A 66943-nucleotide genomic window follows, 5' to 3' on the forward strand; every position below is an offset into this window, starting at 1 on the left:
CTTGCTTTTATAGATACAGTACAATTACTGAGTTAGAAATATATTCAAAAAAGTACAAGTACCCATAAAAGCAATAACCCCAAACAGCAGCGCGTGATTCTCTTGTTGTCGAGGACAAGAAATATTCACCTGTTACATGTGATTATTTCTTGGGTCTGATGAGGTTGCCATGGCTTTTCACACCAATGAATAAGGTGATGGTGTCTCGCTCTGGCTGGTATCCATCCATCTTTTTAAATATTACCTGGCAAATTCAATGTCAAACTGATTTTACCACTGTGTGCAAAAAGAAAAACAGCCAAAAAAAAAAAAAAAAACAGACGCATATGACAGTGAATAAGAAACACTTCAAATCTCTAAACAGCTTCTTACAACAGAAATGAACAAAATGACTGTCTGCTATGTGAGAGATAATTTCATGGCACATCTGTTTTTCGCATCATTCTAAAATAAGTAGCTCTTCACCAACCAATTAATGAGAGATAACAGCAGTATGTCATTTTTGTTCAATCTGAGTTTTTGTTTAAAGCATCAGCCTGCAACAGGCGGCATTAAAGTGCTGACGACTCAACCGACAGCAAGCCTCCATTAGGCGACACACCAACAATAGTTTCAGGCTGAGGTGAGAAGTAAACAATGATGACGGCTGACAGATGTCTGAGTTTGGACTAGACCAGCGTCTTCATGAATAAATTCTGTTCCATTAATGTAACTGGTGAACAAAAAATGTCATACTGTGTTCATTATGGTAAACTTAACGTAACGTACAGCCAATTACAGTATATTAAACCTATGAAGCACATAGTTTACTGAAATGTACCAAAACCTTTCATGAAAATTGGCTTCATCTCCATTCACTAGCAGTAGTGAACTGTAAAGAGATCGTACGATTCATTCTCTTTTAAAAGTAACTTTCACAGACAGGACAATTTAGCTTAAACTACAGTATGGTGGCTTGCTGAAAACAAACAGCATAGGATCTACGTTTAGTCTGATAGTGAGAAAGTCTAAATGTCTGTTTTTAAAGTAAACTTTTAACCAGAGGTGAAAGTAACAGATTACGACTACTCACGTTGCTGTAAGTGAGTTGCTTTTATGGGCATCTACTTTTTTTTAATAATATATTTCTAAATCAGTAACTTTACTTGTACTTAATTATGTTTTAAAATAAGTAAAGTAATTAATTACATTTCTACACCCAATCGTTACTGAGTAAATTATATATTTTTTGCTTTAAAATGATCAACGGACATTGTGAAACTACAAAAATTTTAAATGACCAGACAACAATCATAGGCATCACCTCATAGCCGACCAACCAGATTAAACGTAACGCACGGCACCAAAGCAGCATTACTAGTTATTTTCTTCAGTTTTAGAGTTCATAAATGTAGGTATACTTAGAGCTTGATTTTTTATTTTTTTTATTTTGAATTTAATTAATTGGTGTTATTTTTATTTTTTTTAAAGAATTGTACATTTTGACAAACATTTTATTTTATACAGATTTTGTGGAAAATAAATTAAGTTTCAATTGTGCAAGATTTTGTCTCTTTTTTTAAGTTTATACATGAATCGTTTACTGTATGCAAGGAAACCGTGATAAGCCTTATTACCTAACGTGGGGTGAGGGGGGGTGAAACTATTAACTTTTACTTTGAGTACTATTTGATTAAGCGACTTTTTACATGTCCTTGAGAAGGATATATCAGTACTCTTTACCCCTCTGCTTATAACCACGTTCAATCTTACAACACAAAAGAATAATGATTACAAATATTTATTACGTTAAAAGTTTATGTAAATTATCACAGAAAACTCAAGCCTCAGGTGCTAAACTGCGTCACATATATGCAAATGTCCATGTGTCATCATCTGTTTGCTGGAAAGCACACACACATTCAAATTTGCTGGCCCATCCTTGCCTTTAAGAACTGTACACAGTACATACACAAAAAGCTATTACATAAAACCATAAAACTCAGTTTACACAAAAGAAGGAAAAAGTTTGCATGTGATGTTTCTGGTTAATGTTTGGGTTTCATTCCATAAAAAAAATTGTGATGTGATAAATAAAGATGGGTGTTATTTTTTTTCACTCCAGGATCATTTCTTTTGATTTCTTCATTCTGTCTTTGAAGTCCTGGTATGAATGTATTAATAATAACTCCCCTGCCTTGATCTAAATGTCAGGAAAAAAGACAAATAGAAGGACGTAATTTTCTCCTCAGAAGACGTGTTGTATGACTATTAAATATTTTTTTTTGCGAAACACCCAAAACTTCTTAGATCTTTTATTTAATACCCTGAAAGTTTTACTTCTTCTTTTGTTGAAGATTTCAGTATTCTTTATGTAGCATTTTTATCTTCAGGCTGTGGGCCACCGCATGTAATTTTCTCTCACCATGCACAGTGATTTTACAAAGGAAATGTCTTGATAAAATGTCTTGGCGTAATGATATAAAATGTTGGTTGAAAACACAGAATTTACTGACCAAAGGCTTGATAAAAACCTCTCAATTTTTATTTTACAGTGGGATATATCATGATGGTGTTGGATAGAAGCTGGGTTTATGTGTTCCCTGCTGTGTGGGCAGCATTGTAAGTTGGTTTAGAGGTAAATATGCATCAGTGAAGGCATGCGGGCATGCAATACACAAAACGAACCTCATGTTGATACATTTTGTGCCTGTAATAAGGTTTCACCTTGACATTGTCTGTGTGCTGAAAACGCAGTTTAACATTACAATTTTGTTTCAAAAACACGTTCCGTCTTAATATTGCATTTTACCGATAGCAGTAAGAATCTTTGCTCTGCTCCTGCTTCTTCTCAAACCATACATACACATTCATTGAGGATATTCAGAAGTCAAATTTTTTAAATGTCACATACTAATGCTATGTCAGGGCTCGAGACTGTGACCAAAATGGTCGCATATGCGAGTATATTTTCAGTGTGTGCGCGTGAAAATGAAAAAGGGCGGGCATAAGCAGGAAAAGAATGAACAATTCTGTTACCACGGTAGTGTGGGTGTGTTCTTTGTGTGTTTGATTGTTTATTTTTTGGCGTGTTACTACGACCTCCATTAAAGCCTGTAAAACTGTGATAACGGCCTGAGTCACGTCATTACAATACCTTTTGGGCAGAGCTGCGGTGAGTTGCGCTCCCCTCTCGTTGCGCTCTCCCCTCGTTGCGCAAGGCACCGAGCCATTAATCTACCGGCTGCAATACGTTCAATAAAATAATAATTTACGTCGGGTTTGGTTCAGGCTCGGGCCTACAATTTAAGTTAATGGGTCAGGCTCGGGTCAGGTCGAGCTTTATGCTCGCAGGCCCGGGTGAGGAGACGGTACGCGCTCACACAACTTGGCTGCAGGTGAATGCATCCAGTATAAATACCAATGTGCTCCTTTGGAAGACATTGAGAGCAACAGTAAAAAGGAAAAACGTGCCAAGCTCAGTTATAGAGCGTACACGCTCATCAGAATCAGCATGGAGGGACCAGAACTGATAGACTGTGATGCCAGGGCAGATGTTCAACTGTGGTTCTCCCAGGGCAGGGGTCTGCAACCTGCAGCTCTGTGGCCTAATGTGGCCCTTTGACTCTTTTGCAATGGCTCCCTATAGCTTTAAAAAAAACTATTGAAATGAGGAGTTATTTTTTTTTACAGAGACTGTTAATGATTAATGACAAATAAAATCAAGATATAACAATTTGTTAATCTAAAATAAATCATGTTGTGCAATGACTCAGCACCTTCCTACTTCACCTCCTGCAACATCTACAGACCATCAACTTTCCGTGGCTAACCTTACGTTTTAAATCCCTGGTAAGATAACTAAACTAACAAAAACACTATTCTGAAAGAAAATAGAGATTTTAATTGTGTGGGAACAGATTCATTTAACCACCAATGTGCCGGTTAAATATGCATGCTTTATGTGTGGCAAGAAATTAGCTAAATTAGCGTGTGTTGACAACATGATCATGTGTTATCAAATTCAAGTTACTTTATGTAGCCTTTCAAATATATATATATAAAAAAAAATCTTCTTTATATAACATTGTGTTCATGTAAACTGAGATAAGAATTTGAAGATGCAGTCAGTTCCCCAAGATGAGAACCATCTATGTAAAAAGGCAGCTCTCTACGCTGCCTTTTTACATAGACCGTGCTATGCTAAATGCTATACGTAAGTTCACAATGCATTAGTGAATTGATATCACGTGCTAGCTGCTGCTACGTTCTCTAGCTAGTGGGCGGGATAACACTACAGTCAGAATGACTGAAACTTTTTGAAACTTTTTTTTGAGGAAAAACGACAGCTTCTAAAAGATGGGAGACAACACCTGAGCTACCAGACCTTCAGCAAAGGTATGGTCAGAAAATTGTTCGTATTTTCTACAGTGATCGGTACAAAAGGAATGATTGGCTTTGTGGATGCGCCTCAGTGAGGCTGTTCTGAGTTGTTGTTGTCATTTTCTCCGTGTTTCTGTGTTTCCAACACAAACAACGGATGTGCTGCCGTGTCATGAGATATATCTTGTTGGGAGAGTATGGAGGCTATATTAAATAATTGTTTATGTTTTTTTAAGGGTGTTTTACGACATTGATTTTGTTAGATGGCTAAATGCTTGTTCATGTGGATCTTGTTGGGTTTTTTCTTTCTTGATATGAATTTTATATTTTGATAAGCGCATTGAGATGACTTTGTTGTAAATTGCGCTATACAAATAAAGTTGAATTTAACTGAATTGAATTGAATTAACACTTGCCAGCAGAAACATATGAAAGTGTCTTTGGTGTTGACATTGGTGGTCTCAATTTGGAACGCCCTGCCTACCCAACCTTAGTGCTCATGGCACATCACTGGTAGTATTTCGGTTCGACATGCTAACATCCAGTTTCTTGGACGTAATGATGTTAATTCCCATGAAGACCAGGAACATTACAAAGGACAGATTTTAACCTTCACTCGGAACAATGAAGACACCTTAAAACAGGTAAGTCTAGTCTACGCTACCATGGGAACCATCTTATGCCTTTAACCTCATAAAACCAGTTGGAGTTTTCTGAATGGTGCACTTCCTTAGTAATCACTTTATCACAGTATGTCAAACATATCAACCTCCCTAAGTGTGCATTTCAAATGCTTTTTATTACATATCTAGCTTCTAAATCATCTCTCATTCCTACTACATCCACTACGGCGGTAGTGGCAAATCCTGTGAACTAACACAATGGTGGTTCCAGCTGTTCCGACGGCTGAAGTCCGCATTTAGTCATAAACTTCTTCTATCCTTTGTTAACCACCATCAGCCACTGAAGCTGGCAGTTGATGGTGGCTTTATGAAAGCGACCAGAATCACCATGTAGTCGGGACCACTCTGACGCGCAACATGGAGGCGAGCATGTCTGATGAAATGGCAAGTTTAACTCCTGGCTGCTCTAAACTTACTATTAAAGAAAGTAACCTAACAAAACCTCTATTATTATAAAACTTTTTGTGGAACTTGTAATTGAAATTCAGTACAGGTACCATTTACTGGTTAGTTTACATATATGACTATGTTCACACTGCAGGTCTTAATGCCCAATTCAGATTTTTTTTTGTGTGTGTAATTGTTCATATTACATATTAAATGCGTCTGAATCAATTTGAAGTGTGAACAGAATGCGACCCTGAAGTGACCCGCATGCGCAGAAGAGATCCTATGGTGACACATGACCCCGTGTACGGTGTTTATAGAAGTAAATATGAAGGCGTCCAGTATAGTTCCCCTTTAACTCAGAATTATGACGATTTTGCATGATGATGAAATAGGAGTCGGATAGAAAACGTCTCGGCCGTCCAGACTGCAGTCGCATTGCAAAAAAAACGGATACGTATTGGATTTAGGACTACATGAAAGTGACCGGATACAGGTCGCATATGGGCAAAAAGATAAGATTTGGGTCGCATTTGACTGCACTGTGAACGTAGCGTAGCAGTCTTTTAGCTTAGCTGTCTTTGTATTTAGGGTTAAGTATCCCTCTCTAAATGAGAGCCACCCTCATTTGACACTGTGCCATTGAAACAAGACAGCGTCATGGACCTCTGACTTGTTCTTGCCATGTCTTTCTCTCTTCCTATCAAAACGCAGCCTCCATTGATTGACTTAAACATAACCGAGCCACGAATGGCACCCTCAGCACAAACAAAGAGATCTGTTTTCCCTTTTCTTTGTGTGTGAATGTGAGGATTAGTAGGAGGTGGGGAAAAGTTAGACTCTACAGAGAACAGTGAAATCAATAAAACACCGACTCCGTTCAGAAAGAGCGGTAACTCTGCATCGACAAAAGGCTGCTCACACACTCAATCAGATTAACTAATGAAGCAATTATTGATCCAAAGCGAGGATGCTGGATGGCATAGGACGAGCCAAGTGGCTCCTCTCCTCCCTGGGCCAGGCTGAGAATGTCAGAGGTCGCTGTTTTCTCTTCTTGACACAGTTTACTGAGGCCCAATCAGTCGGAGACTAATCACTTGTCGTCTGGCTAGCTAGCATGAGTGGATCTGAAGGGTTGCATACCTCCAATGGGCAGAGGACAAATTACACTGTTACCAATTATGGAGAGAAGCCAGATTAACCTGTGACATTACTGGAGGGCGTCACATTGAAGAACTGACAAACAGAAGTGAATGTGTATGGCTGTTTTCCTAGTTATTATTGGAATCATTCTAACATCCCAGAATGGCATTCTATTTGCACTTGAAACGCACCTGTGATAATTAAAGGGATGTATGTTGCGGGTCTCTGGGGGATGGGAAACATAGCATTCGTGTCTCTTGCATCCCTGAACGCAACTCTCTTTCATTGCCCGAGTCCTTGGCAATGTGAGGATGTTTGTTTCCATGCTCATTGCATGAGCAGTGTCACTGTCTCACATGTCAAAACAGAAACACTCATCCTTTTATCAAATAGCAGACAGCAGGACCTGGTACAGCTCCTCTGCTATGACATGATATATTATAATTCATTATTCTGTGTGTAATCTCTTCCTGCAGTCATGAGCTGAGTAAAAATTGCTCTCTCGTGAATACAAAAATCAACCTGCGATTCAGTTACCGGTACCTTTTTTTTTTTGTCAAAGCGTGGACAAAAAGGCTTGCTGAGAAGTTGTAGTTCTTTTTTTTCTGCTCAACCTTAATTCTCAATTATGACTGAGATGTTATTGTTTGGTAATTTCATGGATCACTCGGGTCTCCTTCACTTTCACCCGTGTGGAATTATTTTCAGTCAACGCACTCAGGCAGGAAAAATATTGCTTTGCGGATAACTTCTAATCAAATTGCATTAGGTTTTCACAGCCTGTGCCTTCACTCCATTCGCGCAAAAACCTCACCGACCTACATGAATTTCACAGCCAGGGTGCGAAATTCAAGCTTTTTTTCCACCCCAATAGATTTCTACACTTGCCCAACACACACAGCGAAGCTGGACACAGGCGCTCATATATTGCAATTAGACAGGGATGATCATGCAGTGGTGTGCCATTTTAAATACAGGAAGGGTTTTAATAATATTCCACATTCTCTGATGATTTCTTTCCCCCTACAAACCTGTGTAATGCTTTACCAGTATACAGTCAATATCTGTCTACATGCAGAGTAAAAACACAATAAAAGGGCGGAAGAGAGTGGAAGTGGAAAAGGGGGGGGGGAAAGGCTGCTCTCAGCGGCAATGTGCTCACATTAATTTTAATCATTACGAAGGCTTTATAAGGATATTAATTATGGCGCTTCTACTCTTGAATGGGCTTTGTGAAATAATTGAAAAGTAAGGAGATAGGAGCAGGGATTTTAATAATTAATTGCTTTAGTTATTTATGTGGAAATTTCTTCATTATAATTAATCCTGGACACACATCCCGCAGCCCACTTTTACAGCGAACCTTATGTTCTCTGCAAATCAGAGTGAAACATGGCGGTGGTTCCTGTGTGACAGAAGTCTAAGGCTTGGCTTGATTGAAAATATACTTCAGGCTGTGTGCGTGTGTGTGTGTGTGTGTGCACGTGCGTATGTGTGAGCATGTGTGCTTGTGTGTGCAATTTTTTATACTTGTGTGAGAAAGTGTTTGAAGCAGCAGAAAGAGAAAGTAACAAGTACTCAAACAGGGCAATAAAGAACAATCTGGAGGTTCTGACACTTTTATTCTTGGGAGCCATCCAATCCTTATACATCTTTTTTGCTACACTGTATTTCTCTGGAGCTGAACTTTTAAGGTAAAATGTATTTGTTAAAGCCACATTCTTATGAAATTCAAGAAAACATTTTTCACCACTAATTCAGTCAGTCAGGTTTTTAATATGCAACTAATGTATTACGTAATTTGCTGCATGGGAATTCTGTCTCTCTGTGCTGTGCCTTCTGCATTTTTACCTGCCACTTTTCCTACAGTAATGATTACAAAATGACAACTCATTTTACCTTTTTTTCCCCATGATATGGGAAAAAAAAAGATGGCCATACCAGCCTGTCATTGCCCGATCTTGTTAGATCTCAGAAGCTAAGCAAGTCTGGGCCTGGTTAGTAGTTGGATAGGAGACCACTGAGATTTCCAGGTGCCACAGTGGGAGACAGTCGCTCCAGTGGGATCTGTCATTGTGTCTTTGGGCAAGGCACTTCACCCACATTGCCTAATATGAATGTAGTGGGTGGCAAACCTTAATGTTAATATGACTAATAATTAGTTATCATTTTTTGAGGTTCATGCAACTTTATGATTTTCTTATTTATCATTGGCTTTACGGTCCTTATGTTGACAGTGTTCATAATTAAAGTTTCTTATTTTGATATACCCATTCCTCATTCAAACAATGACATGACAAACAGTCTATTTCCCTGTTTTTGTGGCTTCACTTTCCCTTTAAAATCCCTAATATCTAGATAATATGGGTGCCTCGTTTCACATAAATTGATTTAATCAAAATCATACAGTGTTTGTTTTATCAGGTCTTTCAAAGCACTGACAGACACATGATTCAGTCACAGACATGCTGGTGAAGGTGAGCTACATCTTTGGCCCTGGGGGCAACCTGTTGGAAGCGCGCACTATTAATCTGCACTGCGGGCCACTCCAACTGCCACTGTAGATTCATTTACACTCAGTGTATAATGTGGGTAAAATGTCTTGCCCAAAGGAACAACAACAATGACTAAGATAACAGACGAAGAACCACGTATCATGTTATAGGATGATCCATTCCATTTTTTACACCACCTTATCCTGTTTATGGTTTCTGTGGCACTGGAACGTATATCACATAACACCTGGCGAGGTTTTCCTCTGACAGGCCATAGTCTGTGACAGATGAAATGACGTACAGTTCATCACAGTAACACAGTCCCCCAGGCAGGCAGAGATTTGCTTGTTTTCTCTTAAATAGGAGTTCAGGTGGTGTGGGAAAACTGGAGCTTAATCTTTTTACTTTTGTGCACTGACATTCCCCTGTAATATACGTTAATGATAACTGACAATACAATTATTTTTGAAGAACTCTTGCGAACACATTTATTTAATATATATTAAGTAACTTGTTATAAATGTATGCAAAACCTATTGTGAAATAATACTGTGCCTATAATCACCACCACTGTGGGCTTCTCAGCCTCATCGTCAACACCCAATCTGAGGTATGATACAAGTTCATTTAGTCGACTTGCTACAAGTTAGTCTGTTTATACTGCCAGATTTTATCCCATTTGAGATGATGTTAGCTTTGTTCGTTGCAAATTTTTATGCGCTGACTATGACAATGACATGAATAATAGACATAATCAAAACTGTAAGGCCTTCTGTTGCCTTCTCATTTCAAATTCACCAAACCCTTCTGAGCTGTGACTGTGGAGGTACGACTGATGAGCCTTTGCTGGCTTTGAAGAGTTTGTAGAGCTAAGTAGATGCTTACTAATTATAGCAGTTTTCATTTATATGCCAAAAAATGAGTTATGTTTTAACCTGACCGTCATTAATAGTCATAGCGCCACCTATTGGTAAAAGGAAATCATTCAATTCAATTCAACTTTATTTATATAGTGCAAATTACAAACAAAGTCATCTCAAAGCACTACAGTCCATAGTAAGAAAGAAAGAAAGAACCCAACAAGATCCACATGAACAAGCATATGGCGACAGTGGGGGAAAAAAACTCCCTCTTTTTTATAGGAAATCTCCAGCGGAACCAGGTTCAGAGGTGGCAGCCATCCGCTTCAACTGGTTGGGTTAGTGAACAGAAGGGTAAACAGAATAGGATAGAAGGATAGTCTATCCAAGTATTCCAGACTAGTTGAGCAATGAATCATTGATCAGTCCACCCAAGTATTCCAGACTAGTTGAGCCATGAATTATTGATCAGTCCATCCGAGTGTTCCAGACTAGTTGAGCCGCAAACCATTGATCAGTTTTTTTACGCTTTTGTAAATAGGGCTCGTTTTGAAGTCATAGTTTTGTCGGTAGTGCAATGGTGGGTCTCCGAAAATCTCAGAAATGTAGCCATGAAATGTGTTTCCGCAAGTTTTATAGATGAAATGTTGATATTGTATTGCACTACTGACAAAACTTCCAGTTAACTTCAAAACAAGAGCCCAATATACAAAAGCATTAAAAAAATATTGGAAGACAAGAAGAGATGTTTTTGTTTTGAAACAGGGAAGTTTGACTTTTAACTTTAAACTGGTCCCAGGATGATTTTACATTCTGCTCACAATGCATCATGGGGCGGTTGAGTATGACTAGTGTGCCTGCCGACCGTGCATACTTCAAAAACATCCCAATATAGTATACATCCGGGTATTTCTTGCACACTCAATATTTCGAAAAACTGCCAATAACTGCCTGCCTGATCCACTCCAAACTCGGTTTACATGTTCACAAAACCCAAACAAGGCGGACCATCAGGGCAAACAAGTCCTAGAGTGTTTTAACCGCTCTAGGATTATTCGATGTAAACGCACCCTTAATTTAATTTAGCCCTTGCACAGGAAGTTATACTCATAATCAAGAAGTAGGAAATAAGTTGGCAAAGATACAATATTATAGGTAGATTAATTACCATTTCCACAACAGGTGCATGTATGATGTATCTCTGGGGTAGGGTTTTCACGTCTTCATGTGGATGTAGGCTTTAGTGTGTGTGCAGAGTAGAGGGTGGATGAGGGTTTCTGAAGGAGGGGTTGAGGGGAAGAGGCGGAGGTAACATGAGGGGGGTCCTGAGGAAGGAGGTGGAGCGGGATATGCGGGCGGAGGAGGAGGAGGGGGATGATGGAGGGGAAGTGGATGATGGGGGGGTAAAGGGGGCGGAGCTGCTGACAAAGCCTCTCCCCCCTCCCTCGCGCACGTCCACGAGCCCACTGGCAGTTACCTGCGCGAGCAGAGCTGATGTGAGCGCGAGCACATGCCACGTCGGGAGAGCAGCCAGAAGTGAAGTGAACTGCGTCTTTATCCTCAGCACTACAGGTTTATGTACTCCTGCTTCATTAGGAAAGAAGAAAAAGCTGAGCTACCTCCACCGCGCGGGCTTTTTACTCTCCAAACTTACCTCTGACACCGACTGAGGATCTCTGAGAGTCGCGAGGATGCGTTGGTTGTCCGCCTGCTGCCTGCCTGCTGCCCTCACTTTCACCGGGCTCATCTGCCAAGGTAAGCAGCGCCTTTTTGTCGTCATGAGCGGGGCAGGTGTGACGGGAAAGTCCCCGGCTGTCACCTACAGGTGCCGCCGAAACTTCCACCATGGCCAATGACCGGAACTAGTTACTTTTTGACCGTAAAAACCAGCCATTTATGAGGTGTCGTTCGACAGCTGTGGTCAGTGTGAGAGTTATTAAAGTGCCCATTTGCTCTCTAAAAGTGCTATATTTGTTGTGTTTTAAAGCAATGAATGGCCGAATACGTGGTTATTCTGAGTTAAAAGTGTTAATAACTGCACCCATCTCAATAAAGTCCCTATGATTCATTGTTCATCCCCGCTCGTGTCGCACTTTGGCTGAGTGGGCTAGTCATCACCTCATCATCTCCTGTGTTCATGCCCATGATGTCACTTCACCATCATTAGAATAACGTGTGTGTGTGTGTGTATGTGCGCGCGCGTGTGTTTCCACCCCTTACTAATGCAGGAAGGTTGAACTGGTTGATGCTACCTTCATGTCATATGATTTATGATGATTATGGGTTGCCTGTGTGCAGGGTGGGGGAGGTGGTGATGGGGGGGTTCACACTTTATTCTGACTGCCTGCATGCATCAATTACAGGTTGCATTGTTGACTGTAATGGATTGTTCAACTAAATGTGGACTTTGTATGTTTTTAGTTGAGGTAAACATATAAATTACATGTAGGAGGGATTAGATCATGGTTCAGGGGATAACATGTGGTATTCAAAAGGAAATGTGCACCACAGGGCCAGCAGCATGCTAAGAAAATAGTAATAAATGACAAACTGGAGGATTTACACAATGTATTACAAAGGATACAAATACAAAATAGAATAGCATAGACAGGACGATGAGGATGTGTGGCATATTGTTCATTGGTCTAGAACAGTATGGGCAACACATGTGGCCCTCGGTCTAATTTTGTGCGGCCCCCAAAGTAAATGCACAAAATGACAGTAAAATACACAAAATTACTCTAAAAACACATAAAAAAATTAAAGGACAATAAATAGATACACAAAATGAGACAAAAATTGCGGCTTTCGGTCTAATTTTGTGCATCCTCCAAAGTAAATGCACAAAATGACAATAAGATCTCCAAAAACACATAAAATGTGTAAATTGTAAATATACAATTACACAAAATGAATCCAAAGATACACAAAATCACAACTGAAAATACACAAAATGAAAGAAAAACACAAAAATGACCACATAAAATCAATGTAATGTATTCAAAATGACAGCAAAAATACACAAAACAACCAAAATATTTACTAAAAACACATAAAATGGCTCCAGAAATTCAAATGACCTTTTTGTTCATGTATAAATGTTGAAATCGGTTGTCTTTCCAAATGCTGACATGAATATTGATAATGTGGCTCTTGGATCAGACAAACCTAAAAGTTGCCCATTCTGGTCTAGAAGCTGTAAGTTTGAGAGAGAATAGTCCAATGGTAGAGGACACCCTTTGATAAGCAGCTGTTACTCCCACTATATTATTTAGATCTATGATGCTATGACACCTGAATTTCTCCCTTGGGGATCAATAAAGTAGAAAGTATATCATTTCATTGATTTCCACATTGTTTGCTCATTTAGTCCAACAGGTAGCAGCACCATGTGCTCACATCAATCATGTTGGTAGGAAGCAAAGCCAAAAGCTTAAAGCACTTCCTTGGATTGGAAAAGGGCCAGAAAGGTCGATCTTCCTCATCCCCCTCTCATGTGCTCTCTTTCACCCCATCGCACTACAGTGGCGCCTGTTCTTGTAAATTAACACCACGCTGCACCTATCAGTCAAGCTCAGGTGGTGTGTTTGAGGGGAAACGAGTGGCCCCTTTTAAGGTGTTTTTGCGCCACTGTGCTGCTGCAGTGTCGTGTGCTTGAGACTCGAGGAGAGTGCTCTGAGTTTGTAATGAGGTTAGACTTTATGGTCCACACTGCTGTGTGTTTAGCTGACATGTTGCCTTGACTGATGGTCCAAACATGTGTGTTTGCTTACACAGCAGATGGTAAGAAGGCAGGAAAGAGTGCAAAATTTAACAAAAACCTCTTGAGGATTGCTAACACATTTTTGGCGTGAGCAGAATTTCAGGTGTATTAGATTTCCGATTTGCAATAAGAACTTAATTACCAGGCCCTGTCTCTGTGAAATTGGGACACGCTGCTGCTGGAAATTGTTTTTCCTGGAAGCTACGGCCTCAACTACAGAGCATCTTATTTAGGTACCAATAGACTGAAAAGATGCATCACTTCTTTTTTTTGCCCAGTCTCTGCCCCTCCCCCACCACCAATGCCCGTTACCCCCTCAACAGACAGGCAATGCTCGGCGTCACAGCTGGTATTACTTGTCAGGCAAGTGGGGCTCTCCCTTTTGCTAATGGACTAATCTCTTCCAGGGGTCGCACAATTTCACCTGAGATAGATTCACTCCCCCCCTTCTTTCTTCTTTAACTAGGCTGTGTCGAGACTCGTCCTGTAGATTCTTGTGATGGCAATACCCAAGAGGAAAAAAAAGAGGGGATAAGATGGCCCTTAATTGCATGGTTGCGCTCCGCAGAAGACTTTTGTAGAACCATTCATCTGTTTGCTTGTCTCATCTTGTTTATACACACTTTTACCATTGATGTCTGAAGACAGTTTGGGGTTCTCTCTCCTTGGAGGAGACGTTTCTTTGTGACTCGCAAAGTATTGTAAACCTTCATCTGAAATTCACATGCATTCATCAGAAGTGTGGCAGCTCAATTGCAGGCTTTGAAAAGAAACTAGTTTTGTGATCACTTTTATTCTTCCTCTTCAGTTGAGTTGTGTACAGATGGTTGGGGTTTTTTTTTTTTAAAGCTTATCAAGAGAGTTTTTATTGAACAGTTAAACTATTAGGGCTAAAAGATGCTGCAGGGTTTAAACATGTGGGCTGTGGAACATTATTAATCTCACTAATGACTTAGTGAAATAACAAAATGAGGAAATCTTTTCTCAATCCCTGCTAGAGCTCATTTAGTGTAATAGAAATATAATATGCACCCAAATGTGATAACTCTACAAGTTATTACACTTTTTGTCATCCTTAACCAAAAATTTGGCAGCTTGTAAAGTACCTGAAAAGGCTTAAAGTGGACTCTTTCTGAGTTGAGCTTGTGGAGGGAAAGTGTGAAGTGGTATCTTTTCTAGTATCACACAGTTCACACACTTGTGTCTGCAGAATAAAGAGAACACATAGTATTGAGTTTTGGAGTGAGACAAAATGCAATTATTCACCCAGAAAGCACAAAGCAGGTGAAACCTAACAAATGCGCAGATGTTTGCTGAAGAGAAATGAGTGTGCTCCTTTGTATGCCAGGTGTGCTTCTATCATTTTTGATTTTCTTTGGAAGAGAAATTGAGTGCATGACTGAGAAGAGGGCCGATAGGGGAGAAATGTGGGACACTTTGATGGGGCCTATAAACAAGAGAGTGGCCATTCAGGCAGGTGAAGTTCTATTCTGTATTAAAGCATCGTTAGCGTGGGAATCACAGTGTCACTTCTTATTGGGGGTTCAACATTTCTAGCCACTCCCCTGATGGTAGCACTTTATATTGAATTTACTCGTTATTAAGTCTTTTGGTAATGGAAGAATAAATAAAACAATTGGGCATGATTAAATCAATTGTAGACATTACATGGCTTATGTTGCATAGAAGAATGATTAGAGTCTTTTTTACAGCAAGTGACAAACTGAGGGAGTTTGATGGGAGTCAATCATTAACCTGCCCTACTTCTGGGAGAGCAGAGAAGGCCTATCCCAAGAGAATGGATGCCTTTAACATGGGCATATTTACCATCTGGTGTGTGGAGCCTCAGGCCTGCTAACAAAAAGCAGAGTAACCTGCTGTCTTGCACTGAAACTGTAATTTTGTTAAATGTAGAAGTGCATTAGTGGTTTCTCTTAGTCTTTTGTCTGTTTTGTCTGTTGTGCTCCGGTGACATGGCAAAGCTGCAGCGGTGTACACCCACCCACACACACTACCACAGACTGTTGTTTTCCCTCCACCCCCAGCAGAACACAGAACAGGTGGAAGAGTGTTGGTTTTTTGGGCCGTGAAGGGCGGTTGCGAGGGGGTGAGGTGGGCCGTTCTGCCTTTATGATTGCTTTTTGTGTGTACAGTTGTTGAGAGAGCAGTTTGTTCCCATCAGTCACGTTAGGCCTAATATAAGGGTTCTAGATTTGGTCTTTGGTTGTGAGATGTTTAGACACACCAAGGACACTTTCGCTGATAAATTTTTTAACTGCGTAATATTTCACAAACAAATACAGTACAGTCTTTTAAGGTTAGATGTAGTCAGACAGAGTTGGAGGAACATGAGTAATCACACAAACATGCTGTCTGTCCTACATGCCAAAGGCAGCTATTTGCTCTCTGCTGGATTACCACAACAAAAGATTTAAAAGGGGCTTTGGTTTGGGAAAATCAAAGAACCTGCGTGGCAAAAGTAATAACTCGCAAGCAATAGAGGAATACTTTTTTTCTGTCTAAAAATCATGCAGTTTATGTTTTCAGGAAAACATTTTCAAGTCATTCATAATTATTGTTTGTGTACCACAAGATCTACCCTGAGTTATATTAGCATTTTTTTAATCCAGGTTTCTTCGGTGCTTTTTCTCAAAACTATTTTGTAACTGGAAGGGAAATTATCTTTGATTTACCAAAGAAATGGAAAGTGCAGGCTTGTGGTTGTGCTTTTTCAATTTCCTTGTTGCGCACCAGTTTGGCACTTCACTATTGTTGCACAGGTTTATGGCTTCACTATGCAAAGTAATGGTTGTTATCTGAGAGGAGGGAGCACAGTGCTTTTGTTACAGCTCTAAAGAAAGACTTAACAACATGAGAGAGATGGCTCTGCCATGCAGTGTTGCTTTTTTCTTTATGCAGGAATACCCCCATTGAAATGTATGACGCTATCCTTGGTTTTAGTGAAAGACGAACAGCAGTCTGAAATTGGGCAGCCCTTGTTTCAGGGACAAAAAGTGAGGTTGTTTCTGCCTTTTGTCATTGACGCATTCCCCGGCTTTCACTGGATTCCTGTGGACTCCCGCCGACTGTATTGTGAGGTTAGCTCTTTTTAAACAAATGAGTGTATGATAGTGACTTCTTGCTCCCGCTCCTTTCTTTGTCATTAATATGGAACAGCACACGCCCCTCAGAGAGGGCCCAGAGTAGCTTCTGCCAGTTTGTGCTGCTTCACATGTGCAACCTGACTGGGGGAGAAGCATCTCTCCTCCATATGAAAAGGCTGCGGCCACACCTATCCCCGTCAGTGCCTGGATCTTTGTTCAAATTCACCATTAGAATCATTGCTCTGTTTTAATGACTCCTTTCACTGCCTTTTATTAACTATCATGGTAATGACTCAGCCTCAGAATAAAGTATGTGGAATTAACTCATTTTTTCTCCTTAAAATATTTTCAATGAACCGAAAAGAAGCAGAAACACTGCTGCATGTGGTGAACATCTGTAAACACCTGCACTCATATACAGTCCTTCATTTCTGCCTATTCATGGTAGTTACTGAGTAACAAGGACATTGCCATTGTAGACCTCCTTTATTCAGACCCTTTGTGGTGTTCAGGGGACTCCACAGGTTGACACTGATTTTGTGCAAGAGTTGAAACATTGTTTTTCAAGCCTCCAGTCATTCCATCCACTGACATAAATTTTGTTCATTCTGCTCTGTTCTGAATCCCTCTCTGTTGCAATAATGAGAAGTCACTCTTTCCATTCTTACTCTGTAGAGCAATTTTTCATTCATGAACATTGTGATGTTCTGAGTTGCGTACTGCCCTTGGGACTCAACAGAGCAGTTTTGTCACTGCATTTGACCCCTACATTCACATTCTTGCCTTTTAAAAAGCTGTTTCTTTGTGTAGGGGTGATGGCCGCCATCCCTCCTTCATAGAATAGCTGCAGCAGCTTGCTGCGCCTGAAGCTATCCTTGATTATATGCTGCAACGGTTGATCTTGCTGGAGACAGGGATTTTCATTCAAGGGGAATCTCTGTAACAGGAAGGATAACATATATCTCTTTGAGGAATTAAAAGTCCATTATTCTTTAGTGTCCTAGCAGCAAACAAAATAAAGACTTAAATATTCAAACTGTCTTTCTTGTTCATCAATATAACAATGCACTTGAGATTTCACTGGAACTTTAGAGCAAGTGGAAACAGACAAACAAAACAACTACTGCCAGTCAACTTTATGTTTTGATTTGGTGTCTGTAAACTCCTATTCTTGATATATGCAAGCAATGTTTGAAATATACTAAGTTCACTGACAGGTGAAGCAAATGTAAAACATTGTCTTCATTGTGACTGTTTGCAGATGGGCTTCATTGGGTTACAATTGTACCTTTTGTCCTCACAGTTTATGTGTTAGAAATTAAAAATCAGACAGGCAACATGTATTGACTTTGGCTTGAATGTAATTGCTTGATGGCTAGATACTGTAAGTGCAAACATCACTCTCCTGACGTCAGTCCAAACCAACAAGTGAGCTACATAGTCTAACCCTCAGTCATAATCAGTGAAGCAAATGAGAGTTTTTAACCTGGATTTAAAATGTTGTCACTTGGACTGTCTTTGATTCTGCTGGGAATTATTTAGAGAAAAACAACTTAATACCTGACCTGTGCCCTTAAATCTGATAGACCTGCTTGATTTAGACTTGATCTCATTGATGCAAAACCTTAAAGTCTATTCTGAAGCTGACTGGGAGCAAGTTTAAAGACCTTAAAACTAGTAATGTGATCTGAGCTTCTTGTTCTGGTTTAGACTTGAACTGCAGTGTTCTCAACCAGTTCCAGCTGTTTGACGCTGTTTTGAGGGGTTGCTGTCAGAAGACAATTGCAATAGTCTATTCTGCTGGAGATAAAAGCAAGGACCAGTGTCTCCTGATCTTCCTGAATCATGAAACCTTTTGCTCTGGAAATGTTTTCAAGATGGTAGAAGGCTGTTTTGATGCAGCGCAACAAGGTTTTGAACATGGCCTTGAGCTTTCAGGAATCAAGACCCCTGAATACAGCAGTCTTCTTTTCCCTACTTTAAAAAAAATCACCTCCATTATGTCATGATTTAGTAAAGGGGACCTTGCACTGATCCAGTAGTATACTTTTTATAAGCAGTGACACAATACCTCTAACAGACCATAGTCATCTGGGTTTCATGCAAGATGTAGTTGTGTCATCTGCATAGCCCGGATATTCAACCTTAGAGCTTTGGAAAATCAGAACCAACGAAAGCTTGTAGAGGCTGAACAATACGGGTCCAATAACGGAGCCCTGAGGAATCCGTTAGATTAAAAGCTTCTGATGCAAACAAAGTAACTCTTCTTTTCCAAGTAAAGTCATTACAAGACTTTTCCATTTAGTCCAGCTCAAGTTTACAATCAGTTCAACAGTGTGAAATGTGGCACTCAGATACAATAGAAGAGAACATACACTTTTGCTGAGCCAGTGTTTAACCTTATATCATTTGGGACTTTGATAAGAACTGTTTCTGTGCTGTGCTGAGAGTAATAATCTGACTGATATTTATCAAATATTCCGTTGAGTGTTGGTTGAAGACCACCTTCTCAATTATCTTTTTTAATCTGACCTGATCTGTCTTTCCACAAGTGAAAGTGTACATAGTGTTTATGCCGAGTATTATTGCTATTGATGCTGTTTATATTTCCTGTACATAGTGTTTATGCTTGGTATTATTGTTATTGATGCTATTTATATTTCCTTTTTTCCTGTTTTTTTGGAGCTGCTACAACATCCAAATTTCCCCCAATTGGGGGATCAATAAAGTTTATCCTTAACCTCATCTTGGCCATGAAAGGAAGATTTTAGAGAGGTTTAACTGCAGCTACTTTCAAAGTTTTAGATTGTGCCTGAGTGAAGTGAGCAGTCCACAATTTGACAGAAATCAGCCGCAATCGGAGGAAATCTATTACTCACAGCAGAATATGCATGTGATATTCAATAGTGGTCTTGTTTTAGTTAATTGCACAAACATTCACTGCTCTGTTTTCTCACTTATACCTTCAGATTTTGCTCAAAGAAGTCAAGTGGTACCTTTCCGCAGGGTAATTACACCAGACGCAACGCTTTCACTGATGCAGGGCTTGTAAATGAGCTAGGCTTTTTTTTTGTTTTTTCATAATAAAATGCTCTACTTGCTGTTAAGTATTCATCTCTTCCCCTGCCTGATCTTGCAGGAAAGGTGAAAATATTCTTGTCTTGATAATTGGCTGCTATTCTTAATTTTCAAATGGGGCCTTGTAAGGGGTCAAATAGCCTTGTGTTCCTGGTAAGAATTTTGAAACATTACACTGCTGCAATTTAATGCCCATTTAAATATAGTGGCGTAACAATAAATCGATCCACATTGATGCATCGATTAATTAATTAACGATTCAATTACATTGACGCACAATGAAAACATTGATAAATATTTCCATCTTTAAGATACGCTTTTATTTTGAAATTCAGATAGCACGTCTGTTTATCCGTGCCACCATTTCCTGCGCGGGGATGGTGACATAACGTCGCAAATGCCACGCAACAGCAAACCCCTGCTGCCACCTCAATTTGTACACGGTACTATGCAGCCGCCGACCAGTAATGCCCCGCTGCCGCTTCCTGAATGTGGAGCCAACCGCTATAAAACACCAAAGAAGAAGACGTGGAAGTAACCCGAGAGTGGCACGGAAACTGCGTTGTTTACATTGTTGCTCGGCAAAGCGAGGAGTCAAGGAGAAAAAGCCACGCAAGGAAAGAGGTAAAAATGAGTCCTATAGTAGTGATACTGATTTTATGACGATAAGAATTGGGTTGAAGAAGGTTGTTTTGCATGCACGTGAGTGCACAGACATGCAAACTGAGATCTGATACTTTCAGTAATAGGTGGTTTTGATAAAAAAAATTTATCAAAACCATTAATGTAGCGTTATTATCCGTGTACCCTTCGTTCTTTGGTTATTCTGTTTTAAAACCAAATCAAAACAAATAAACCATGTGATTATTTTTGTTTTACACAAATTCATCATATGCCCCTTAAAATACGTATTTATACTTAATTATATAACAGTGTGGCATCATTAACATGTCATTGTTAAAACAAATAAAATAACATGCCAGTGACACTTTTTTTCCCCATCTGGTTACAGTTTGTTACAGTGAAATCAACTGTTTTTAAAGCCATATTTTAGTAATTCTTAGTAATTTAAATAAAGATACTTTTTATTACTCACACAATTCAAAGTCTAACACTTTGTTAAATGTTACAGAATGGTGTTTATACTGTTTATTTAATGCCTGATACCTGAAAGACCTTAGAAATAAAATGGTCAAATCATATTTCAGTTATTTTTTGGGAGTTGATATATATCATATCATATCATATCGATTGCAGGCTTGTGAATCAAATCAAAAATTGTATCGTGACAAACTTTGTGATATTGGCAAACACCGTATCGTCATCCAAACATATCAACATCGCATCGTATCGTGATGAAGCTGGTGATTTACACCCCTACTTAAATACCAGATATTTTGAGCCATCCTGTATTTCACCAAAACATGTCAGTGACTTATTCATTAAAAAATAAATACTCATTACATGCCCTTTTACATTGGATTTTAATCATAAAGTAGTCAGTCTATAGAATCAGAATGTGTTTACTTTTTTTTAAAAAAGATAAAAGACACTGCAGTGAAGACATTTTGTTTTTTCTTGACAATCATTATTTTACTCTGATCTTTTGAGATCAATAGAAACTTACCTATCAAATAACATTGTGCAAGTTAATGACATTAAAAGTAAAACTGAATACAGAATTTTTGAAAGGCAATGTCTGGATTACCTGTTTTTTGTTGAGGGCTTGCTAAAGCATGTTGATGTACGCCAAGCCAAGCAACATTAGAGCCATAGTTTGTTGTTATGGTCACATTTGTTAGGATAATGTGTATTCCCATTGGCATCTAAATAATTGGATGATGTGAATGCACTGCTGGGCTTGGGGCAACAAAGATATCATGCGTGAACTGCATCATTTGTTATTGCAATGTCTCACGTTCTGTGCATTTTGTACCTAAGGTTGTTACATCTGTTAACGTGTCCTCTTAACATGACACAAAAGACGTTTTCCTCCAAAGATTGCAGTGTGCTGAAGCAATTGTTATCTTGACTTGACCTTCATGTAGGGTTTTTCCATCCCAACTGTAAAATTAGCACATTATTCATTTATAATTTTTTGGGTTTTTTTTTATACAACTACCCTGACAGCTTTATTCCGATATTGTAACCAACTTTTATGTTTAAAATTAATACTGAAAGATGAACCTTAATCGCATCAATATTGAGGTTTTCAGTACTGCGATAACCGAACCTCAGATGCTGAGGTTTTTTCTTCCGTCTCCATCATTTGAGTAATATATATGTTCGCCAATCAGAATTGCCGAGAACCGCCTTCCTGGGCTGCTGGCCAATCAGTGATGATTACAGGACACACGCTTGTATGCAGCGAGTCTCTGAGTGCGCTAACAACAACTACACTAGGGCCCTCTAGAATCCACGTCAATGGAATCACAGAATCAACCAATAAAAACGGAATCTACTGTTGAATGTGGAAATGAAACGCCGTCACCGTGAGGCAAAGGGAATTTTTTTATGTGGAAATGTCCTTCCTACTCTCATCTAAACCACCCGAAAAAAAACTTGTAAACTGGCAAAAAACTACGCAAATCATCACTGACTCCTAAATGCGACCAGTGGCCCCTTAACATTAACGTGTCTGTAAAGCTTCATCTGTTTCTTGTGTAGCGCTGCTGTGCTCCGTGAAAACACGATCAGCTTTAATCAGTTTTACCTGCTCAGAGATGTTTGAACAACATCTAATCAGAGCTACAGAAGATCTGTGGGAAAAGTTGTTCTGTTGATGTGGACGAGACCATCGAGGCCTGGGATTGTAGCGTCTTAAACATCATAGATTAATTATAACTTTTGATACTGTAAAATATTCTGGCCCCTAGTGGTGAAATAACTGATGTATCCTTGTGTCCATTTATTTTTATTTAATCTTTATGGTCTGGAATGATGTCATCAGGATAATTTAAATTAGGTTAATATAAATTTAGTTGATAGAAACCTAATCAATAAACCTGCTCAGATTCAGTAAACCATTGATCCCTGAGGGGAAATTGGGTGACATTAATGCTGCTCTCATACATCTTTATATGACATGAATAATTAAAAAGCAGCAGTCAGAATAATCCATGTGAGTACAACTTATGTTTACCTTTTAATTGTATCTTACTCATTATTTTAGATTAAATTTTTTTTGACATACATTTTTGTTTAATTATAGTTTTATTTTTTTATTAGTATTTATTTTGTTTCCTCACAGTACAACTATCTTCCTTTTAATTGTATCTTACTTTATTTTTACATATATTTTTGTTTAATTATGGGTTTTTTTATTTATTAGTATTTATTTTGTGTCCTCACAGGAGTTAAAAACTAATATTTTCTGAAAAAATTCATTAATATTTCTTTAAAAAAATGGAATTTTTCAAAGTTGATGTGGAAAACATGGAATTTGGAATAAAAAATAATCGCTATCTGACAGAAAATTTGCAATTAGTTTTTTTTTTGTTTGTTTTTTTTTGGCCAAAATCGTGCAGCCCTATTTAAAATGTTAATATAGGGTATCTAGGTCCAATGGTAGAGAGGTCGTCTTCTAATCGAGTGGTTGGGGGTTTGATGCCAGGTCTATATCTGTGTATGTGTCCTTGGGCAAGACACTGAACTCTAAATTACTCCCAATGGCAGCTCTGTCTAGTTGGTGTCTGAAGCTGCTGATATTGTAGTGCTTTAGGACTACTTTGGTGGTAATAAAGGCACTTTATAAAATCATGTTTGTTTACCATTTATAGTACATAGCTGTTTTCTGAGACAGAGCTTGTCTTTTAGTTTTTCTTTTTTTTTTTACAGGTGCATAGTTTGCTTTGTCAGGTGGTAACAAACTCTGCTGTACTATGTACTAAGGCACTTGTTTGTCTGGACGAGGATGAACCCTTTCACCAATTTAAGATTAGACAACTGAAGATAGCTTTGACTTTTCATTTTGCATCAGTGAGCTTTTGCTGCCAATTAGCTTTTCCCTGGTTTTAAACATTTGATAGATACTAACCATGGCATGCTGGGAACAATGCACTCAAGCTGTCTTGTTGAGTGCCTTTGGTTATACTCCTTATTTCTTCCCATTTTTATTCCTGCTTCTCACTCATCGACATGTTGCCCTAAGATGTCTCAGGTGTGTGTGTGTAAGGGGGTATTTCTCTTACTCACACAATGGACTCTCGGGGGAACCTTTTCCCCCTAAGCTCTTGTTGTACTTTGACCCTGCAGTAGGTTGCAGGTTTTTGTTTCACAGGATGTTTTCTGTGGCATGTTTTGAGTGGAAAGCCTGTTCTAAGTAGTCCACTGGAGATTTCCTAGAGGTTGCAACTCTTGAGGCTACATTGCAGTTATTTTGACATTCATTTTTCTGGAAAGAGTTTGTTTCCAGAGGCACGGTTCTTTGCCTATTGACAAGTTTGTTTTTTGTGAAATGGGGTGTTTCCACTGCTGCTAGAACATCACACAGCCATAAGGATCTGCAGGGCTTTTTCGTTCTTGTTTGAGATGTTCAGCACAGTCCAGCAGAGGAGGGAGTGCTATGTGTTACTGCAGTTACTGGTTGGCTCATGGTTAAAAGCACTTATGGTACCTTGATGTATTGCTTCTTCCCATGCCATGATTGAAGAACAAAATGTAATAGCCTCCCCTAATATAATTGTTATGCTTTCAAGGTCCTATGTACCCAAGATGTTTGTGACATGCCCTGAATTATACAAACAGAGTGGTTGTCTCATCTGAGGGAAACAATGGATGCAAACAACAGAAAGATAATGGATTGGATGGAGCAATTTTATGTAATGTTTTTAGAAAACGGAAGAATTGCATTATTAGCTACTTTCTATTGAAACTGTTTTACATGAAATTTATCTTTTCCAACAAAAACCAAACCATTTCCCCATTTCAAAGTTATCAGTACAAAAGTCAGCGTGGCTCATTATGGATTAACTCTGGTCAAACGTTGAAGCCAAATCTTGATAGCAGTCATTTTAGTAAACAAAGTTCTAAAAGTCCTGTGATAGTTCAATGGTATGAACAAGCAGCATGCTAATCTCCTGCCTTTCACAGCACTCCATCAAAGCAGATTTTGGTCGGTGGGTATTAAATGTGTGACCACACGGATTCGATGTGCATGCAGGTACATAATCCTTTGTGTGTATTATCTGCATTCCATATATTCTACTACTCCCTGCTCTGTTTAGACAGCAGAGGCTTTAGGACCCCCCCTCAAGCCAAAAGGCTGAAGCAGACACAATTTGAAACCGTCATGCCCTCCTAATATCAACCAGGTTGTTTGCTTTATTGGAATGGGGTAGCGCTGCCTTTTTTTTCTGCTTCACAGGGAGAGGTTGGAAGGTCAGCTCCATCAATATGAGTGCTCAGCGGCATGCGTACACGATTCTACGCACTAATGTGAAAGTATCAGCCTCACCACGGCAATTACCAGAGATGAAAGCTACACAAGCCTTCTGCTAAACAAATGAAAACCCCTATTTGTTAATATTTTCATTGTTTACGGTGCAGGAAGATTGACTTTACAGATTTATCAACGTAGGTGCTGCTATGCAAGTAATGCACATATATTCATTAATAATTGAGTTTAAGTTGGAAAAATAATATTCCATTGCCTATGTAATATTCTTATTTACCCCAGTAGAAAGTGATGAGATGTAGCCTGCTTACTTTTTATTCTCTTTTTTTTTTTTTCCACTGCCGTCTGTGTGGATTTCTTGCAAGGATCAATCTTCCTTCAACTGGGCTGCAGGTTTTATTGGTATCCTAAGGCACCACCTGAAACTGTAATATGGTCATAGAGATAGCATAATAGTAAACACAACTGCTCCCCCTAGACCCACAGGCTGCAAATATTCAAAGGATTTCCTTCAGAGGGAGGCGTGGGGGCTGAGATTGGGCGGGGCCGCTATTACAGGAGAGGGAGCACTCTCGGCTCAGGCAGACAGGCCGCTACTTGAACAAAAGATGATTCCATTTGGGTAAATAGTTGAATCTGTAGCTGGCAGCTGGGCTAATATTATAAAACAACACAAAATAATTCCCTGCACATGCTGCCTGTAAGAGGGTGCTTTTAGCCAAATGGTTCAGCCACTGATTCTATTATTACACTCCTGTTGTGTGTTTTTTTTTTTTTTTTTTGGGTTGTTTTTATTCACATGCGTATCCAATCAAAAAAAAATTAGCCAATGAGTTATTTTAAATCAATTTTGCATATTTCAATTAAACAATACCAATAATATCCTAAAATTAATAATGCATAAAAACTAAGATGTTATGCGAGATTCTTGCTTAAGCTTAGCCTGTTTCCCACCTCATAAGATTTTGTGTAATCGTAATATTCTACATGAACCAGCTTTTCTTATAAGTTATTTAAAAAAAAAATACATTTACAATCAAAGCCTCTTTGGCACTAGTTGGATATTGCCTCAAGCAAACAAGAGCTGACAGGTTTATGACTTGAATGCATAAAAAACTACGCTGGCCTCTGTCTGATCTGTTCCTCCTCGAAGGACTCCTGGGTGAGCACTTTGATGTCACAGAAGTTGTGAATATGGAGTGAATTTATTAAACCTTGCCCGTTAACACTTCTGACTGGACACGGATGGAAATGTAATTCTATGAGAACCTGGGCTTTCATGTAATGCAATGAAAGTTATGGATAAGTTCTTGAAGAGAGAATATTCACCTATTGTTGCTTTCATCTTCGGTGACACTTTTTTAGAAGTGCCTAAATCTTGAAATATATACAGTAAAGTATATTATACAGTGTATTTTTTTATGTTCTTTGAGATTTAACGCTCTGTCTGAATTGTTGATACTTGCTGACGAAAATGGTTAATGGGATGTATATTGGCAGAAAATAAAGCTTTTAAACAGCAGCCCTTGATCATAATGAACCTGCATTCATTAATCAGAGTTTTGTCTTAAACTTTAACAAAACCCCAAGGATCTAACCGTGTGGCCAGATATAGTGGCCAGAAGTAATTATCTTGGTTTCTTCCATCCATCCATTTTCTGACCCGCTTGCTCCATTTTTCAGGGTCACAGGGATCTGCTGGTGCCTATCTCCTATCATATCTCATTAGGCGTTAGGCAGGGGTACACCCTGGACAGGGCATCAGTCCATCGCAGGGCAACACATAGACAACTACTTACACTCATATTTACTCCTACAGGCAATTCAGAGACACCAGTCAAACTAAAAGTCATGTTTTTGAATTGTGAAGTCATGTTCTTGAATTATGTTTTGAATATGCATCTGTCCTGTGTAATTAAAATTTTGAGTGCATCACTCTAACCAAAGCTTTCCCAGCAGGGATGATGGTTGGTCCACAGTTCTGCCTCCCGACAGCCACTTTCACTGGACAAATTTGTGCAGTGTTTGTGCAAAAACATTGCAGGATCTTGCGATGTGACTATTGCGTACACGTACATTGCATTGATGATGCTCAAATGATGTATTGTGCTGTAGGGCTATGTGATATGGACCAAAACTCATATCTCAATATTTTTTTTCTCAAAATAGCGATATACGATATAAATGAGGATTTTAATTCAAATAAAGTTTTACCAGAAAGACCATTCTGGGTTGAATTTGCTGATACAAAATGGCACACAGTCACATTTATTAACAAACAATATGTGCCACTTCTCCTCTAAGAGACAGCACCCGTGAGTGAGTTCTGTAGTGTGGCTTGTTTAGTGGTCGATCTGGGTTAGCACTAATCAATCCATCTAAATGAACTTCCTGCTGTTCTGAGAAGTAGTGAAAGCAGCAACTCCTAAAACAGGTATTTTGATACAAAATAAGCTATGAAAATATTTATATCGATATAGGCGATATTGTAATTTTCAATATCGCCAAAATAGAAAACTCAATATATCTTGAATCTCGATATATGGCCCAGCCCTATTGTGTAGCATTATTTTGCATTGTTTAATTTTAATTAATTTATTCTTTGAAGTAATAATAATAATTTATGCAACTGCAATGCCTTGATTTTAGTGACATTAGTACAGAGTTAAAGCCATCAATGCACCTTCACCTACAAAAAATAGGTGAGGGTTTAGTTTGTGCAATAACTTGGGGTTCCATGCTAAATGGGGTTGATAGGTCAACTACTGTTATTCATTTCACATTTTATATGCTTTGGAAAATGTAGCCTAAGCAAGAAGAAATACCATGGAAATATAAACATTATTTGTAAAACCTTTAATTACAGCCAATTGGCGAATTACCTTCACGTTTGGCACAAAAATATAGTATTGTCCCAAAACATTCACGTTAGTGCATATTTTGTGTTATATTGCTATTTCTGCCTGATTTTGTTTGAACAAATTATAAAACCAAAGTATTATATTGAGTATTGCCATTTCCTTTTTTCAAAGTAAATTATGTGATTTCCGTCTTTTCACATTCTAGGGCTTCGTGTCAAGAACTCGAGCTGCTGCAATTGTATCATTATTATTGATTTAAACAAATAAAGGGAGAAAATTTCATTATACTGTACGTAGCTTGCTGGCTTCTGTGGTTTAATAACGTTTAAAAACATCCTGACAAGTAGGGATCGTATTTGGTTTAAAATACTAGTAAATAAATAAATAAAGTAATAATTGGGATTGGGAATGATCACTGGTTTCTAATCAGTGCCTGCACTGAGTGAATTAGTTGTTAATAGGACTTAGCTATGACTCAAATTCATCTTTTTTCAGCTTTCAGAAGTACAGAAATGAAAAGTCAGGGTTGGTTCGATGAATGGCTCTTCACTGTCACAGATGAAAGCCTTAGGTCGTTATAGAGTTCCTATTTGTATCAAAATGAAAGCTGTCTAATTATTTCTTCATGCTTGCATTTGAGGTAATGTGGATTTTTAAACATAATTTTGTTGAATTATTACGTGTATTTAATATTTTCAGGTTATAAGTCTCTTAGATCCAACTTTGTCTATGGTTCAATGTCCTCTAAGAGAAGTTATCCTTAGTTTAATGTGTCTGATCATTTGCACATTTCAGAATCCTTTACTGGCATGAATTGTAGTTGACAGTGCACGATTTCTTTTCACTCTAATAGGTGGGAATGATTTGATATCCCCATTGCCCCATAAACTGCTGATTTTTCGCTCTAGCCTGGCCTATTTTTATGGAACAGCTTTAAAGGCTTTGAAGGTCAAAGGCTTTAAAATTCTTTGAATGGTGGAGTTTTGGAAATGTTTTTAACTTAAGGCACAGGACCAGGGCATTCTGATCCATTAGATTCAGTTAGCAACTATTACTGACAGGATATTTATCAATGTTTAGTTCGCTTATAACCCAGACACTTGAGTGAGATAATGCAAGTACTTGTGTGTAGACAGGAAAGTGAAGCCCTTGTAAAAATGTTAGGCACTCAGCTGTATTAGAAAGGGTTAATGGATAAAGAGGAAGCAGTGGGGTGTGCTTTGTTAATGGCCTAATGTTATCTTTAATGGTAAGTCGTTAATGGGAGTTGTTGCTGATGCTTAGAGGGAAGATGCCGGGCCCACCGATGAGCCGCCCTTAGTCGGACCACAGACATTTTGCCACAACGTCTTCCCCTTGGGTCTCATGGTCTGCGCCCTGCAAATGCATAATTCACAACATAATGGACATGATTTTTGAGTGCACTTACCATCTGATCACTGCAGCCGGTTGTGATCTTAAAGAGCGGTCATCGCTCTTTTGCTGCTCATCTACTTGTGCAATTTATGACAATTTTACCGATGCTCATGTGGTCAAGTGTGCTGAGGAGACCATTGCAATGACTAACGATCATGCCACAAGATCAATTTCTTGGGAACTCTATGCACGCCATTCAGAGTAATAATCATACTTCCTGTAATGTACCTTTATCTTCCTCATCTGCCTCACCCAGAGAACATTTTTGAAAATTGCAGCAGTAGTGCCAATAATGTGAGATATATATCAAAAAATGAAAGCTATTCTTCTCGTGTTTTTCTCCATTAAAAGATCTACAGCTTCTCCCTGTCATTTGTATCGACTGAACATCATAAATCTTGCTCAAACCTCTTTACCTCCCAATATATCAGTAATGATACAATGAATTGATTTTAGCCTCCTAGCTAAAGGACAAGGGTTGGTTCATACACTGGTGGCTAGGGCGGCAAGGTTTATCGAATTTATCGCATCGCAATCAAGGTTTTGACTACTGCAATAACGTAACCTCAAGGTTTCTTTCTTCTGTCTATGATGTTCACTAATCAGAATGGTGGAGCCTTGCAATCTCAGGTTCAGCTGGAACAGATAAAAGATCTGAGTTCCCATAAAATATCAGAGATTGCTCCAGAAGAGGGCGCTATTCACATAAAACCAACTATTTATTTAAAGTAGATTGTGTTTTTTGTTCTAATGTGGGGCAATTTGAGAAAGAAGATGTTTGACAGTCTACAAGTAACATGCCTTTCTTTATTCATTAATTTATCAGTTTATGCATTTAAATGTATCAAACATAAAAATCGCAAATCGAATCGCAATCGCAGTATTGGTCCGAAAAATCTCCATTTGGGTTTTAGTCCAAATCGTGCAGCTCTACTGGTGGCTTCTGTCTCTTGCATGTTTTACCAGAGGAGTGCAATCCCTTCCAGTTGCAAGGGTTTAAATTTGGACTTATAGTTCAGAAGAATACAGTACTTTTTAAATTTCTCATAAAAAAATAAGTTGTACATCAAAGAAAATTTAGGTGACCTCTTAGATTTTTGTTATGCTATAGGCCAGAGGAAATTATTCAGGATTTACATGTTTCTGTAGGATTTGCAATTAGCTACGAAGAAATACTGGTGAGTTAAGATCTCTTTTCTAAGCCTATTAAAAAAACACGTCTTGAATAGCGTTGCTTTTTCTCATTACTTTTTAATAATGGGTCAACTACACTCTGATAATGAGTTGAGGCATTTCACTGTAAACCTACACAGGGCCTCCAATAGTCAGTGATTGCAGAAAATGAATAGAAAGAAACATTGTTCACTTCCTGGAACATACAGTATATGGCAATGATGTTATTATTATTTTTTAATTAATTGTATTATTATTTTTTAAACAAAATCAGGGGTGTCCACTCCTTATCCAACTTTTTCACTTCCGATACGATACCGATATTTGAGTCTAAAGCCTGAAATGTTGGCCGATACCTTTATCCATCTAATATCAGCAGGAATCGTTCATAATTTTATCACATATTTTGTAAAGTGGAATGTTAGAAAGCACTTGATCATGTGACATTAGTCAAACAGAGAACAACAGTCAGCAGCAGTAGGTATTATTAACCAATAGGTTACATACATTTTAGCCTTAAACATATAATTTACAATATTCTACAATTAAATCAAAAAAATATAATGAGTAGACCCTGAACAATAAGCTCAATAAATCCATTAAAAACAAAAATTTCAATGTGCAAAATAACCACTAGTTTAACTTAAACATAAGCATAGTCAACAATTGAATAAAGTGCAAAATAATAATTCAAGATTATATCAGTTATTATTTACTGTCAAATTTGTATTACTTTCAGCTCCTGAAAAGATGGAGTGGAGTCTTGAATGGACTGCTTGTATTGGAGATATTAGATGCAGGCCGATTTAATCAGATCTGTTTTTGTTTTGTTTTTTGCTGATATCAGACCAATTTTTGACATCAATATCGGATCAAGACACCCATAAACAAAATCAAGCTGAATTTGTGATATGTATCAGGAGAATATAACACATTTACATGCAATTTGTCTATGTAAACAGGTGGTCAGAGAGATTTAAATGTCAATTATTGTGCAAAATTGGACATAATAGGACATAATATTGATCTTCACTTTCTGAAATGACAATAGCTACTGTATACGACAAGGACTAAACTCTTACCAACATGTGTTGGGACAATATCACATATTTCCACAATATTTTTCACCTTAAAATGATATAGTCTAGTGTGGCAAACGGATGGGCGTCAAATCTTGCATGATCTCAGAGCGTACATTTTCTGCTGTGCATTATTGTGAAATTATTTACAATAGTTAACTCCATTACCTGTGTTAAGTACGTTTAGCACGATTGATGACATCTTATTTTGGAAAGCCAATGAAACAAAAACTAAACGGAAATGCGGAGACTGAAGTGAAGATGACATGGAAATGGATAAACTCTGCAACGGATTTAGGGACAATTTGAAACGGAAAAATGCAGGCAGCAGCTACAGTTGGTGAAAAATGTTTACACCTGTTTAACCAAGGGATTGTCAACAAGTAAACTGGGAATCATAAAAATCCAAGAACTAGTTAACAAATTATGGTAGAATAGTCACCAAAGTCTCTCATTTGAAACAAGTAAAATCTAATTTAAGCAAAGGGTTACCTTAGGGATATCATGTTTCATTGGAATTAGACAAGCTTAACCCACTAAAAGGCAAAGCAAATCTTCTTCCTTTTGCTTTGTCTTCTCATCTCAATCCTCGATGAGCGGCATAAGCAGAAACCCGATCCCCTTACAGCATGTCTGCACAGGTACAGGGGGCCTCAACAGATCATATCTAAAACCAGAGATAATGGAGCACAGCATTTTCAGTCACATGGCAACAATGAGAACCCGACAGGCGAGACTGCAGGCAATGCATTAGCCTGATTCCAGCCTGCTGTGGTCTGTCTGTGTCTGTTGACCACCCATGATGGCGCAAAAAACAAGTGTTCTCATTTCTCATGGGAGAGAAATATCAAGACCTGTGTTATCAACTCATTTTCATTGATGTGATTAATATTTTACTGCCTTTTTTATCACTGTGATAAATCATGTGGGTTCCTATGGTTTTATTTTTTCTCTCTATTTCGAGCAGGTCATATGTAAATTATTTAGGTTCCCCATTTATAGCTTATAGAGGCTTGAAGTTTCAAATAATTACAAAATTTCACATCATTGTCAAGAAGGAACAAAATTGACAGATTATATCGTTAAGACTTTTTTTGGTGGAGCTTTCATATTCACCCTATAAAGCCTCCAGTTTTCAGTTTAAAATGTCCCTCAATCCTGTTTAACAAGTATACCCTTCATTTCCATTTTAGTTAGCCCAATTTTTTTTATAGTTTCTGTTACATTGTCTTTCCCTTATAACATGTCATTACTGGCTAATAAACTTCCCGATATCAACATGCTTCATAGGTCAGACGGTTCAACATCCAACATGCTTAATAGAGTCATTTTAATTAACTATAGTTATAAATCTTATATTTTCTATGCATCAGATTTGAGACGGTAACATTACGCTGAAATGTATTTAGCGTTAAAAAATAAGTGCATCCCAAAAGTAAAAATTAAAAATCGGTGTTTGAGCGATTCATTACATCTTTTTATGTGTTAGGGTTAAGAAATTTTGGTTTTTTTGAGAAGACAGCAGCAATATTTGTTTAAATATTGTGGTCTCTGTCAAAGATCTAAATGCCCAGTTCATAAAAATTACAGTAAATGTCCTGAATTTAGGTAAATAAAGGAAGTATCAACTCTGATATCTGAGTGTCTTCAGTGAATTCATTCTATATAGTAAATGTCTATTCTGTGCAATATGGAGTCAATCTGTTGCACAAGCAATAGTGTTCAGTTTTGTAAGGCAAAGAAGATCCTGCTGTTCTTCGGACCAATTTCCCATTCCATTGTTTTTCTTCAACGTGGCCAAACATCAGCTCACTGTTACAATAATGTCAAACAATATCTCTGTCTGCATCCATTCAATCATAAAACTAATAAATGTGTAGGACTTGGAAAAAGCATGAAGATAAGAATTCGTTGTGAGAGGATCACTTATTAAAAATAATAAAGACCTAGACAGGCTCAGTTCAGCTCAATGGCAGATGGAGCCTTAGGGGCAACATTGTCAGAAAATGAAACCTTTGTCCTCAGCTTTTCTATCAATAAATGAACCTTCTTTGTACATTTCCCTCTGAAAGACCTCAGTGCTCTTTTAAAGGTTAAAAAGGCACAGGGTCACAACTTTACAGGGTCGTGGTGGAGCTTTCTGCGCTGTACAGAACAGATGGTGTGGCATTAATGAGAAGGAGGCGGCTTTAAAACTTTGCATTCAGTAATTGTCGTTTTTTGCCTTCATTAGCTCCTTAGTACCGAAACCAAATGACACCTGCATTTTAAATAACTGAAACTATGTTGGATGTTTTAAATAATCATTAAATACTGGTTTATGAGATTAGGAAGAAAGGTAAATATTCTCTCTTGTCTTTTTATTGACTCAATTCTTTCAACAGACTTGACAGAAATAGTGCTTTTAAAGGTATGATATATTATAAACTACTTTTAAATATTGCCATTTGACAAACTTACAAGTGAGGAAACGGTGAACCTCCCCCTTGGCCATGTATAACAGATGTATAGTAAGGCTGAACGGTTTTGGAAAATAATCTAAAATTGTGTTTGTATTTCCCCTTAATATTTGAGGGATTTTTGGATGATTTGTGTCAGTTATTGGTCAATTCTTAGTTTTTACTATAGGATTTACCATTTCAAAACAGGTAGTTAAATTTGTAGTGTTTTGATTTGCAATGATTTGCCCAGGATTTGATTTGTTTTTCTGTTCATATCAGTTGCTACGCATTTACAGCCTGGTTTATGAAGAAGACTATTGTGAAAATGCATAATTTTTAAGTTGAGAGTATATCCCATGTCATGCAGCTATTTCCATTATTTTTTTTCTTTTGCACTTTTTAATCATGTAAATCACATTGAATTGCCTTGTGTATGAAATGTGCTATTATTACATTGGATTTTTTATCACTCTTGTACTGAGTTTGACATCCTGGGTCAGAATGAGGATGTGACATCTTTTTTTAACACGTGGGTATTTAATGGTTTTTTCTAATTGTTTCGCTGTTCATTCAAAGATTGTAGGTTTATTCAAGACTCAGTTCCAGCCTCAAGAATTGTTGTTTGCATTTTGTCTTCAAATATGCAAATAATTCTTGAACAGGACTCATGTTTCCTCCAACAGACCTAAACACATGTAAATTGCCCATACACAGTGTATACTGTACATGTTTTCTGGTCAAAAGTTAACAACAAATTAATTTACAAGAAATTGTTTATTTTTGCAAGATGGATTAAAATTTAAGAAATAACTGCATATTTCTTAAATTATTCAATATTTAGCGAGTACTTTGACATTTATTATTTATTAATACAATTTTTTTTAAAGTGCATTCATTTTACTATAAAATTTGGCTACCCAAACTCCTCAGTGAAGATGCAAAATAGGGATTAATCAATATTTTATCACCTGATTGAGGAAAGTTCAGTATTTATATTAGTATGAATTGTTAATTACAGATAATAAACACCCACCTTGAGCATTTGCTTTAATTATCAGAGTGCTAACGGAGCTAGAGTTACTTCACACAGTTTTATAACTCGCTTCCTTCCTTTTGGCAGAAGATGTTGTGTGAGGATTACTGGAGAAGGGAACGTGTGCTCAAGTTTTCACACAACAAATAACAGAAAGCTTCCTGTGCTAGCTATTATTGCTTTCAATAACTACACCGTTGCAATGACCTTGACCGACTCGCTTTTTCTTGACATTTGTGACATATTGCCTCACATTGAATTGTGTGTCACGATACAGCTTACAGCAAGTTTCTTCTTTAACCACAATGAATACATGTAAAAAGGTTGTATTTCATATTTTAGTATAAAATAAAGCCTAATAAGTGAAAATACCTTAGTGGTTGAATTTTTAATTTCCCACATAATTGCAGAAACATACATGCCATACATAGGACCTCTTATGACCTCTGCCAAGTGCGAAGCGCAGCGCAGAAGGTTATGTTTTTCCCTGTGTCTGTTTGTCTCTCTGTCTGTCTATTTGTTAGCAAGATAACTTGAAAAGATATGAATGAATTTGGATGAAATTTTCAGGAAATGTTGATAATGAGACAAGAAACAGGTGATTACATTTTGGTGATGTTCTGGATTACCAAAAATGAGAAAATACCACTTGTGGTAATCACAGTATAGGTGGATGTGAGCTGTGCCTGAGCCTGCTCCTTTAAGCGCGGTGGCTTATGAGTAATGTAGTAGTGGTAGGGAAGTGCATTGTGTGTATGTCCCGCCCGGTGCTCGTACTGTACTCTTTACGTGTTTGTGAAATATCTTAAAAAGAATACATGTAAATTAAATAAAATAGTGCACTGTGGTCTAATAAATCCCTTGGTTGAGGCCTGCGCTCTCTGAGTGCTTTTCTAGTTTAAATATGTAGCAAGTGTTCAATAGAGACAAACAAGCAGACTTTTTATATATAGTGCAAAATCTTAATCTCTCAAGACCGCTACTTCGTGCTCAATTTTGCAAGTTTTGGCGGGTTTTGAGGGCACTGTTTTGACATTTGAAGCAAGAAAAGTACAAATATTTACACAATTTAACTTGGCTTACTATTAAGTATTTTTTAGGCATGATTTCAGGACATTTAGCATATCAGTGATTAACATCAATATTGGGGAAAACCAAAAAAATAAACTGAAAATTGGGAGTATTTTTACATGATTACATTATTTCCATCATTTCTGACTTTACCACTAACATTTTATTGTTTACAACTGTGTAAAAGAGCTTCGTTCTCTACAAACACGTTTTTTGATTTCTTTTGTCATCTGAAAATGTGTGTTCACGGAGTGGAAGGATAGATAAAGCTGCTTTTGGGCATTACAAGAATAGCCCGGTACGCTACAAGAACTCTTTCTTGTTGCTTGTGCCATCTTTGTTGTTTACCCGTTTCCCTTCCCTGACTGCAACAGGAAGTAGATTTCCACTGTGATTGCGTATTTTCGGTACAAAATACGGAAGTTGTGAGTAAGGTCTATTAAGCCACAGTGGGAGTATTACACCGGCATCACTAAAAAGGTTATGACTATTTTCAAACTAGCCGGAACCTCTAGGATTCATGTCTAGATAGCTGAGACTCAACCTGTTTTTGTTTGCTATACTTTCTCCATTCAAGTAAAAAAAATACTTTCATACCCTATATTATAAAGACAGTGACGTGCAATGATTGTGATAAATTAAACAATGTCAATGATAAAATAAACAACAACAACAAACAGTGAGAGGTATGCTCTGCACGCTGGGCTGTCAGTTATCAATCAGTGATATAATTACACCTGTGAACTGAAACCCTACGTATGTGAGAAAGGTATACTGAGGGCATGAACAAAAAGCATCCAATTAGGTTCATATTTTAGTACATTGATGCTTGTTGCTGTTATAACTCAAAACCTTTCCCCACATTGATTTGGGAGATAACTCTGGCAATTATACTTTCACCGCCAGAATAAAAGAATAAGCTTATCAATTTGGGGACTCGTCTGATACAAGACACTAGAATCCATATTTAGCTCTAGTGAAAAAAAAGACAAAGATGAAAGGCAGAGGGTCACAAAGGGTTGAGTTTGCTTTGATTACTATCTTTATAGAAATCTGGACATTCCCTAATAATATTGATCTAATAGAAATAGATCTGTTTCCCTCAACTCCACCTCTCTGAAGCCAAGCTTTTGCTATCAAGCCTCTGTGGACATGCACCATGGGATCTCCATTCACTTGCACACTACTCGTTTTCAGCACTTAATGAGGTTGGACCATTTTTCCTTTGGTTGCTGCAGCCGAAGGGCACACACACTTAGACACACACGTATTCGCAAATAGGAGGGCAGAGTGTACCAAAACAGGGATATAGAGCTCGATGTCGGAGGTAGCTGATTTCCCTGGTGAGCGTCTATCTGAGCTGTCGTCACCTGTCTTCTAAGGCATGGAGGCAGCTTAATCAGCAACATGAAAGTATCTCCTGTGGTGCTGCCTCCTGTTGCTGTCATTCTCCTGTCGGTTACTTCATAGAAGAAGAATATTCCTTTTTTTTTTTGTCCAGTGTAAGGGTGTGTTTAAGTGGAAGAAGAAGAAGAAGAACAAAAAGGAAAAAAATCAAACATCAATTCTTGCAAAGAAAGTTATTTTTGGTGCCCATCGTGTGTGAAGCCCTGGAGGCAGTAGCATACAAAGATGATGTCATTTATCCAAATATTTTTGGATTTGAAGATCCTCTGTAACTCTGTGTTGGAATTCAAATGTAAAAATGAATTGTTAGACGCCAGTGTGTCTTTGTTTGTTTGTCTGTTAGCAGGATTACTGGTACATCAAAAGTACTTAACGGAATTTGACAGCATTTTAACAAGAGTTTGACCTTACGCCATGGAAGATTCCATTCAATTTTGGAGGCGACCCGATCAATATAATGATTCTGGAACAGTTTCAATAATGGAAATATCTTTATATCCCATCATATCACATCACTGGCAATATTTTAAAAATTCATATCTCGGTTCGTAATTAACCGATCCTAAATTTGACTCAGGTATGTCGCGGTAGTGGTAGTTTCTCATACAGATCGGATTCGGATTGCGCATTTCATCACAATTACAAAAATATGGGGATACATAAAGATTTGGACCTGCTGTACATGTATCATTATTAACTCATTAAATGCCATTGATGTCTAAAGACATCATTTGGTTCAATAACATTGACTGTCAAAGACGTCAATTGTGTTTTTCGCCTGGGGTTGCTCGGAGACTGTGTGACGAAGCTCTCCTGTGAATATCGAGCTTGTACCATGATGTAGTGACCCACTGGTGACATGTAGGTGGCAGCAGCTCACCTTTGGATGAGAGATCACCTGTTATGGGCAGAGCTCAGAGGAAGAGGAAAAGAGTTTACAAGACAGAAAATGGCACTACAAGAGTTGATGCTGAAGTTCCCACCAGCTCACAGCAGCGCACACTCGACCAGAGCATGTGTAGAACTAAGTGGACTATTGAGTATCGCAATGGTGAGAGAAAAATATCAAAAAATAGGGCAAGCGGTGAGACTTGGCATGTCCGAGAGAAGGAGCAAGTTGTGTGTGGAGAATGACGAGGGAGAGACTTGGAGGACGGCCAAAATACAGTAAGCAAACCATTCATTTATGACCCAGGTAACAAAATACTAACAAAAGCTCAGTATTGTTGAGGTGTCCCTAAAGCAAAAGAAATTGCTTCAATGTCACTGACATTCAGAAAAAGGCTTTTTTTTCTCGGCTTCTTGTCACAAACTGGCGATTTGTGTGAAACTTGTTTATATTTAACTGCTGATTATGGAAGAACAAAACAAGCTATAAACACATTTTTTTAATATAATCTTTCAGAATGTGGTTTCAGATTTCAGATCGTCATAGCACAAAATATTCTGTGGGTTTTGAAAGATCAATCAAAATCATCTAAAACATCTGGCAATTTTTGGTTGGCGGCTCTGAAAATGGCTGACAGTGAATGAGTTTATGGGGATTGAACATTTCATACAAACCTTTTAAGTGTGAATGGTCATGGGACCATGATGATAAGGATCACTGATCCAGATAACTGGAAATATCTGGCAAAGAGGATATTTGGCGCTTTCCTGGGGTTTGCGCTCTGAGTGCTCGTTAAACTTGCATTCACTTTGGTTTTTTAAAATGAGATAGAAGCTCATATCATCATAACAATGACAATTATTTGCTCAGCTTTCATATGAAATACAAGGGCTGCTGTACAGTTTGCTTAAATACATCTTGTTTTTACTCACACTATTGCCAGTACAATTTTCTCAACACGTTCTAATCTGAGGCTGCAATGAAATATATCTGGATTTATGTTGTTTAGAATAAAAACACGTTCTTCATTATCCAGAGAAATTACATTACATTTTCTAATCTCTTAAGGGCTTTTTGCCAGCAAAGGAATTATACATTTCTGATTTAGTAGTCCAGTCTACCCAAGGTACGTATGTTTAGGTATATATATGGTTTTTGACATTATAGTTTCCATTTAATTTCCAGCCAGTGGCAAAAAAAAGAGAAGTATGATACCTCAGTGCTGTGGGGTTTTCAAAAGGTCAAAACAAATCCATTCAGGAAAAGCTTGTTTATTTTTTCAAATGACATCAGTGGGGGAGAAGTAAAGCCAATATCAATACCGCCTCACGCCTCGTCATATAGCCAACTTCTTCAACTGGTCATTTTTAATTTTGCCGCATCTTCATGGGATGTGAAGTTGCTGTCTTTGTTGTAAAGGATTAGTTTATCTCAATGAGCAGCAGGAGCTTTGTCTTCTGTAATTTAACATCATGTGATTAGTTGTTATTGTGCTGCAGTGTCATCTGCACTGATAATCCAGACTATTGAAGGCTTATTTAAAGTTCAGAATTTAACGTTCAACTTAAAAATAAAAAGAGGCTATTAACAAAAAAAGACATAGTGACCTTTTAACTGATAGAATAAAGGAGTGTGCAGTTAGTTGAGGTAGGCAATTGTTAAAATATTTAATGTAAAAGGTTGTCAGTAAAGCACACGGACTGTAAAAACATCGCTGCTGAATGTGTCTGAATAAACTCTTATTTGCAATGTGTATCAGAAGGTTTCCTTTCCTTCCAGACTCGTGGTTAAGAGCAGCTAATATATAATAATATGCCTATTACTGTTCCTGTTCACTGTCATAAGAGACAATACCACAGGACAGCTGTTTCAACAAAAATCTTATGACAGTTTGGGGACTTTAAACTCTTTAATACAAACTTAAATGGAACGTTAGTGACTGGAGTTCTTTCCAAATCAGCTGGAGAGGTTCCAGCTACTGCTGCCACAATGTATAGATAAGATTAAACATTATTGATCTCCTGTAGGGGGAAATTTGCAAATATAAGATGCATATACTTTATGTGTACAAGACAATTAAGACAATACGATCTTCTCTTCAGACCCTACTTGGCAGCTAAAATATTTCTGACTATAAAATATAACTGGTTGTATTTGCCTCTGATTTTCCGTGGTCACGGAAACGGACAGAAAAATAGGAGGAAGGATTCTGATCTGTTTTCACCCTCTTTATTTACAATCAGGACCCGACATGACATGGAAATGCCTCACGTGCATGTTTTAGGACAATGTCATGCATATGCACGCTAATTTTCACCAGACAGCAGGTGACTGAATGTCTAGAAAGTGTGACAAATACATGTCCAATTCCGCCCATAATCACGTTCAAAATCTCACCCCACCTGATAAGATTCGAGGAGTGATCGCGTTATCCTGTGATGGAAAATATATGCAGAGCATTTCAGATTAAAAGCCACAGGTACAAAAACAGGTTTAGCTGTTTGGTGTATAAGTTGAACTAGTGGTCATTTTACCTGGTGACATGTCATGGGATTTCGTACAGCAGTGCTGTTAACGTTGCTCATGCGATGTAAATTGCGTGATTTCAGCATAACATCCCGTTTTGTAAATTCTCTGAAGCATATATAATGTAAAATGATTAACAGTAGTTGAGTCTATTAACCCTATTTAGCATGTTTAGTATGATTGAATAGCCAGTAAGGTGATTTAAAGAGGGAAAGATGATGAAACAGAAACACAGAAAAGTTTAAAGTGAAATGGGACCAGGGTATACCTTCAAACAGAATTTTGAAACTGAAAATCTGACACCCTACATTTGGCACAACATGTCACACAACAAAGTGGGCAATCTTCTCCCTTTATGTCAAAATCAATCAAACTGAGAGAGGGACGGGAACATAACCATGTTGTATAACATTGCTGCTTCCTGTCACTAATAATATATAACATTTTTAAATCCTGGATGTGAAATACAAGCATGTGTTCTATTATCACCTCACATCCTAACAAAGAGCAGTACAGCTGCTAGTTACCCATTTGTTCAATAAGTCACTGAAGTATTTCTATATTTAATTTTCGGTGTGACAAATCTAAAAAAGGGGATCAAATAGCACCGGTAATTGTTATACATATACCATGGCTGACAAGTGACAGGGTGTATTTTGTGTTTAGGGAAGAATTTCTGGAAGCTGTCAGTGGTTGAGATGTGGTGAGGTTTGTTTTGTCCTCCGCTGTCAGTACTAAATGTCATCAAACCAAATTTAGATGCAGGGATTGTATCATTGTGGGTGAAATGCTGTTTGTATGTCAGGGTGGGTTCTTTCATTTGGATTCTGAAGATGTGCTGCTTCTGCTTCAGGAATTCAACTCTAAACAGTGATTATAGTCAACACTCAGCACCACAGTTATTCTCACAATTTTATCTCTTTTCCTACTAGTATTTCATCAAAAACATTATTCTTTATCTGAAAGCATATGATTCTTTTCTGACAGAGATCAAGCCCCTTGTTATTGTGACAAGAAAATCCCAGTTAGTCATAACAAAAGAGTGTGGTAATTTCAGATTATTTAGGGTTCCATTTTTGTATTTCTAGATATGGAACTAAATCTTATTTACTAATTCAATTGGATCTCCAACCGAAATTCACAGCGGTAGTAAAAACCCGCTTTTGCCTCATATAACTCTTTGCCGGAGGTGTTTCTTTTTCAGCTGTACAAACATATAGTTATTGACTTTTTGATGACTGGGTGTGAATGTAATACTAGCAAAGAAAAGTAAAAAAAAAAAACTTTAAAAAGCAGCAAAGCAAAATAGTAGAGGTTTTCTGATCTATCCATTTACTTAATTATTTTTGCATGTGGTTAATTTGTCATCACTTTTAAGAGTTTACTTTTTGGCAGCTCGTAACAGTGACTGACAAGTGCCAGTAAGACAGTGTTGTCAACAGGCTTAAGCCTTTTATTCCGTCAACTTTTTGGAATTGTATCGCATCAATACGGTTAACTTCTACAACAACTTTTAATGGGTTGCTGCTTGGAGGAAAATGCACCTAACTATTTGGTGTTAAACATTTTCTTTCTCTGCTGAACTCTCCGGCTTAGCCTGACATTACATTCTCCTGTGCAAACACTCCCAGTTGTTACTCTGTCTTAATGTAGACAATGGTAACCATAGAAAAAGTATTTACTTTCATTCAAGCAAGATTCAAATGAGTATTGCACTCTAAGTACCGTAGATGAACTCACTCCATCTTGACACCACTTGGAATAAAACCTATAATAGTCTGTGGAGAATATTAGTGCAGAAATAACCATTTACTCTTGAGAGGTCTGAAATGTAAATCTGAGTTCTAAACATCTGAGAACTCCACATTTTCAGTTGTTTCATGGCTGTCTCTTTTTTTCCTTGCGGTCCTTTGGCTCTCCCTTCTAATTGAGGCCCATTGAGACTCCTCTTTACCCCCAACCCCACCCCACCCTGCTCTCGAGCACTCGTCACCATGGTGATGTTTGGAATGAAATTTAGGGCAGAGGAGTGTGAATCATTTTTATTTATTTTTTTTCAAGTGAAAAGCTGTAAAACTTGCAGAACCAAACACAAACATTTTACTGATGAATGTCAATCACACGTAGCAAGTAGACCATTTAACCAACTTTATGCTGCAATTTCAAAGCCAGCCAGATGAGTACTGTATTTAAATATGGGTGTTTCTTTCTTTCAGTCGTGTGTCTGGAGACGGTTACCGGCATTTATGGTGAGACACTTGAAATCCCGTGCAACAAAGGAGCCATAAAAGCAGAAGACATCCTGTTGACCAAATGGAAATATGTAAGTCATGTAGGAGGTCAATGGTTTCTAAATGGAGAAGTCAGCCTGACACCCACTTATCGCATCTGGGCCACGCCTAGTCTAGAGTACATGTCATCCATTAGGCAGTGCATCTGTTCTTCCATTTGACACAGATGAGCAGAGAACAAAAACACTGCTTTATTTCAACTATGTGTGAGTGACAAGTAACAAGCCCCATTCCCCTTCTCCTCAGGACAAAGGAGAGGGAGTTCCTGGAGACCTGCTTGTCAAAAATGGTCTGAATGTCTCAGTCAGCGCCACCGACGACTACAAGGGCCGTGTGAGCATGGCGGATAACTTTAGCTTGCTGCTCTCTGATGCTACGCTGTCAGACCAGCGCAAGTTCACCTGCATGTTGGTGTTGCGGAATGACCTCACAGAGCACCCTGTCAATGTGCTCATTCATAGTGAGTACTCACTCAGTAACAACACCAAAAAATCACACTTGGGTTAGGGTCAATTACATTTTACAGCTACAATTACGTCTTCAGTTATCGATGTTCAGTTACAATTACTTTACGTTTACAGTGACTAGCATTTTTTCCAATTGCAATTAAATTACAATTATTTTCGTCCTCATAAAATAATTTACAATTACATTAATAATAAAGTTCAATTACAATTTATCACAATGACTCAGTCTGAAATAAATAACCTAATAAAAGTTAACCTTCCCCTTGTGTTAGCTTTCTGTTAGCATCTCTTATGATAACGGGTCCTAAATCAGGTGTAAAATACACTAAAAACAAATATCTCTAAGTGTAATTTTTATTGGTTACCTTGTTAGGCTTCATAATCAATGAAAATATAGGTTTTAATATTTTTTGTGTGGACATCTGAGCCTTTTTTGAGTCAGTATACCACTTTTTTAAATATAAAATATGGGAATGCTGGAATATGAAACATATTTTAATAGTTGTGTAGAACTGTACATAGAACTTTAACATGGTTCCCCAGTTTAGCATTCAATTATAATAGACAATTTTTATAGAATTTTGATGGGAATTACAATTACAAAGTCAATTATCTGAACTCAATTATAATTTAATTGCAATTACGACAGCAAAAGATTTTTAAAATTACAAATACAATTATAATTACATCATAATTGTAATTTATAATACATTTTGTGATTAACATTATAAGTGACCCCAACCCTGAATCCCACACTGTATTAATGTCTCATGTATTATTTTGAGGAATGACAGCAGCAACATTTGACAGTTCATTGAAACATTCTGTTATCATCATTATTACAGAGTCGCCGGCAGACCTTGAGATCAATGACAAGGCAGAGGAGCTGGAGATCGCCAAGTCTACCAAGGTAGCACTTTAAAACATAGAATTTGTTTTTTGCCCTACGTTATTTGAAGCATTTAATCATCAAGGGAAACTGTTTACTTGAGCTTACGTGTCCGGGGGAACCAACAAATTTCATGCCTGCGACCGTAATGAGTTCTTTGATGTGAATCTCATTAATTACTAAAGAGCAGAAACCCTTCCAAACCTCAATTAAAATACCCAAAGGATCTCAGGGGGCTTTGGAAATGCTCTGGGCATTTTATGATCCATTTGCTAGGAAGCTCCTCATAGTGATGAGTCTCTAAATAATGCTGCGTTCACACTGAATGCGTCTTCTGCGGCACCGGACGCATTTGTCACACGAAATGTACCGCAGGGTCCCTGGATCAAAAAATGTCCCCATTCGCTTCATATGCACATCTGAAACGAAGCCCCGCCCACCAGCGACACATCCAACTCGGTGAGTTTCACTGCCTGCTGAAGCGAGGAGCTGTGTTCCATTTTCTCCTCTCATAAACATAAACCACCAGTGAAAAAAGCCGGTGTGATTAGCAGCTAATGCCATCCTAGCTCAGTGCCGACTTTCAAAGATGACAACTACAGAGAGAACTTTTACCTGCTACTACCACCTCCTCGCTGATTCTCCTCCACACCAAATCCTTCCTAGTCCGGTCCTGGTTATAACGGTCGTGTCATACAGCTCCAGGTGGTCACACATAGCTTCTACTCCTTGGTTGAATGGGTGAACAGACCAGTGTGCGTGTTGACGGCCTGACGTCATCGTCAACAAAGACTCTGATTGGCTTTCATCATGCGAAACAGTCGCAGGAGTTTAATATTTTCAACTTGCAAATGTGCGGATATGTGTAAAATCGGTAGCGCACTCGCACAGCCAACGCACTTGACGTGCGGATCGGACCGCACTGTCACACTGAAAAAATTTCGCATCTGGGACGCATCTATCCATTGACTTTGTATGTAATCTGGATGTACGGACATTTCGTGACACATCCGGTGTGAACGCAGCATAAGCGAAGTCTCTTCTGTTGAGTCGTTTTGGATGAATTTTGATTGATTTTACTGTTTAACTCCACAGTTAGGAACATGTGTTGCAAAAGACTCCAACCCAGCTGCAGACATCATATGGCTAAAAAACAACAAGCCTTTAGTGGCTGATGGCAAAGGTGAGCACTATACATGTTTTTCTTTACATGACAGTGTATCTGCATGTTGCTTTGAGATTCATTTTTTTTTAGTCTTGATAAAGTTCCCTGAAAGTGTTTGTTTTCTGTCCAGGGATTTCCATCCAATCATCTGTAGCGGTAGACCCGGTCACTCGCCTCTCAACCACAACCTCCACTCTGGTGTATTCTGCGGAGAAAGGAGACGCAGAGGCCCTGTTCACCTGCAGCACTCGGCACGTAGCAGGCTCAGAGCTGGTTTCACCTCCAGTAACCTTCAACATCACCTGTGAGTCATAAAACACAAGCGCTGCTGTTTGCTGATGAGCCATTTTAACACCAAAAATATAAAAGTCCTACTTTCCATCTGAATAGTTCAATGTTTGGTTATGTTTTGAGGCAAATGTGAACTCTTAGCTATTATGTTGGGTTTGTCAACATGTCATTATCTGATTTAAATGTATTTGTCAATGTTTTAAAGTGCTGGGCTGAAAAGATGTTGGATTGATTTTCTAGCCCATAATACCGGAGTTATCGATTGAACTTTTGAGTAAAGAATCAGGGCGATTAAAGGCATTCTACAGTCATACAGCTCTGATGATTATCCAAAATATTTTATAAATGCACTCCATTGCTTTTGTAAAGAAAATATTCCACAGGAATGAAAGTTTCTTAACCAAGATACGATGTCTCCACACAGGACTTCTCTTTTCTTTACGCTACTAGTTACTTATCTAAATGTCTTTAAACAACCAATTATTTTGAACAAGGCTGACTTGATTTTAAGTTTTCTATTGTCCAAACAGGTCTTTAAATTTGGCCTGAACATGCTAGGTCCTATCCTTGTAATACCACACTTTTTATCATTATAATAACTAGTACAGTGCCCGTCGGAGGTATGTATTCATGTAGTGGGAGCTTAAGTAGTGTTTGGCCAAATGAGTATGTGTTTGAAGTTTGGATGTACAAAGAGATGTACATACTCTGTACTCTGTAGTGTTATAAAGGGGTAAATGTGCAGGTGCAAAGTAAAATAGCCTGTGTGATTTCCCTGGTTTAATTCTATGGGACATGTTTGTTTTTTTTACTCATTTTTACATTCTTGTTGTTTGGTTTATTTTTCTGGAATGTATGCTTATTTGAGTCATTATGTATATTTTTGTATCTTTTTGTTGTCTTTTTGTGCTTTTTTGTATAATTATTGTGTTTTGTTGCCACTTCACTGTGGTTCTGGAGTCATTTTTATAGCTGTTTTGGGGTAGTTTTGTGCATTTCTGTTGTCATTTTGTGTATTTTTGTATAAATATTTAGTTTTTAGTTTTTTACTCATTTTGATATTTTTGTTGTCGTTTGGTGTATTTTTCTGTAATATATGTGTTTTGGAGTCATTTTGTGTGTTTTTGGAGCCTTTTTGTGTATATTTACAGTTATTTTGTCATTTTCCAGAGTCATGCTTTGAACCAAGCTGCAGCTATGTAGCAAGTATGAGCTCTGTCTGTCTGTCCCTGAACACCAGATCTATTTGAGGCACAGAAAGACACACATACAGAAATTCCTTGCTTTAATAGATAGATGTTTGTTAAATTTTTGGTCATAATTGGTTGGATTGCATGTATCCTACACACCTGTGGTTCTCAAAACCTCAAGCTATAGTTTGGGTGATCCGTGAAAAAAACATAAAAAAAATAATACTAATCATGTTGTATCATTACAAAAGTGTGGGAACAATGTGGAAATAAAATAATTCAGTTCAAGTCAAATGAATTTGTTTAGCACCAATTACATACATAGTAGTCATCTCATAGCGCTTATCAAAATGGAAAATTCTTAGGAAAAAAACCCAACAATTTTACATGAACAAGCATCAGCTACAAGCATAACAAACGTACGTTACATGTACAGTATATGGAAACTGGGTATGACACACTGCTGTGTCACTGTAAAGTGTGATAGCACAATTGCTATGAAATTGTACAAAAAAGTACTTCAATATTTTTTTTCCAAATAAATGTGCACATGTTTTGTTCACTGGTAATAGGTAACACACATTTTATGTTACATACAAGACTAGTACGGGTCTTTAAGTTCATGTCTACAACATAGATCATTCCTATTACATTTAGAAGTATAAATGGCAGTAAACTGTGTTTAAGTGACATGACGACTATTTGTAGGGGTACCCTAGAATATTTCTGCACTGTAAGGAGTCTCTGGATCTAAAAAGTTTGAGCACACCTTCTATACACTATGAAATCCAGTTATATAGTCTGTTTCCCTCAGATGGATCAGAAATGCTTAGAAATGTCTCTTTGGCCAGATTTCCCAGATTAGGATTAGAGTTAGTGAGTTACCAGTTGCCTTAGCTGCATTTGAATTATTAGTTACCGGTATGACCAATACTGATAAGAGTTGTGCTCCCTAATAGCACAGGTTAAAAAATATAGATTTTCTGTCTCCTGTTTTTTGCTCAGACTCGACTGAAAACATTGACCTGAAGATTATTGCTACTGAGCCTCTAGTTGAAGGAGCCGATGTGACTCTGAAATGTGCTGCAGATGGTAACCCAGCTCCAACCAGCTTTTTCTTCCACCTCAAGGTAGGCATCAAACACACGGTGATTGATTAGAGTTTGATGGCTCACCAATAAATCTTTGTGTTATAGTATCCAGCACTAATTTGACTTTCTTTTGTGCTCAAGGAGAATTTAGTGAAAGTGGAAAACGCAGATACTTACACTATCGTAAATGTGTCACGTGATACCACCGGTGAATACAAATGCTCTCTGATTGATGACCCCACGATGGAAGCGTCTAAGGAGATCACAGTCAACTGTAAGGAACTATAAGTCAATTCAATTATGCTTTCCTTGTCGCTGTAATTTCCTTTCGTGCTGAAAACTATAGCGTGACCTAAACAAGTTTACACAGGAAAAAAAAAAGGTCTTTAATAAGGTCTCGTTTAATTTTCCGTGTGCTTTAATCAGCCGTGCAGGGCTGTATAATTAACAACACAACATTTCTGACACTTATGAGGCCACTGAACCATCTTTTCTTAATTATTCTCTCGTCTTTTTTTTTAGACTTAGACATCAACTTAACCCCCTCAGGAACTATCATCAGGAATGTTGGTGAGCCTTTGCCTGTTAATCTTCAAATTGATTCTTCTGGAGTGCCAAAGGTTTCTTGGATGAAGGTAAACAATATTTCCGACAGTAATTCGTGAATTATTAAAGCAAAGTTTGACTTTATTCTTGACAATCTTCCAAAAAAGGATCAAGTTAAGCTGGACAAAGAGCCCTCCCTCACGAACGTTGCTTACTCACATGCTGGTGTGTACGAGTGTGACGTGACAATGGGGCTCCTCAGTCAGAAAGCTGCCTTTGAGCTTGTGGTCCAAGGTATGGCCATAAAGATTTTTTTTTTCTACTGTTGATTGGATTGGTTAGTTAATGTTTCCAAAAGCAAATGCATAAAATCTGCAATGGACGCTGGTCAAAGGTATGATTTTCAATGTGTTAGAGAGTGAAGTGCTACTATAAAACGTCTGTGACTGTCACTATAAAGTTGTATTCTTTTACAGGTTCTCCTGTCGTCAAACAGCTGTCTCAAGAACTGAGTGAAAACGGTCTTCATCAGATTTTAATTTGTAAGGCTGAAGGCTTCCCAAAGCCGACAGTTACCTGGAGCATCAATGGCACATTGGTATGTACTCTCATTTTTAGACAGAACACATTCTTTTTTTACATACTTGACTTTTAAAGTATCATATTTACACACAAGTTATTTCACTTTCACTTACTTGTGCCATCTCTGGCATTTTTGCAAAGTTTCAGTGGCTCCTCTTCTTTTGGGGCTGAATGAGCCCTTGTAAAAGCTGTCGATTGTGCCGGCTACAGTATGTGAGGCTGCAGAAGTGTTTTTGCAGCTGAACAACCGAATGCATTACCCAGGGACAGCTGCAAGCCGCCATGTCGGGACAAGTCGATTTCTTTAGTCACTGATTATCAAGACACAGCTTCCCTCCAGTGCTTTTTCACTTGACTGTTTTTTTTTTTTTATCCGAGCTTTGTCTAACAATCTATTCTACCCAGTAGCAAAATGTGTAGTGACATTAGCAAATGACCTCTCCATCCGATACACCAGAGGTAGGCAACTTCTATCACAGCGGGGGTCACAAAAATGTGTTTGTTCGATCGTAGGGCTACATTATCAACATTCATGTCAGCATTTAGAATAATGACCAATCTGAGCATTAAAGGAAATAACAAAGTGTCATTTTCTGTATGTTTGTTGTTGTCTTGCTTTTTATGATCGCATGTTGTGCATTTCTGTTGTCCTTTTGTGTATTTTTCCTGTAAAATGTATGTTGTATGGAGTCATATTGTGTATTTATGTTGTCATTTGGCATTTTTTGGAGTATTTTTTGTGTATTTTGTTAGTGCTGGGGGTTTGCAGAGTAATTTGTTGTCTTTTTGTGTACTTTTGTTGTAATTTTCTGTATTTTTTTATATTTTTTGAGTCATTTTGTGTTTTACCATTTTGTTCATTGTTGTTGTAGTTTTGTGTGTTTTTGGAGTATTTTCTGTGTTTTTCTTGTTTTTTACTGTATTTCCCTGCAATTTTGTAATTCTTTGTATTTTTTTAAATGTTAAATGTTATTTTTATTTTTCTGTCATTTTGTACATTTGCTTGGGGGCCGCATAAAATTAGACAGATGGCCGCATGTGGCCCCCGGGCCACCAGTTGCCCATGTCTGCTATACACTGCTTTGAATCTGACGATAAGATTCACAATTCGCATGTCACGACACAATGTATCCCGATACTAAACAATACGATATATGTCGTGATATATCGCAATATCAATGATTACAAATTTCACCTTTGCAAGTACATAATGGTATGAAATACAATATGTTTAATTTTTTTGAAACTTGCAAGAACAAATAAATGGTAACTAACTGTAATTTAAGGACCAATATCAAAAACAAGTGGTATGTTTATCACACTGTCAAATTACATTTTTTCAAAAAAGTTAAACTTTTGCTTCTACAACAGATTCTGATTATGTGAAGTTTTTTTTACCACATACATCTTTAAAAGTGTCCAGCATGTTTTATGAAAATAAAGAGCAATCAACATCCAAGCTAAAACGCATTGAGGAGGAAGGTAGTTTAACAAGGTCTGATGTGGTTCATTGACACCATGATTAAAATGATCAATTTCTACATTTTTTGGATCGATACAATAATCACGCTGTGAAATATTACGATATATCGCCGAGTCGATGTTTTCTTCTACCCTTACTATACACTCCTCTGTCTTCTCTTGGTCACCTGGAGACGTGTCGTACTGTAAAGCTTCATGGAAAGGTTACATCTTTTATTTATAGTGTTCATCTGAAAATGTCCGCATTTCATCTGACATCAAATCAATGTCAGTTGGTATCGTGCAATGACGATAACAGCTTTATCCACCAATGACGTTTATATATTAGATTGCAGCATCAAATATCATTTTCTCCATCTTCTTCTTCTAGCATCCTGCTTGAAGTAGAAGCTTATTACTGCTTATTGTACAGTATATGAAAGCGTACACCATGGTCAGGTTCCCAGTCCATCCCAGGCCTAAAGCACTAGATCAGTCACTGGCTCACATACACATTCTCTCTAATAGTTATTATAGACGCTCCAATGAAAAAACTTGTTTTACATCTGTGGGAGGGATTGGAGAGTTAGACCAGGGTTTCTCAACCTTGGGTTCAGGACCACATTTGGGGTCGCCAGATGCCTTCAAGAAACTAAGAATATTTTCTGAACAATTGGAGCCAATTTTTGTTTTTTTTGGTTTTTTTACCGTTTTTCTGCAACTACACCAAACTTGCTGTATTTTTAAACTATTTTCATTACTTTTTCTTGCCATACTTTGGCACCTTTTAATGCATTTTTGCTACATTACTCCTATTTCTGCCACTTCTTTGTCAAATTTTCGGCATTTTCCCCACCTGGTGTTGTGTATGTTGACCCATTATTGTCACTTTTTACCCCTTTTCACCACATTTTATGTTTATTTTTTGGAAAATGTATCCACATTCACGATTTTTATGTCCATAATTTGCCAGTTCAAACTAATTTTCCCTACATTTTTAAATTCCATTACTCATAATTTGCAACTTTTAACCAATTTCTGTGGATTTTAAAATCCGATTTCAACATTTTTTTCCACCATTTTTGATCACGTTTAAGTGAACTATTTTATTTCTGAATAAAACAAGGATTTACATCATTAAGATGACTATATACTATACTATGGCCAAAATAATAATAAACCTCCATGATGACAGTGGATATTATTCAGATAAATAAATTAATGTGGTTATTACAGATTCACAGAACAATGGACCATCATTTTGCTGACTTTATGGATGGGCCCCAAAAAGGTCTCGCCTGTATTCCCCCTTATAGATGACCCTGTCTCCACATGATTGTTCTTCAATGTTCATGTCTGTGTTCAACCACCTTCAGGTACAGTGGGGGTCCCCGGTGTCTGGCACCTTTATTTTGGGGGTTGACAGCTGAAAAGGTTGAGAACCACTGGGTTAGAGAATGCTGACACATCCTAAGGGTGATTTTTCTCAGGCGCCTGTAGTGTGCGGCTGACGAAATACAAAACTGTCTTTTTTAATAAAAACTTCTCTTTTTCCCTTTGTTTCTTTGATGCACCTGTGAGCTCACTGATACTGTAGCTGCTCAGTGAAGCAATATTTGAACAAGAGTCTGTGCGTGTGTGTGCGCGCGTGAGAATAGGAACATTTTTACTTCAGACCCCTCAGTTTGTGCTCAACCATAAGACCTGTACCTGTCTAATGATTAATCGATCGATTCACATGTGAGCACGCCCAAGTCTCACTGGCACGCTGAGTATTTGGAAAGAAAGAGAAGCTACTCAGTAATTCAATCATTTTCCCTACTTGTTCAGAGAATAATTTAAGTGCAGACTTTGCAAGTGGTATTTAGATAATCCACCCCCGTATATCCTCTTGTAAATGTAGAGGATGTGAAAAGGGTGTTGGCACTTTGTCTTTGTGTGTGGGGTTTTCCACTGAGACTGAGAAGTCTATATTCCCAGAGGCACATGATGCTCCTTTGTCATGCAACCACTAAACCACTTTCCAGTTCAACATCGCCCCCTAGTGTAGTAAAAAAAAAAAATGTGTAACTAATATTTCTACTCTTTCTCTCCTTTTTTTTTTTATTTTGTCCAGCTCAGTGAAAGCCCATTTATTAATGGAAAGATTGCACAAACAATTGCAGTTGTGCCTGCTGCAAATCTGACCGTGTCTTGTTCAGTGGCCAATGAGTTTGGCAGCGATACCAGTGCTATAAACGTGTCATCTTGTAAGTACAAAATAACAGCTTTTGTTTCATTACTTTCCTGACATTATATATACTAATTCTGACTGTTTTCCTTCTCTGCACACTTAAGTCATTCTTTGCATGCTCATAACATTTAATAGGTCAAAGGGACAGGATAAACACACATGTTTTTATGTTATCAGATACAGTGTTAAGTATAATAAGTAATGATTGTTTTGTTTTTTGCTGTATTATAATAAATTATATTGTGTTACACTAGTATTTATTCTTATCCGCATGATGTCATTCAGTGGGAATAGAAGGAAGCATTACATTTTTCAGTTACAATTACTTTTTCAATTACCCATGTTCAATAACAATTTCATCACGATTAGAGTTACCAGCATTTTTTTTCAATCGCAATTAAATGATAATGTTTTTTTCCTCAGAAAGTTAATTATAATTACATTCTCAAGTTCAATTACAATTAATCACAATTACTGAGCCTTGAAATAAATAGTCTTTTGGTTACCTTGTCAGGCCTCCTAATCAATGAAATGATAGGTTTTAATATTTTTGGTGTTGGCATCTGAGCCTTTTTTGTGTCACTATACCTCTAAATTTATTTGTTTTATTTTTTTTAAATGGTAAAATCTGGGAAAGTTTGATGTGAAACATGTTTTAGTAATTGTTAACTATGGTACATATGTGTAGAACTATACATAGAACTGTAACATGGTTCCCCAGTTTTGCGTTAAATTATTATTGAGAAAGAGAAAAATATATATATTATCTGAACACAATTACAATTTAATTACCATTATGACAGCAACAGATTTTTAAAATTACAATTATAATTATACCATAATTATAATGAATTACCAATTAAGCAATAACAATTGTAATTCACCTCAATCCTGGAAGGAAGTGCAAAGTATTAAATATTAGGATTATGAATTAGTGATAAAGGATGATCGTATTAATTTACTGTTTGTTTTTCACATGAAAAGGTTGACCTAATGCATGCTTTTACCTCTTCCTCTCCTGCTTTCTTATCATTGTGTGTTTGGGACTGCATTACCCATCTTTCCTGCTGCTCGCTGACTGTGTGTGTCTGTTGGGATGCTGGATTCAATTACGTCTCCTCTTTTTACTACCTGCATGCTATAGTAGAGTAGAAGTAGAGTAGTAATACTTCTAGACGTTTCTTTTCTCTTTTGTTTTGTTTTGTTTTTTAATTTTTTGTTTCGGTTGGACGTTAATTTTATTTCATATCTGATTTCAGTAAATTGGGAAGTGAAAGTGAATAAACAAGGTAAGTTGTAGTAATCTTCTTGTCTGTAAAAAAAAAAAAAAGGGTGAAGGGGTGAGTAACTGAATAAATACTGCAGGTGAACAAATGTAGCTCATTAACAGAAAGAATATTTTGACATATCCATAGTTAAAAAATTGATTATTTGAAATTTTGCTTCCACATTAAATAAAATGAAGAACAAAAGAGGAATGGAGCTCCCAGCATCCTGATAAAAATAATGACTAAGTGTATCGATTATAAATTGTCTTTTTGATTTGTGTTCTGTGTGGATGTGACCATTCATCAACATTATTGGCACATGTGTTGCTTTTTTTCCTCTACATGTAAAAAAATAAGATGGCGTTTCCCTCGAGATGATCACTAATGTTTCTCTTGTATCTTTGTCACAGATCAATCAGACAACGACCAAACCAAGTTGGTTGTTGGAGTTGTTGTGGGTCTTCTTGTTGCCATTGCAGTCATAGGCCTGGCATACTGGGTTTACACCAAGAAATCCAAGTAAGGCATCTATCCAAACCACTAAAACAGGGGTTTTTCAGCCACTGTTATGATTCAATTTCACCTAAATGTTCTAAAAAACAACATTTTTGAAAACAAATTAAATATTGTCTGCAAATATGCCATTGTGCTGCTGTAAACACCTCCCCGTCCCAAAGCTCACTGACATAATTATAATAATGATAATACATTCATAATATTATACATAATGTAAAAATAATACAAAATTATATAATATAAAAAAATACATCATATATAAAACAAACAGAATAAAGTTCCATCATATTTAATTGGATTTTTTTTTTTTACTTACTTTTATCCCTCCTCCCATCCATATCAAGTATGCAAAATATGAAAAACTATTATTTTAAAATTATTATTATTATTATTATTATTATTATTATTATTTGTATTCACAATAACATCCATGAACTGGTATCATGAGTAAGGCTGCTATTTCTCAGCTCAGTTATTCTGAGGGTCCGATCAATGAAGATTTAACACCAAATAAATTGCTTAATCAGGACGTTCACATGGAGCAGCTGATTAGCTATCATAGTTGGCCAGTCATCTTTAAGAGGAACTGTTGAACAGTGGCCAAGGGAGAGAGGATTACGATGGGGAATACCTCTATGTACCAACTGCGATGTAATATCTCATGTACACCATTTTCCTGACATGTTTCACTATATAAAACAAGCCTTTGTGTGAAATCAGAGGCTTTTTAAACCAACACGTCGGGCCCAACACTCGATATCATACTGCATGCCCCGCAGACATTACATCTCAGCCTGGTGTAACATTACCTGGCTGGAAGTTTTTTCATTATTTTACAGTTTCATCAAACATAGCCTTGTTTAGAGTTACAGAAATATGAGCAGAGAAATCAGAGGCACAATGTAATTTTATTTTATTACTACTCACGCCTCTTAGATCAAACTCCCTTATTATATGCAGGGCTGTAATGTATATCTTATGAAAATGTGAAACTTCAAAGAATATTTTTTCATTCGACTAATAAGTGTCCTTTTTATTGCTTCTTTTTGTTTTTTTTGCATTATATGTATATGTAAAACAACACCATGCACAAACTGGAATAGAGCAAAGAGAGGATTAGTTAACAATCATTATTGTGCAGTTTTGGCTGATCTACTAAGATTTCATTTCTTGAACGTTTAGCTACATTGGATGGATTTCCTTGCCTCGATGCAAATGCCGATGTGGTTAAGACCGCCCTATGTAAATGTGCAGTTTGCACTTGTAAAGTGTTGAACATGGAGAATGTAGGACACTCATTTGTTTTAGTGCAGTGGTTTCCAAACTTTTCCTGTTGACCTTCCGTTGAAGAATGAACAATTTCAAACCAACGTAAACTCCTCATATTGCAGCAGCATTTTTTTTAAAAGGAGTAAAAGATGTTTTACCTTTATTGAAAAATGTAAATATTGTGACTGTTCTTTTTAAAAACTCATAAAATGTGTAGTCACACATTTTAGGACAGTAATAATATTGTAATAAAGTACTTTGAGTGCAAAGAAAATAAAATTGTTCTACTTTTTATGCTCGTGGTTGAGCAAGGACATTGTATTGCGTGATCTCTTTATGCGCAAAAACAGCAAACAGTTCCAAAATTGAAAAATTTGATTGTACGTGCCACATTAACTCATTCTCTGCCAGCTATTTCAGAACAGCTACCCCTCTCACTGCCAGCCATTATAGAGCATTTTGACCCACAGAATATTTTGTACTAACTCCCAGATTCTGAAAGCGTAGATTTTTTACTTTCACAAGTATTTTTGCCTTTCTCCAAGTCTCTCCCCCATCAGTCTTCACACACGCAACTTCCTCCTCCTATTCCCTGACATGCCGAGTCTCACCGCTTGCCCCGTTTTTTGTTGATCGTGTTGTCTCACTTTCTCGACACTCTCGATAGCCCACTTAGCTCCACACAGTGCGTGCTTGACAGATGCATTCTTTATTGCGTCGTGTTAGAACATGCCCTGCATAGTCTATCGGTGCGCGTGGTCACGTTTGCGCACGTTATTACAGGCCAAGACTTTTAGTAGATCAGCTCCTTACAGTTCACTTTAAAATCAATGTGTCTATTTACGGTGCTGCCATTTGACCTTAATGTTTGACAATGTTTCAAGTTAAATTATGTTGATGCTAAATGTTTGTCAAATCAATGAAGAATTTAAATGTTCAACAATCCTTCTTCAAAACACTCCTGTATTGAAATGAAAACAAGCAGTCATCTATGGTATTCCACCAGTGCTTTGGTAGATAAACTGTTATTAAATGACAATTCTATTTCACTTTTACCACTGCTTGTGGTATTTGACATAGTTTCACACTGAAACCATGAAGTGATAACTCAACCATTAAAGGTTCAGTGTTATGCTATTTTTCAACCATCTTCATTTGTTCGAAGAACCCAACAACATAGTATTTGTGGTTTATTTTCTATCCACAATCTCACCTGTTTTTTAGAGTTTTATCTCGCTGAAAAGTCAATTTCGTGACACTTTTATAAACAGGCTGTTTTGGGGCCTTCATGCATATTCATGAGTGGGCGTGTCTGTAGACTTAGACTTCATGTTTTGCTCTTGCGAGAGAGATCAGTGATCACCAAAGTGATTTTTTTTTGCTATCCACACACTGTTATTGGTTTCAGCCAAAAAACTGCACATTACAGTAAAACACATGATATTGAAGCTGTTTCAAACACTCCCCGGAGTGTTAAGCTACTAAGTCACTTTCTTCTTCTCCTCATTTCTACTAATTACAGGAATAGTGCATTTAAGGTGATAATAACTTTTTTGTCCAACCACTGCGTTGCATCGGGTCCCAAACACGTCAGCTCATGTCAAAGGCGATACGAGGCGGTATAACGGCTACTAAAAATGGAACTTGTCCTGGTGCTACAATGTTGCTGCCCGCTGCTCCTCAGGGAGGGGTTAAATACAGAGAACATATTTTGTGCATGTATATATAGCTTTACATATATGACAATAAAGTATAATGTATATTCTATATTAAAATGCAGTATTTGTTTTAGCTGTGAGGTAGTTTGAGAGGGAGGAGCTCACATTCTTATAGGGTAGGAGGAGCCAGGGTTGTCCGGAGGAGGAGTTACTGCGATGTGACGCCACATGCGACAAAAATCCAACTCCCCCGTTTGGATTTCAGTTGAACTTTTTACAAAATGTGGAAACAGAACTTTTCAACTTTGGCACTCTGAATGAAGCTAAATGAATATCTGGTATATCACTGTAGCAAAACCATTATAAGGTGAATTTTTTCATAATACTGCCCCTTTAAGTAGAGATCAATATTTCAAAAATGACAGGATAAGCTGAAAAGAAAATAATTGATAATAGTTATTACTCACCAATTAAAACATAAGAAATGGACATGTATTTTTTTTAATAATCATAGATTTTTTTTTCATGGTTGGTAAAGGGTTAAAGGACTTTTATCTTGTAACGTCATTGTATACTGTACTGGAATTATTTTAATGAGTCAAAAAAAGCAAATTAGCGATTTATAAACCACAAATGATTGGACGCTTTAATCTAGATCGGGAGATACTTACGGTAATTGGCCAATTTGCTTAAAATTAGCTTTAGCTCTTTTCTATAAATGATGCTACCCACACATAGGGAAACCAGTGGGTTTTTGTTTCTCTTCATAGATTAGGATCTATTGAGTGAATCCGACATTCACCTTTTTCTCTTAATTTTTCTTCTGCACAGGCAAGGAAGCTGGAAAACTGGGGAGAGGGAGAACGGGTCCTCCGAGGAAGAGAAGAAGCTGGAGGAGAAGGTGGAGGAAAACAGCCAGAAAGCTGAGGTGTAAAGAAACAGCAGCAGCGTTCAAATGGGGATGTGAAAGGTAAACAAAGTTCATTTTATTAATCAAGGGTTTCAGAAGTTTCTTGCTCGAATGACTCATTTTGATCTCCTCTTTTCAGTGTGAACATGGAACTTTTGCACATTTCTCTTCACTTCTTCTGTCTTTGGGGGGGGAAACAAAGGGTACATTTGGAGGAAGACAGTTTGGATTTGGTTTCAGGGAGACTTCTACTACTTAAAAGCATCTCCAAACATTCCCCGAAACCCATCAACTCCCCACTCACATTGGAAAACAAAAGGATGGATACTGTATGAAATCAACATAAATTGTCTGCACTACTGATGCCTGTGTAAACCTGTCTACTATTAGGATTCATGTTTGTTAGAATGGATTTTTTTTTTGGATGGTAAGGAAGAAGCTGATGTTTTTTATTTGGCGAGCTAATGCTAGTCCAACCGCTAGCCGACCTGTTGCCTTTGCTGTGAGGATGTGTAGACCTGCATTAGCATGTATTTGACCCTTTGGCCTTAGCTGGGACTGAGGGACACACTGTCAATGTTTCTGCTGTCATCGAGCTCCAAATGTTGTTGTATTTTTACTTTTTACGTCATTCAGGCATTAAAAATGTGGAAACTGAAAGGGCTAAGGGTATATCTTGTTATACTCAGCATTAGTAATAGATGGTGATAGATTTCCATGTGTCTTTGCAAAAATGTAGATTGTGTCCGATTCTTTTTGGTGTAACAAGAGTATTTGTTTTGTTTTGTTTGTTTTTTTGAAGTGTGAGTAACAAAAAGACGAAATGTCAGGAAGCCTCTTTATTTAGACTTTTTTTTTCTTTGTCTTCAAATGTACTGTACCGTTAACATCACCTCTATACAACACAAGCAGGTAGATCATTTTACAGAATGTACAGCACATTTCAACCTGTTTCCCCTGCTTCTTTTTGCCTGTAATATCTTCTTTTTCTTTGCTCTAAAGCCATTGTTCAGTTTTTGCGCTTATCTGCAAAAAAATGTTGTTTAGCCTGTTGTTAAAGGATCTTTTTTAATTTATCGGTCAAGCTTGCCGTTCGTTACCTGTTTGTGCTAAAGTGAGTTCCTGAAGTGCGATTCTTTCATTACGTAACCACAACTTTATTTTAAAACTAAAGACATACGAAGTGGATGGGGATGTGGATTTGTTTATGAGAACCTGTAAACTGTATCTGCTTCACTTAGTGATGTGCACTAGGATTTTAAGTTCCATGTCTCATTTGTGTAGAAGAAAATGCAGCTGTACATGTCACATGTTTGGTCATTTAAGAGCATTTACTAAATTCCAAGAAGAAACCAGAATGTAGTTGTGAAATGTGTGAATTTTAATTTTCTCTTTGCTATTTATAATGTACTCAAATTAACTTTCCTAATAGGCAACTTTAACAATTCTGGCATTATTGTGTCTCAGATGAAATGGCTGATGAATTGCTTGCAGAGTCTACAAAGTTATAATTAGGTTCATTAGTTTGCTTGAAGTCTGAATGAAGCATGGGATACACTCAGACCGGTACGTTGCCTACTCTGTGCAAAATCATCAAATTGGAAGATTGACCAAAGAAGTGAACATTGCCATGCAAGTATTGTAAATATCTGTTGGTTTTTGTACTTTTGTTTAAAATAAAGTGTACATTTGGGAAAAGTCAAGTCCATTGATTGTGATTCTATCACAGGTATACAGAAGAACTCAAATGCAACGCAGGAAGGAGTAGGAAGAAACTGAAATATCTAACAGATTGAATAAACGGGCCCCAAACAAAACAAGGAGGATAACTGAAATATTCTCCAATCGGATTTGTTTATTAAAGGAACACAGATTCCCCACTTTGCAATCAGAATCAGGAACTCTCAATAATTTCAATGAGCTTGAAAGTCTCTCTTCACAGGTTGACAACCTAGCAAGAGACTGACTGAACTGAGGGAGTATATATAACCTCCTCCGACTTGAGGAGGGAATGAAGAGCAGCTGTGGAGAGCAGGAAAACTGGGCAGGCAGGAAAACATGGACAGGAACAGGCAAAATCAAGGAACAGGCAAAATCAAGGAACAGGTAGTGACTAATTAAGCAGATTCATGGTCAATTTTAAGATGATGTTTGTTTTCCCACCTCAGTGCAATGCCAATACTGATATTGGAGGTTTTAAAAAGTTATTGTCTAAAATATATATGAAATATGAACATTGATATGCACAGGATATATACACTGTTCCTGAAGACAACTTCCTATATTACCCAAAATATGATTCAAAACAAAAAAGCTAAACATTACTAAATTAAAATAAGGAACTTTGAACATAACACTGTCAACATAAGGACTGTAAAGCCACTGATAAATAAGAAAGTGCTAATTTTATTTCCAAAATACATTGTAAAACAATGTTTTTAATAAAGTTCCTTCAATTTTAAACAGTAAACATGGATAAATAAAAAAGGCAAAATTTAAGTGTAAACCAGAGCCGTATAGTTCAAAATTCTTGACCTTCACGTGATTCATGTAAGACTCAATTTGTTCCTGGAAGTTAGTGGCGGGCCATTCAAATCCATTGATTCCTAGTGACATAACTTGGATTTTCTGTAATTTGTCGTCAATAACTGCATTGATTGACAATGTTTATAGAGTACATCGTCATATGTATGTATATATACTATATATGTTTATGTACTGTAGTTCCATAAATAGCTTTTTCCCTAACATAAATTTGTATTAATGGTTGGTGTAAACAGCTAACTTCCCTGCTTTTTTTTTTAGTATTTAAGGCCAACAGTAATTTCATTAAAAAATGTGTTAAATTGTATTATATACAGTATGTGAATTTTCTTTTAATTATGAGTAATTTTGTCTGTTTGTGGTATTTCCTTATTTTTATGTGTTTTTTGGAGTTCTTTTCTGTGTATTTGTTGTTATTTTCTTTGTTTTTGGAGACATTTTCTGTGTATTTGGTATTTCCTTATTTTTCATGTGTTTTTGGAAGGTTTTTTTCAGTGTATTTGTTGCTATTTTTGTGAGTTTTTGGAGTCGTTTTCTGTCTTTTTGTTGTTATTTTGTGAATTTCTTGGAGTCAAGTTGTCTGTGTATTTAAGGGAGCTTAATAATTGATGTCATCATTTAGATTGTTCCATATTCCGACACCCTGAATTTTTTTTTTTTTACGTTTCTGACGTAGTTTGGGCCAATATTAATATGGTTAAAAAAAAAATGTGTATTGTATACAGTATGTATTGCTTTGAATTTTCTTTGAAAATTGGAGTCATTAAAAAACACCACAGATTAATGGGTTTAGATACGCTGATAATAATAATAATAATAATAATAATATCCAATATGGTTATTTAAACGTCTTACCGTTCAAAAGTGCATCACAACCTGTCTAATCTGTTCTATCTTATAAAGCACATAGCCACAAAATATTCACACAGCAAAACAAGTTAATACATCAGTTACATATTATATAGAAACCGAGTTATTGACTGATGTCAATTAATCAGTGATAGCTAACATCTGCTGCTGATCAATCAGGCCTTTATCAGGAACAATAGTTGGTGACACGAAGTTTTATAGATAAGGCTGACATTACGCTGTCATTAGCATGAATGAGGCGTCATAAAAGCTTTCATTCAGTGTTGTTTGCTAAATTATGACAACTTAGGGTTACCATTATGGTAACAAACAACACTTAATGACAGCCATTATGACACCTTATTCATGCTAATGACAGGTGCCATGTCATAATAGTGTCAGCCTTATGTTTAAAACTCCAAATGTTCCCCAATAGTTTCATTTTCTTCATCACATTTGCCAAATTAAACATATTTTAACACCAGTCTGAGACTTAATGAATAGCAGGTGTTCAAAACAAGCAGCAGAACTGGGAATAAAAGGGATTTAAGAGCTTTTGAACGTAGTGCCAAACAATCTGAGTATCTCACAGTTAAATAAAGATGAGAATGGTCCAATAAAGAAAGCATTGGTTCTCACACTGTAAGGTGAAAATGTCATAAACACACACGTGATCACCATTGATTATTGAGGCTAAATAGTTTTTTTTGAAAAGGTATGGCCAGATTTATTTATGGATTAAAAAGTCCTCAGAAACAAACGATCACTCACTACAACCAAAGGAGAGACTGTCTTTGACTGATCAACACTAGATCCTTAAAGCAAAACCAACTGGTTTCCACTGCTGAAACACTTCAGGTCCTGAATAAAACCAGGACTAACCTGAATTTTCCACCCCAATCCCAGTCATATCTGACAGCAGGTTAATAGTTTGTCCAAATAATATGGGGAAGTTTCATTTATTCAGGCCACTTTTTTTACTTCGAAAATGTGTTTGATCTCCTGACATGTTTCGACTAGGGGTGTCCCGATCCAATATTAGCCTGAAAACGAATATCGGATATTGGATTCAAATTTCCAGATTCTCCGAATTTTCTTTATTTATTTTAGTTTTTTCCCCCATTCATCTTTTTTTAATTTTTTTATTCAATTGTAGAATACTGTAGATATTACAGTATGTTGAAGGTTAAAATGCTGGTAACCACCTGGTTAATAATAAATGGGTCAGTTTTTCTCATACCTACTGTTGCTGACTATTGTTGATCAAGCCTTTTCTAACATTCCACACTACAACATAAGTAATTATTATTTATTAAAGAAAGAAAAAAGTATGTATGATTCATGCTGATATCGGATCAATATCAATATCGGCCAATACGCAAGGCTGAAATATCAGTATCATATCGGAAATGAAAAAGTTGTATCGGGACCTCCCTGGTTTCGACTGCTAACTGTCAGTCTTCCTCAGAGGCATCTACTGATAAGAAAACAAACACAAACGCTGGTTTAAAGAAGGAAGCAGAGTTTTAACATTAACAGGGATGAGGGAACATTTTTATTTTCTCACACCTGGGACTCTCTTCCCCAGAGAGCATTGGGTGACAAGGGGCGTGGCCTAGATGCTTTGACGCTTTCCTGATAAAAGAAAATGTACGGATACTACATCAAAGCAGTCAGTAGATGGGGAAACATGTCAGGAGATCAAAGTGAATTTCCTGAAAAAAAGCTGTCTTGATAAATGAAACCTCAAGATATTATTTTTAAAAATAATTATCATCTGCTGAGTTTTCAGTCTGATATTGGTGGTGGGTGCAGCATCATTGATTGTAGTCTATAGGTAAGACTTTCATTAGTTACTGAGACAATGAGAATCTCTAAGTCTTATATCACACCTGCCTCTGCCTGTGGATGTGTCTGGCTTTAGTTTTCCTTGAAACCTGGATTAGCTCGAGTCTTAATTCAAGATAAATAATTAGTCAATTCAAAGCCCTGAAATGCCTATGAATGTTTTTAATCCATGTCTGAGAAAGCAAAGTCAGGGGTTTAAAAGGTGATTAACTGTGGTCTAATCCATGAACAGGAAACACAACAACATCATTATGTTTTTCATTATTAATCAAAATTGTTTCCTTTTCCTTGAAATGTTTTTGTGACTTTAATTTAGTTTCACCAAAGCGACATTTATATTAGTCATTGATGAAAAAAACATTGTAAAACATGTTAAGAAATGAATGAACAGATACAGCAAGATCACTTTTTCTTTAACAGAAATTCAATTTATGAAGTGAAACAGTCATTGTATTTTAAAACATCCAGGCCTTTTAACAAATAAATGAAATGAAATAAAATAAAACTGAAACTGTTGATGAATTTCTCATCAACGCAAAAAAAAATCCTGACTACAGGTATTTACAGTAATGTTATACTGCCATCTTGTGGCCAAATAATACATTATAGAAACAAAACTTGGCACAAAAAAAGCAAGAAATAATGAAAACCCTAGATTTCTCAATAATATACTTTTTGTTTTGCTTTTCAATAGTATTTTTAATGCACAACTTTTAGACTTTGCAATTATATAATAATGGTTTATTCAAGATGCCCATACCGAAATGTTAGTGTCTCTTCTTCCATGAAATCTATAGAATTCTACTGATACGAAAGATGCAGTTTATTCAAATATGTCCAAACATTTTATTTTATTATTTTATTTTTTTATTTTTGCATTAAACATCTTTTGAAAATCAGACGTTTGTTTACATTTTTGCAGTAAATTATGCACTCTTGCTTAGCAAATTGGGCAGAACTTTATTTTTCATGCAAATTTAAACACTGAGTTACCACTTAAAAAAAAAAAATTCATTCATTCATTCGTCCATTCGTTCATTCGTCCATTCGTTCATTCGTTCATTCGTTCCTTTCGCTGAGTTACCTCAGAAGAAAAAAAAAAAAAATCAACATTTATTTATTTATTTATTTATTCTTTTTTGTATTGATCTAATAAACCTTAAACAAAATTAAAGTAAAGTAAAATTCTTTACCCTTAAGCAATGTACTTTACAATTAAATGTTTGATGTTTTAAAAAGATTCACAAAGATTCACATTTTTTTTTTTTTTTCTTTCTCTCTCTCAATTAAATTAAGTGTAGTGTTATTTGTAGTGGCTTGTTGTGTTTATTATGAGTAGTTGATATATTATATATGGTTGAATCTGATTCTATTTACTCACAAAACCAATCAGGCTATTGTTGTTTCTTCATCTCATCATCTGATCATAGTTTTGCTCATCTGTTTTATTCCTGTAACTAACTGGACTAAATTAAAACAAAAAAACATCAGTAACATTGTGGAGTATAAAAACTTCACCAGGTTACTTCAAAATTAAATATGAAATCAAATGATGATGTAAAGAGCAATTATGGGTGTTTTTACAGAATATGCATTGCATTCAATGTGTGTTTTTTGTATTTGTCAGAAAAAACAGTGCACATTCGAAAACTTGACAAATACAGAAGCAGAAATAAGGCTTTGGATAATAAATTGATGTTATAATGCATTAAAAAAAAAAATCAATATAAAATATCTACCAATAAAAGCAAGGAAAGTCTGTGTGGATGTGTGCGTGCGTGTGTGTGGAGCAAATATCTCCCAGACGCGGTGCGAGCTCGACCTGAAACTTAGTCAACGGGTTCCAAATACCCCAAGTGTGTGTAATTCAATGTAAAATATATAAATAAATTAAAACAACTTTGATGCTCCAGCTGAAAACACTGCTGAACATAACCAGCAGATGGCAGAATTGGGCAAGTTTTTTTTCCTCACGTTGAGTCACTTGAACTCATTGAACTCATAGTTGGGGAAACAATATATATTTAAATAATACATCTTTGAAAAGATGTGTGATTGCAGTGATGATTTGCAAAGGATTTGGATAATGCTTTGATGACAGCTCCACCATAAAAAAAGAATATTAGGTTATATTAGTTTATCATCTCGCAAAACCAAACAAAAAACTCTCCGAGTTCTATACCTTTATTGTGACGGTGTTTCATAAATTATATGTGCTTAAAATTATTGGAAGTTTTTTTTTAAAGTGCATAGCATTCATAGCATTGCTGTTTTATAGCCATGAAGTCATGAGGTTGCATCCAAATAGACACGTTACAGGGTTTCTCAGCAGAATTTGCATGTTCTGAATTCATAGCTAAATATGTTCACTTAAATTGAGCAAATTTCTACTTTAATAAATGTAAAATAAACACAAATTTGACATTTTTATTCTAGTTAAAATTTGGATAACTCACAAATCCTATGAGCATATTTTAATGTGTCGCAGTGACTATGAAACACATTTAGGAAGAAGAAACCAGAGTCCCTTATGAAAATCCACAGGAGGACAAGAAGAACATGCAATTTAATTATATTTTGATTATATTTATTTCAGTTTTTAACAGACTCCTTTTATTTTATTCACATCTTGGATTTTTTTTAACGAAATTCAAAGTTCTTACGTACTTTAAAAGCTATAGAAAAGCTCAGATAATTGCCTGTGAATAT

At 37.1% G+C, this 66943-nt stretch overlaps 1 protein-coding gene across 2 annotated transcripts; it reads left to right on the forward strand.

Moving 5' to 3' along the window:
* The first annotated feature begins 11378 nt into the window (after nucleotides 1-11378).
* Nucleotides 11379-60691, forward strand: LOC114474846 (CD166 antigen homolog). Of its 2 annotated transcripts, XM_028465407.1 has the most exons (16): nucleotides 11379-11685; nucleotides 43383-43489; nucleotides 43704-43917; nucleotides 44770-44834; nucleotides 45909-45996; nucleotides 46109-46282; nucleotides 48465-48589; nucleotides 48692-48824; nucleotides 49073-49185; nucleotides 49264-49390; nucleotides 49573-49694; nucleotides 53256-53388; nucleotides 54632-54661; nucleotides 55051-55159; nucleotides 58915-59053; nucleotides 59133-60691. In XM_028465407.1, exons 1-15 carry the CDS (start codon nucleotides 11622-11624, stop codon nucleotides 59015-59017), a joined length of 1707 nt encoding a protein of 568 aa, XP_028321208.1. In that variant the 5' UTR covers nucleotides 11379-11621; the 3' UTR covers nucleotides 59018-59053; nucleotides 59133-60691. The 2 variants fall into 2 exon arrangements, with proteins under 2 accessions (XP_028321208.1, XP_028321209.1); XM_028465408.1 differs by lacking the exon at nucleotides 54632-54661.
* Nucleotides 60692-66943: the final 6252 nt, after the last annotated feature.

The sequence above is a fragment of the Gouania willdenowi genome, chromosome 13, assembly GCF_900634775.1.
Source record: "Gouania willdenowi chromosome 13, fGouWil2.1, whole genome shotgun sequence".
Taxonomy (NCBI): domain Eukaryota; kingdom Metazoa; phylum Chordata; class Actinopteri; order Blenniiformes; family Gobiesocidae; genus Gouania; species Gouania willdenowi.

What these genes read in the sequence shown, in the direction of transcription:
- LOC114474846 (XM_028465407.1), top strand. Translation starts at nt 11,622, where the DNA reads ATGCGTTGGTTGTCCGCCTGCTGCCTGCCTGCTGCCCTCACTTTCACC. An exon ending in TGTCAATGTGCTCATTCATA is followed by an intron (nt 43,918 to 44,769) that starts GTGAGTACTCAC and finishes TCATTATTACAG; the next exon opens with AGTCGCCGGCAGACCTTGAG. An exon ending in TAAGGAGATCACAGTCAACT is followed by an intron (nt 48,825 to 49,072) that starts GTAAGGAACTAT and finishes CTTTTTTTTTAG; the next exon opens with ACTTAGACATCAACTTAACC.